General features: G+C 39.8%; 1 protein-coding gene across 2 annotated transcripts; it reads left to right on the forward strand.

Annotated features, from left to right (window-relative positions):
* Positions 1-5186: 5186 nt before the first annotated feature.
* Positions 5187-47223, forward strand: LOC130905843 (uncharacterized). 2 transcript variants are annotated; one of them, XM_057819568.1, is made up of 3 exons: positions 5187-5390; positions 35138-35278; positions 44894-47223. In XM_057819568.1, the coding sequence occupies exons 1-3, from the start codon at positions 5327-5329 to the stop codon at positions 45073-45075; spliced, it is 387 nt and encodes a 128-aa protein (XP_057675551.1). In that variant the 5' UTR covers positions 5187-5326; the 3' UTR covers positions 45076-47223. The 2 variants fall into 2 exon arrangements, with proteins under 2 accessions (XP_057675551.1, XP_057675552.1); XM_057819569.1 differs by having other exon boundaries at positions 44897-47223.
* Positions 47224-52915: the final 5692 nt, after the last annotated feature.

The following is a 52915-nucleotide window of genomic DNA, read 5'->3' on the forward strand; positions in this document are numbered from 1 at the left end:
AGGATTTTGCCACCTCAGCTCCATGTGAGTGCTGAGTGTCAGCTTCTCATTCGCGGGTTCCTCATTATCTGATGTTCTTTGTGGCAAGACAAGATGTCCAGCCATTTGTTCTGGACTGTCCAGAAGAGCTGATTGCGGGATTTGGTAGTGCAGACGTGTGCTTGTCTTGCTTATCACCTGCTTGTTGTTACGGTCCGCGAATGCGGAGGACAAGACTGGACTCAAAATAAGACAACAGAGGGGAAGCGTTCAAGGATTTATTAATCACAAACAAAACAAAACACACGAACGCGGAAAAAACAGAATAACAAAAGGGGTCCGTGATGAAGGGAAAAGAAACCGTCATCGCACACACCATATAATTGTTTGCATTAGTCTAACACATTCATCTAACTATTGTTTAAGCAGACTCCACTACATGCCCTTTGACACAGTAAAGTGAATCACCTTATCCGGGCTAATGAGGGGGAGATGAGAAAAATGGTACAGTTTCTCGTAGGCACCGTCTAACTGTTTGCATTACTCTAACACACGTAATATAATTAATCAGGAAATAGTATCATTTTCATATTTACGGTAGGACTGCACTACTAATAAATAGCACACCATAGTTTAATGAGAAGAAATAGAAGAGATACACAATGGCGTCTTATCACAGAAGCCCAACGCGTGCATCACGAACAAGATTGACGCACCAACTCTTGCAATCAGCTCTCCCAGCAAACTCCAAGGACAAAGCGCGTTGTCCTAAAACAAGTAGAGATAGCCCGGACAACAAAGTTGATAGCGGGCGTCCCATCCGCGCACGAACCTAAGCCGCCCAAAACCGGCCACAGAGGGGAAGACCCAAAAGCAACGCCCAGACACACCTTCGGACACACCTTCGACACGGCCCGCTTCACCAAGGACTTTAAAAAGACTGGACACTGAGATAACACAGATTTTGCTGCTCGGAAACATGTAGCCTTGTTTTGGATTCAGAATTGTCCCTCCGTCGTCTGTTTTTTGCCTCGTTTTTGACCATTGTTGACGAATAAATTGTCAACCTGCTTTCGGCGAGTCTTTTTCAAACTTTTGGAATATGGAGTCAGTACAAAGGGTTAATGTCAGAGAGAACGCGCAAAGTTCTGCCTTCCCGGTTGGCGCGCGCGGGGGCAGCATCGGCCTAGCGGCACTTGTTTTGGCTGTCACTGTTTCTGTGCGTCTTGGCCGGGGGGGCGAATTTCAACAGTGACAAGTACGTCGAGGGGGATCAATAACGCGAAAACTGAGCGGTGGGCAGAAAGCCAAAAAGACAAACAACAATACACTCAATACCTGCACAAGATAGAGGGTCACAAAACCAAGACGTATGACGAACTAGATGACAGTTACAAAGTGACTCAAAAGTAATATGTGGCAAATGGCAACCAGCAAACTAATCTCTCGGCACCGTTGTCTTGTTTCGCCTTCGTTTATATATTACTGTTGATTACCTGGAACTTGCAAGTCAAGAATGCTACCACAGCCAGCTCTGAAACAAACAAAATTCAACCAGCAGCAGATCATGACACTTGTCAGCGTCAATCTTGCTCAGTCAGCTGCATGACACGCCCATTGGGCTTCCGTGGTCAGAAGGCGTCCTGTATCTGTTCTGCCTTTATGTGCCCGTTGTCTCGGCGCAGCAAATTCTTATCATTTTAAGTCCAACTGTTAATAATATCAAATATATTCTGCTTGTTTTTTCTTAAACTATGATGCTATTTATTTTATATTAGGTGTGTACAAACTGCAAAACAGTAAATACGAGAAAATATACGATTCCCTGATTGATTATATTAAGTGTGTTAGAGTATTACAAACAGTCAAACAGTAAGTACGAGTATTCCCTTCATAGTATGGTCAAAAACAGAATTATCTCAGCTTTTCAATGCCACATCAACCATTTTGCTACTCCTAGAAATTGGGATTTTAAATTGGGTTTTTCATGCATTTTAGATTTCTAAAATTAGAATAAAACCGTCTCGAAATATTCCCCTTAGACAGTATTTTTACAACAACCATTCTTAGCAACCAGTACGTTAGTAAATAATACTACGATTACAGTTTACCTTTTTTTGTGGTTGATGCAAGGGCGTAGGTTTGGTCTCAACATTGGTAGGGACGATATAACAGCGTAACCTACATGTACGCTGTTTGCTGGGGACGGGACATTAATAAGACCAAACAGATTGGGTGAACGAGGGTCAGGGCTACATTTCACATGAATATGAACCTAATTAATTGATTGGCTAAATGATCAATGCAAAATAAATCTGTATTGAAATATACTAACTTTCATGTGTATTGGTTCAGGTGATACACCGTTCGATTCAAACCTTTTCAAAAACTACTAAAGAAACATTTTGAAAAATTCCATAATAAATGTCTGGATTTTATTAGCAAATTTAAACAGCAATATTTGAACATAAATTACAGTGGGGCAAATAAGTATTTAGTCAACCACCAATTGTGCAAGTTCTCCTACTTGAAAAGATTAGAGAGGCCTGTAACAGTCACCATGGGTAAACCTCAACCATGAGAGACAGAATGTGGGGAAAAAAACAGAAAATCACGTTGTCTGAGTTTTAAAGAATTTATTTCCAAATTGGTGTGGAAAATAAGTATTTGGTCACCTACAAACAAGCAAGATTTCTGGCTGTCAAAGAGGTCTAACTTCTTCTAACGAGGTCTAACGAGGCTCCACTCGTTACCTGAATTAATGGCACCTGTTTTAACTCATTATCGGTATAAAAGACACCTGTCCACAACTTCAGTCAGTCACACTCCAAACTCCACTATGGCCAAGACCAAAGAGCTGTCGAAGGACACCAGAGACAAAATTGTAGACCTGCACCAGGCTGAGAAGACTGAATCTGCAATAGGTAAAACACTTGTTTTAAAGAAATCAACTGTGGGAGCAATTATTCAAAAATGGAAGACATACAAGACCACTGATAATCTCCCTCGATCTGGGGTTTCCATGCAAAATCTCACCCCGTGGCATCAAAATGATAAAAAGAACGGTGAGCAAAAATCCCACAACCACACCGGGGGACCTCGTGAATGACCTACAGAGAGCTGGGACCACAATAACAATGCTACTATCAGTAACACAATGCGCCGCACTCAAATCCTGCATTGCCAGACATGCCCCCCTGTTGAAGCCAGTACACGACAGACCCGTCTGCGGTTCGCTAGAGAGCATTTGGATGATCCAGAAGAGGACTGGGAGAATGTGTTATGGTCAGATGAAACCAAAACAGAACTTTTTGGTAGAAACACAGGTTCTCATGTTTGGAGGAGAAAGAATACTGAATTGCATCCAAAAAACACCATTCCCACTGTGAAGCATGGGGGTGGAAACATCATGCTTTGGGGCTATTTTTCTGCAAAGGGACTAGGACGACTGATCTGTGTAAAGGAAAGAATGAATGGGGCCATGTATCGAGAGATTTTGAGTGAAAATCTCCTTCCATCAGCAAGGGCATTGAAGATGAGATGTGGCTGGGTCTTTCAGCATGACAATGATCCCAAACACACAGCCAGGGCAACAAAGAAGTGGCTTCGTAAGAAGCATTTCAAGGTCCTAGAGTGGCCTAGCCAGTCTCCAGATCTCAACACCATAGAAAATCTGTGGAGGGAGTTGAAAGTCCGTATTGCCCAGCGACAGCCCCAAAACATCACTGCATGGAGGAATGGGCCAAAATGCCAGCAACAGTGTGTGAAAAGCTTGTGAAGAGTTACAGAAAACGTTTGGCTTCCGTTATTGCCAACAAAGGGTACATAACAAAGTATTGAGATGAACTTTTGGTATTGACCAAATACTTATTTTCCACCATGATTTGCAAATAAATTCTTTAAAAATCAAACAATGTCATTTTCTTGGGTTTTTTTTCCACATTCTGTCTCTCGTGGTTGAGGTTTACCCATGTTGACATTTACAGGCCTCTCTAATATTTTCAAGTGGGAGAACTTGCACAATTAGTGGTTGACTAAATACTTATTTGCCCCACTGTACCTCGTCGGAGGGTGCAGTTGGAAAATTGACTGTCTTTGATGTGAGCTGCAGGGTCGATGATGATTATGTCAGATTTGTTACTATTAAGTTGAAGACAGTAAAGCCAGACACAACCTAATTTGGCACAGAAACTCAGGACCTTCAGAGGAACTGTGCTTTATACATTCAAGTCATGAAATAATAACTTAAATTTATACCTCTCCCTAATTTGTCACCATTTTGGTGGTGGTGGTGCTTTTTTTCCCCATGCTAGGGTCACCAAGGGCTGTGGAACCAATTACCACTTACTATTAGACAGGCCCCTTCACTCACGGATTTTAAATCACGCCTTAAAACATTTTATTTTTCTTCAGCTTTTAATGTCCAATGACTGTTTATTTTATTTTTATGTGTTTGCTTTATCTTTGAAAGTTAACTTATTTTACTGTTTTATGGTACGTAAAGCACTTTGGACTCATGGTGGATTTTTTATGTGCTATACAAATAAAGTTGTTTGATTGACTGATTGAAGGGCAATCGGATCCTTGGTCAGGGACCAGACCAAAAATACGACTCAATGACAAATACAAGAAATGGACAGCGTTGTCCAGTGGCGGAACAAGTGTGAACACGGTGTGATGTGATGAGCATAGAAGGGACCCCCCAAGCGGACCGTCCAATGGGGTTTGGGTGCAAGTGGACAATTATTCGCCGGCCCCTCAAGACAATCGTATGGTGTGTGTAGTTGCGTCTGTTTGTGTGTTGGTGCAAGTGGAAATTTTTTTGCGGGCCCCTCCAGACACTATGAATGCACATTCTTATGAATAATACCCATACATAATCAACAAGTGGCATATGTGCAGCAACTGTTCTGTAGGTTTTACCACTTAAGACAACACTTTTGTACTTCATAATAAAGTATTTCTATTTGAAAATATAGTCAGATTTTTGTCAGTGACATTTTTCATCTTCCTAATGAATTTATTTATATTTTGTTGCAAAGAGGGTCACACTCTCACTCTGTCTTCTGTTCGCTCACACAGTGTACTTCCCTCCTCTTTTTCCTTCTCCTCCTCCTCCTCATCATCATCTCTTTTGCCTGAGTGGCTGCTGAGCTGACTGACTGCCCGCATGGCTGCCTCCCTCCCCTGTCGGACTGGCTGGCTGGCAGTTCGTTCACGCGTTGTGAACGAGACATTCGGGCTGCTTCCCTCCCCACCCGTAAGGTGGCACCGCACCGCTGCGAGAATTTCCCCCCAAAGTAGCAGTACTGGGACCCCACTCCCACGTCCATCCTGTGCTGCATCCATGACTTTACACGCCTGGCTGGTGTACAGGCTTGGATTTATTTTGGCGCTCTGCTTGACACAAGGTCAGTTTCAAATACATTCTCTTGATTTATTACTGGGCTTTTTAGGTGGGAAAAGTGCAGTCCTTTAAACTTAAAGAAATCAATGTTATAACATAGGAGTAGAATAGGTTATGTGTTAGAAATAATGTGTTTCGGGCATTTTTGATTCATTGTTAAATCTATAACAGGACATATATCAAACAAGCCACATTTCCAATAAATACGTCTTCAGCTTCACATATAATTGCTTTCAATCCATGCCAAATATCCATAGTCGCCAACTTAAATTTCCCAACAGAGTTGTAACAATTGACTAGAGCAGGGTTTTTCTGTAACCTTTTTGACCACGGGCAAATTAAGGGGCCAAGATGACGGCACGCTTTACTGTCTCCAGAGCATTGGGTCACCTCTGATCTCAAAGTCCCTAATGAGGTCAACAGACACCTTGTTTATCAATAAGCAAAGTCAATTAATGGCACTAATGAGATGAGGCGACAAAAAACAAAGCTTTCGATGACTGAAAAGCAGCCCCTTGGTGCGGCATCAGTGGCAAAGGATTTGGATGCATAAACTAAATTATATTTACGTGAGAGAATTTAATCCACAATATTAAATTGTTTTTTGTTTAAAGAGTGATACAGGATTACGTTTTTTTCCCCTCTCATTGTTGGGACTGCAACTGTGCAACAAACGTTACCGAGGGAGCTTAAAAACACAAAAGCACATTTGAGAATGCCGACTGATTTTTATCAGGCATTTCCAAATGTTCCATGTATTGTTGTAACACAAACGTGAATTTATAACAGCAGTCATGACTTGAAAAAGTCATTTAATAACCAATTTGGGAGCTCTGATTTTGATAAGGTGTTGGACAATAGTGGATTGTATTATTTACATGCATTAGCTATACAGCTATATATTGTATATAATTTTCCCCCCCAAAAAAGTTTTCGACAAACATTAGGGAAAAAGAATCTTTTTATGAGCAAAGTACCACACCAACTTTTTGATATGGTTTTGTATATTCAAGTGGGTTTCCATCAATCTGGACGTTTTTTTGCATTGTTTCCCTTTATTATTATTAAATTTTTAGCACTGTAGAAAAGGTACTTTACAAGAACAACACCTTTTACTATTTTAGCCAATCAAATGTGATTATCCCAATTTGCCTACTCATCCTTGTTACGTCATTGATACCCGTTATTACATGCACCTGTGCTTAAATCTATAAGTGTGTATGTGCATGGGTATATTTGACATCACAAAATGGCTGCACCTTCAATGAGAACCATGGAAAGACAGACATGTAGTTTTTAAAAGATAACAAATTATTTTAATTCGTACTAATATTTATTAAAACCCATCTTAATGTTTTCGTTTTAATAACATTTGTAAAATTATTTTAACTAGTAGGTTGCTATTGTTGTTGACGTCCACCGTGTCACTCTTTAACTAATTAAAGTAATGATGTAAATATGCTACAAGGTGTCAATGGCGAGTAGTCCCCGGGTTACGAATGAGTTCCATTCCTATGCTGGCAACGTAACCCGAATTTCCTCGCAAGTCGGAATTAACCCTTTAAGTACCCGTAAATACACTCTAAATCCCAAAATCATACTAACTAAACTATCCAAAATCGTATATTATACGTAGTGCTGTCAAATTTATCGTGGTAACGGGCAGTAATTCATTTTTCTAATTAATCATGTTAAAATATTTGACACATTTGACGCATGCGCGAAATGACCCGCTCATGCATTGCCTCAAACAGATTACAATGAATCATTGTTTCATTGAACACAACGCAGAACATATACCATTTGCAGCCACCACTGACAGTCATGGTTGCCTAACTTCCCATCATGCATTTGGGCAGAATAGTTAAGTCGCTAGAGTATCATTTAGTGAAAGCACAACAAAAATAATATTCCTCTCTCTAAAAAATAAATAATGTTTACAAAAAGAAAAGCGCTCAATGCAAAGAGAACTGGAATTCCCAATCAAAATAGCTGTGTAAAATACACATAAAACTTACTTAGACTTTAGTCAAACATTTCGTTTAGCTCAGGAGTTGGTGCGCAACTATTCCACATTGGGCCACTGTGGGTGCTGGATTTCTTTCCAACAAAACAGGACGACACATGTGTACCAATCTGGTGTTTTCCAAGCGTAATCAGTTGATTGTAGTAAGGTGCTGCTTGTTTTAGCAGAAACCTCATTGGTTAAACGGTCTGTGCTCGATGGGTAGGAACAAAAACCAGGACCCACAGCGGCCCTATAGGACTGGTTTGGGAACCACTGGTTTAGCTCAACAAATACACTAGATGGCAATAATTAGTCACAATATACAAACTATCAGAGGTCTCGTACATTGTGAAGTCAACACTCAGATGAACGTAAGGTACAATGAACCCGGAAACTACGGCGTCAGTCGAGGGGCAAAACACACTCATTGGTTAGAGGTCTAATTAATTTAAAACTCACCAGTGACACCTTGTGGTGTATTTTAATCACTACCTTACTTAGATAAAGACACTGTGGAAGAACGGCAGGGAGCCCATGTGACATCCACGCCATCTTGCGGATTTATTGTTATAATAAACAAATACAGTACTTATGTACAGTATGTTGAATGTATACACTCACCGGCCACTTTATTATGTACACCTGTCCAACCGCTCGTTAACACTTAATTTCTAATCAGCCAATCACATGGCGGAAACTCAGTGCATTTAGGCATGTAGACATGGTTTAAGACAATCTCCTGCAGTTCAAACCGAGCATCAGTATGGGGAAGAAAGGTGATTTGAGTGACTTTGAACGTGGCATGGTTGTTGGTGCTAGAAGGGCTGGTCTGAGTATTTCAGAAACTGACGATCTACTGGGATTTTCACGCACAACCGTCTATAGGGTTTACAGAGAATGGTCCGAAAAAGAAAAAATATCCAGTGAACGGCAGTTCTGTGGGCGGAAATGCCTTGTTGATGCCAGAGGAGAATGGCCAGACTGGTTCGAGCTGATAGAAAGGCAACAGTGACTCAAATAACCACCATTACAACCAAGGTAGGCAGAAGAGCATCTCTGAACGCACAGTACGTCGAAGTTTGAGGCAGATGGGCTACAGCAGCAGAAGACCACGCCGGGTGCCACTCCTTTCAGCTAAGAACAGGAAACTGAGGCTACAATTTGCACAAGCTCATCGAAATTGGACAATAGAAGATTGGAAAAACGTTGCCTGGTCTGATGAGTCTCGATTTCTGCTGCGACATTCGGATGGTAGGGTCAGAATTTGGCGTCAACAACATGAAAGCATGGATCCATCCTGCCTTGTATCAACGGTTCAGGCTGGTGGTGTAATGGTGTGGGGAACATTTTCTTGGCACCCTTTGGGCCCCTTGGTACCAACTGAGCATCGTTGGAACGCCACAGCCTACCTGAGTATTGTTGCTGACCATGTCCATCCCTTTATGACCACGATGTACCCAACTTCTGATGGCTACTTTCAGCAGGATAATGCACCATGTCATAAAGCTGGAATCATCTCAGACTGGTTTCTTGAACATGGCATTGAGTTCACTGTACTCAAATGGCCTCCATAGTCACCAGATCTTAATCCAATAGAGCATCTTTGGGATGTGGTGGAACGGGAGATTCGCATCATGGATGTGCAGCCAACAAATCTGCACCAACTGTGTGATGCCATCATGTCAATATGGACCAAACTCTCTGAGGAATGCTTCCAGCACCTTGTTGAATCTATGCCACGAAGAATTGAGGCAGTTCTCGAGGCAAAAGGAAGTCCAACCCGTTACTAGTATGGTGTACCTAATAAAGTGGCCGGTGAGTGTATATACGTCTTCTGTCTTATCTTTCCATTCCAACAATAATTTACAGAAAAATATGGCATATTTTAAAGATGGTTTGTATTGCGATTAATTCCGATTAATTAATTTTTAATCTGTGATTAACCCTTTAAGGTCTGGGCCTATTTTGTCTGATTTTGCATGCCTTTGAAGTTGCCTTTATATTTCAAAGAAAGAATTGTTTACGATGGCCTGGTTTGGTCCCTTTTTTTGTGACACGTTGAACTTCATGTCCAAACTGTTGTTTCATTCACTGACCAATTATAAATCATCATTTTGGGCCCAAAAAGACCAAAAATTCCAAAATCGTTTTGTCAATTTTTTTAATATTGATGTCCAATTGACAACCAAACATGCGTAACGAACCGTTCTGAAACTTTGTAATATTTATTCAACATGTTAGGATGAACATTCAACCAAAAAAATTTAGAATAAATAGTCTTATATTTGACAATTCAACATAAACAACAGGTATAGCCATAGGCGTTTTTTGCCTTTATACATGCTCTAGTCAAAACAGGTTATATACAGCAGACCGAACAGTGAAAAAATATATACCATCTAACACAAAAAGTGTTTAGAGGCCATCTCTTTATGAGTTTAGGTATTGCGGCCCATCACCTGATGAAAACTATGTACACACAATCAAGCTTCTTGAACACACATTTATATAGACAAATTGAGAAGACTGATTGTGGGGAAAAATATATATATACAACATTGGGAAAAAAAGTATTTTCAAAAATATTTACAATAAACAAGTTAAATTTTTTTCAGGCATGCCACTCCGAAAAGCAGTTTCGTCCTGGAATTCGACACAGGGCGACATCACACAGCCCACACTTCCATGGGGTGTCGGTCCTCTTTCCACCCTTCCATTTTCATTTCACTTTACTTTCATTGTCACTATAAATGTACATGAAAAAAAGTCAGTATTTATGAAAATAATAAAGTATAAAATAAAAATATATACAGCAATAAATAATAATGGAAATCTATATGTATGACAATAGAAAGAATACCATAGCTGAATATGTGCTACATCCCTAATCTTCATATAGAAAGAAGATCATCACAATTATAAATTCCTGCCTTGGATACACACAGTGCACGTACGACTTTGATCTGATATGCACATTTTATTATTATATACACAACCACACACTTATATTGCATCAAAATTAACTTTGTCTTGCAATATCAAAAGAAACTTTCAAAAGAAACTTTTTCAGCATCAAAAAAAAAAAAGTGAGTTTGCTTACCTCTGCTCGTCGATGGCGTCACCCACGTGTTCAAATCCGTCACTATCTTCACTCGAGGACTCTTCCGAAGAAGACGATGATGACGAATTTGGACCATCCTCTTCCTCAAGTTGATCAAAAAGCACAATTGCCTGCGCTAAATTTAGTTTTCCGTTCATTCTCAAAGTCACACAAAGTCGCTGCTCGATCCAAACGGCCGTCGCTCGCCACCTCGCTGCTTCAGAGCACTCCTCCCTCTCGTTCGGTGGAACCTCGCACGGCAGTTATATTTATTTAAAAAACGCATTTTGTGCTTCCACTGTGACTTCGAAAGGGTTCGTTTGATTTGTGTTTTTTTCATGGAGCTTCCGTTTTGAAAAAGGACAAGAAATGATGGAAATATAGACATAAACAAATGATCCATGCAGCGTTTTAATGCTTTTTTGAGAGGACAATAAAACTATAAAACTTAAATGACAATATCTCACGTTTTAGTTGGTCGATTGACTTCAAATAATAACGAGAGTAAACCGCAACTTCCGCACTTTAAAACGAGACCAACCAACGGCATGTGGGTGACGTAATTAAAACGTGAAGGCGCTTCAAAGAAGACGTGTGCTGAGGACGCGCCGGCGCGTCCTTCGACTCTCAAGGGTTAACTCAATTAAAAATTTTAATCGTTTGACAGCCCTAATTTATACGTCATTGTACTGTGCTTGCCAAGATGTTGGAACTTAGTCCTAGCTAGACAGTGATCTGTATCCCCTCTCACTCTCACTTGGCTGAGCGACTTCTTCGTGGAAGTAAATGCACCCTCGTATGTTCTTCTTTGTGTGTACATGCGCTCTTACTCGTGTGCGGAAGTATCACCTGCTCAGCAATTCCTGCACCAAAAAAAAAAAAAAAAAAAAGCATGCATCACAAAACGAAAGTCAACATTATAATCAAATACTCATTTCGCCAAAGGGCAGAACAATCATATTAATAAAATGGGATGGATGGATGGACGGACGGACGGACGGACGGAAGTAAAAAATAAGATACTTTGAGGCCCAATAAGGTGTTGTTTACACAACTTGAAAAATAAATAAGTTAAAAAAAAAATTTTTTTAAACGCCTTATAGTCGAAATCACGTACGTAAGTCGGGTACGTCGTAACCCGGGGACTACCTGTACAAGGGTTAGGAAAGCAGGGGGCGCAGTTAGCGGATGAAGAACGCTTGATCCAATTGGTCGTTGAAAGCAGTGGGCATGGTTGGCAAATGACGACCGCTTGCACTGCACTGATTGGTCGTTGAAAACAGTGGGCGTGGTTGACGAACACTTGATCTGATTGGTGGTCGAAAGCAGGGGGTGCGGTTGGATTGTACTGCGGACCGCAGCTGGACCTGTCTCAGAAAATCAACAAAATCCCAAAGCTGATATATATCGATTACTCCCAAACCGTACGTCGGAGTTTAACGAAAATTGGTGGATTCGTTGTTCGTGTCATTGACAGTCACCACGGAAATTTTCCAACCCCCGAACAAAGCGACAACTTGAGAATCGATAAACCATTACGAGGACTCCTTTCAAAAGTTGTAACCAATAAACTTCAAGTTTTCTTTCTGAGAAAAAAAAACTGTTGCGCGCAATAACCAGTGTTGTCAATAACAGCGTTAGAATATAACGGCGTTACAAACGGCGTTATTTTTTTCAGAAGTGAGTAATGTAATTAATTACTTTTCTCATCTTGGCAACGCCGTTACCGTTACTGAGGATGTAAAGGCGTGCGTTACTATGCGTTGCTATATTGGTTGAATGACGCGAAAAAAGTCTGAGGGAGACGGACTCACCGAGATGACAGCACAGCGCAGGAGTGTGGAGGAGGCAAAAAAGTTGTGACGCCGAGCGATGCTAGGTGGCTCCAATAATACCTGACTGTAGCCGATAGCCCACATGATATGGTAAATATGATAGACATGGTAGATATCACATATATATAGAACTAGATGCGAAATGACAGCCACTGGGGCGTTAGGAACATACAGTATAGGAACTAGATGCATTAGTAAACAGCCGCCATCTTAAAGCAGTACACTTCTTAGGAAGGCTCTGTTGTAGAGAACCTTCCTAGCGGACCTAAGAAACTTTTTATCTAAAATACTCCTCAATCGGCAAAATCTTGACTTGAATCTATCTTTAAAAGATGAAAGAGTTTTAAAACTTCCACATGTCAAAAGTAAACAGAAGGGAACTAAGCCAAATAATGGGAGCAATTTTAACAACTTTTAACGGTTGATTCAGGGTAAAGGGTAAATTAGGGTAAAGAATTGGGATAGGGCCAATTGTCCCAAAAACCTTTTACACTTCACATAGCGTGACCTAAGTTTGTTGTTTTTTGTTTTGTTTTTTTTTGAGGGAAAAAAAACATGAAAATTATCACCAGTTACTTTGGCAAGTAACTAATAACTCTTACATTCAGGTAACTGAGTTACTAACGCAATTACTTTTTGGGAGAAGTAATTTGTAACTATAATTAATTACTTTTTTCGAGTACGATTAACAACACTGGCAATAACACAGAATCTATACGAGTAAAGCGGAAATTGGGGTTAAAAAATACTGAAACCAAGTCAGGGTTGACAAATTGAATTTGAAAAAAAATGCATTGGCCCTGACGGTGTTAAACGATATTCGGGCCTTATAATTATGTGGTCTTCATTTGGTCCTGCTATCTGACATTGAGACTCATTTATAAAAACTTCAACCAATTTTCAGGAGAACAAAATTAAACAACTTGCAGCCTAAGGTGGCAAGTGTGGAACCATTGCATTGGCGGCCAAAAATCATGGGGAAGCTCTGATTTCAAGGTTTCTTATGTGTCGGTTTAACAAACCTTGACCCCAACAGAAAAAGCAAAGGGGGTCACGTGACCAAGATGGACGCTTAGCAGAGAGGCTCCGTCACACCTCCAACATTACTAACAAAAACCCTTTTTAAACTGCCATCATTTTTTGAAACTGATACGCGCAAAGGTTATGTCGCAAAAACCAGCTTTGAAAGAGTGTGAAATCTTCACCCGGAGTCGAAAGATCACCCCGGCTACTCTCCCGACGAGTAGCGATAGCATGGCTAAAGCTAACACAGCCATGCCGGAAGCTACAAGCAACACGGAGATATCGACCAGTATGGACGCGATTTTGTTTGAACTCCGGTCCATGCGGGGTGAATTTGGAGGAAGACTTGATGGAATTGATCAAGGGTTGACCAAAATAACAACTGCACTCACTGCTCTGGAAAGTAAGCTGACGGCTACTAAACAGGAAGTCGCCGCTAATGCGAGCCGCATTGAACAAGCAGAGGTACGCATTGCCACGAGTGAATCCGCACAAGAGGAGATGGATAAACAATTGAAACAAGCTTTTAAGCGAATTGTGCATCTGGAAGAAAAAACAGAGGACCTCGAGAACCGGGGAAGAAGAAAAAACCTTCGTATCTTTGGACTACGGGAAGGATCCGAAGCAGGTCGGCCACTAATTGATTTCATCGCCGAAATGCTGCCTAAATGGCTAAACCTTCCAACTCAAAAGACGTTCACACTCGACCGGGTTCATCGTACACTTGCGGCAGTGAGACCAGGCCAAAATAGAGCTGTTCTTGTCCGCTTCTTGAAATTCCAAGACAAAGAGCTCGTATTTCGTGAGGCGAGAAAGCTCAAAATCACGCACGAAGGACAACAACTGACCTTCTCCCAGGACTTCTGCGCCGAGACTGTCCGTTTCAGGAAAGGATTTCAACCAGTTATCCAAAAGCTTATTGAGATTGAAGTATTTCGTGGATTTAGATACAACCCATGCCAGCTCAGAGTTGTCCACCATGGAAAGCTCCGGTTTTTCTCTACACCACAGGAAGCCGAGGAATTTTACGAACAATTTCTTTTGACAAGAGAGGATGGATCTTCGTGAAGACTGAGAAGATGGATGCGTGTGATTGTTGAGTCGAACCAACGCATTCAAATGAATGCACATAACAGGTGACTCTAAATTTGGCAGTATAGACTTGCTCTGTATACACCTTTCTCTTTTCTTCTTCTAAGCAGTTATGTTTGAGAGATTTTTCTATTTTCTTTACCGACAAGGGTTGAAATGCATAAAAATTAGGAGGCTGTACGGAAGCCATTTTGTTGTAATCTGGAGAGGGCCACGTTGATTAGCTGCTCCCCAGTTTTGTGGATCAGCGTCCCTATACAGTACTTTATTATCTCACTTTGGGTGGGCTTTGTATTCCACTGGATGGAATGCAGGGGTTGGGCAAGGGATTGTTTCTTTTTTGTTATATGTTAAGTTGGTGTGAGAGTGTGGATGAATGTGTAAACTTGCAAAAAAAAAAAAAAAAATCCCTATATTATTTCTTCTTCTATGTAAATTAAACATTTTATGGACAGAATAAGCCAAGAAAATAATTTCAATGTAATAATAACTAGTTGGAATGTCAGGGGCATAAGAAAATTAACAAAATTAAAGAAAATATTGAACAGAATAAAAGACATTAAATCAAAAATGGTTTTTATACAAGAGTCTCATTTAACAACATCAGATATTCAAATATTAACAAAAAGATGGCCAGGTCAGGTGTTTCATGCTCCCTTTACTAGTCAAGCTAGAGGGGTAATCACCTTGATTCATAAATCAATACCATTTCAAAAATCTAAACTTATTGTTGATCCAGGGGGAAGATACATTATTGTTCAAGGGACAATCAATTCACAAAAAATAAATCTTGTCAATCTATATGGCCCTAATGAAGATTCCCCATCTTTCTTTGATAAGCTTTTTCTGACAGTTTCTGCTCTTGATGGAAAATATATTGTGGGGGGAGATTTTAACTGCACTCTCAACCCAGTACTAGACCGGTCCACTGAAAATGATCACACACATATAAAATCTAGAAAGTTATTACAAAATTATATGCATGACCTTGCATTACAAGACATATGGAGGGCTAAAAACACAACTATCAGACAATATTCATGTTTTTCAAGTAGCTTTAAAAGTCATTCGCGTATCGATTATTTTTTAATATCTAATACACTACAAAAAAATGTGGAAGAATGTTGGTATAATAGTATTGTGATAAGTGATCATGCACCTGTATCAATAAAAATACAACTGGGCAATACCGACACAAAGTCAAATAGGTGGAGATTTCAAACCTATTTATTAAAAGATAAATCGTTTATCAAGAATATTGAAAAATCCATTGAAACCTATTTTGAACATAATAAAGAAGAAACTTCTGCTAATATTAGATGGGAAGCTTTTAAAGCATACATTAGAGGGGAGATCATTAGCTATACGAGCTCTCTTAATAAAAAAATAAACCAACAGATGAGATCTTTAGAAAACGAAATAAAGACATTGGAAACTGAACTATACAAAAGTAATGACCGCACTAAATTACACAGTTTAACTATTTTAAGAGCCAAATATGACAAAATCTCAACAGATAAAGTGGCAAAACAACTAATGTGGACAAAACAAGCATTTTATGATCAAGGTGAAAAAGCAGGCAAACTGTTAGCCTGGAGAATTAAAAAACAACAAGCTGATAGAGCCATACTAAGTATAAAATCAGAAAACAACCACATTACAAATGATCCCCTTGAAATAAACGAAAAATTTAGAGAATTCCTCAAGAAACTATATACATCAGAATGCATGGCAAATGATGGTCTTCAAAATACATTCCTTGATAAATTACAATTTCAACCATTATCGGAGGATGACAAAAAATACTTGACAGCCCACTGTCAAGAAATGAAATTTTGGAAGCTATTGGTAATCTGAACAGTGGGAGAACACCGGGGCCAGACGGAATACCGATAGAGTTCTATAAAACATTTAAAAATAAGTTGACCCAGCCACTGCTGGACATGTACAACGAATCATTCAGAACAGGGACTCTTCCAGATACATTGAGATTAGCCACAATTACATTGATTTTAAAACCAAACAAGCCACAAATGGAATGTGCCTCATATAGAGGAATTAGTTTAATGGGATGTGATATGAAGATATTATGTAAAGTATTTGCTAGAAGATTAGAAAAATATATTTCAAAATTGATATTGGATGACCAACAAGGCTTTGTTCAAAAACGACAAAGCTATCATAATATTAGGCGAGTGCTGAACATAATGCATGAGAAACAAAATGCTAAGGATACAGCAATGTTAGCAGTGGATGCATGTCAAGCATTTGATAGGATAGAGTGGAATTATCTTCTAAAACTTCTTCCAAGATACGGACTAGGGGAAAAAATCGTAAAATGGATCAAGTTACTATATACAAACCCTGCTGCTCAAGTCCTAACTAACACCAATATATCCAAACCATTCATTTTGCAACGTTCAACTAGACAAGGCTGCCCTCTGTCCCCTATTTTGTTTATTCTGGCGATGGAACCATTGGCTATGGCAGTAAGAACACATCCTGGAATATCAGGTATCGCTCTAGGAGGAATAAATCATGTAATATCTCTATTCGCAGATGACATAATATTTTTTCTGTCTGAATTGAAAAATACTATCCCAACCCTGGTTAATTTATTGGAGGACTTTGGTACCTTTACAGGATACAGAATCAATAATAATAAATCAATGCTCATGTTCCTGAACGAAGAAGACCAAAGAAACCCCCCAATAAATACCCAATTTACAATTGCAACAAATGGCTTTAAATATCTGGGTATTAGGATTACTCCAAACTTGAACAAACTTATCGAGTCAAATTATCACCCTCTGGTGGATGAAACTACCGAAATGTTAAATCGCTGGTCAACTTTACCCATCTCTATGGTGGGACGGATTAATACAATAAAGATGTCAATACTACCCAAATTTTTATATTATTTCCAAACAATTCCTTTGTCATTACCACAGAGCTTCTTCGACAATATGAATAAGATATTTAGAAATTTTATCTGGGATAAGAGAAAAGCAAGACTTCGACTCAAATTACTTTACTTACCTTATGAAAGAGGAGGCCTGCAACTCCCAAACCTTAGATGGTACTATATGGCTGCTCAATTAACATCAGCTACCCACTACTTTAACACAGACTCTCCCCCCTCATGGGTAAAGATTGAACAGCAATCAATATCAACAAACATACCAATCCACAGTTATCTTTATTCTGCAAACCTGAAAAAACTAAAAAAAGACACAAAAAATCCCTTTCTAAATAATACGATAGTTAACTGGCACAAGGCGCACAATCTCGTTGATAGCCCTATAACAATATCTTGTTTCTCTCCTTTGCAGAATAATGATAATTTTCCACCCGGGAGAATGGATGGAGGCTTTAAATTATGGAAAATTAAGGGTATTGAAACAGTTGGAGACTTATATGAAAATGGAATATTGCTTACATTTAGTTCTCTATGTGAAAAATATCAAATCCCCTCAAGACATTTTTTCAAATATTTGCAAGTAAGAAATTTCATTTACACAAACTTCGGAGATGCCACACATTCTCCCAATCTATCACCGATTGAGGAAATAACACACAAGCAACCAAAAAATGGTCTATTGTCAAAGATCTATAATTTACTTATTATTAACTGTAAAGAGTCATCAGTTGACAAATTGAATGCTTGGAGAAATGACCTGAAAGAAAATATTGCTGAGAGTGATTGGAATGAAGCCTGTTTGAGAGCTCAAAAAAATACAATAAATACTAGGTTAAAACTGATTCAATACAAATGGTTAACAAGAATGTACATAACTCCTGAAATACTACACCACATGTATGGTAACATTCCCGATACATGCTCTAAATGTAACGACTGTAAAGGTACGCTCTTACACTGTGTGTGGGAATGTTCTAAAATTCAGAACTTTTGGAAAGATATCACTAAGTGTTTATCAGTTGTATTTAAATGTAATGTACCTACTTCGGCCAAACTTTGTGTTTTGGGGATTTATCCAACGGATGTATTAATAACCCAAAACCTGAGAAAATTGTTAGACTTTGGGTTACTGCATGCACGAAGAGTGGTTGCCCTAAACTGGAAGAACATGGAACCTCCCTCGCTAAGACAATGGATTAAGGAACTTTCGGAAAACATAGGAATGGAAAGACTGACCTACATCGCTCAAGGAAAACAAAAAGAATTTGAAAAACTATGGGACATATACATGTACATTGTATTAACAGTCTGAGATCTTAGAATGTAATTACGTCTTCTACATACAGATATATTTTTCATTTTGTCTTTGCAAGCTGTGTGAATGTGTGTGTGAATGTGTATTATTTTTCTCTTTATTTTATTTTTATTTATTTAATTGGGTTGTAATATATGACCTCCTCGTGGTCATCTTGTTTTGAATTATCAGTTCTTGTCCTTTTTTTTTTGAAAAATAATTTAAAAAATCAAAAAAAAAAAAAAAAAAACCTTGACCCCAACAACCCAGAACAAGTTGTAGAAACTCGGGGTTGGGGACATTATTTATGGTCTAAATGTAAAGATTTCCTCCTAATTGGCGTTTGTATACTTGGTGTGTAAAAATAAGTAGCTGACAGCAAATATAGCTTTCATAACAATGGAGTGAGGTGTCCTTATAATTAATCTATGCTTTTTTGCGAGAGATCCTGGTGTGCAGTCATAATAAATTGGATTGTACCAATGGAGGGGGCATGAATGTCTCTCCACTAAGTCCTCATTATGTAGACAAATGCTCATAACTGGGCAGCTCCTCAAATTTTCATGAGTGCAGCCAGCATGCAGCATCGCATGCTGACAAATAGTTGAATCAACTTATTTTCCTTGATGTAAATTACCGTCATTTACATCCAGCATAACAATCACGACGGTTTCTGCACTCTAATGGAATACTTAAAATGCCCCCGAGGTAGAGCCAAAACGTGCAAACTCAAATTAAGAATACAGTACCTTTCTAAATTTGGACGAAAACTCAAAGAGGTGAAAAAAAGGGATTTATTTTTTGCATTTATATTTTTGCTTGGTTCAACTGTTAAACAAGAATTGGTCACAAGCGTTTGTGGAGATGGACAACTGATCGTTATAACAGTGAGTATAAAAATTTTTTAAAAAATATTCACATGCTAAAATTAGCTAGCACTTCTTCAGTGCATATTGTGATGCTTATTCTAGTCATTGGAGCCTGAATTAAACAGATTGTATCTACTGTGCATTGAGATTCAACATCTCTTTGGCTTCTCAGTAAAGCAGTTATATTAATGAATGTATATTTTCTGTCTCTATGTACAGTCGTGTGAAAAAATTAAGACACCCCAATAAAGATCCAGTTTATTAAGAAATATTCACATGTCAATATCTGATCTTGTTTTACTTTATCTCTGGAAAAGAAAGCGATTTAATTGCAGGTAAACAACAAAAATTACCATTGTTTTACTCATTAAACCAAATCTCAAATATCAACAAAAATGCATATTCTAACAAAGGAAAAGGTTAGGACACCCTACCACCTAATAGCTAGTGTTACCCCTTTTTAGCCCCTTAATTTCAGTGAGACACTTTTTGTAGCCATCTACCAGTCTTTGACATCGGTCTGAAGAAAGTTTGCCCCACTCCTCAACGCAGAATACTTTCAGCTGTGAGATGTTTAAGGGGTTTCTTGCATGTACAGTGGGGCAAATAAGTATTTAATCAACCACTAATTGTGCAAGTTCTCCCACTTGAAAATATTAGAGAGGCCTGTAATTGTTAACATGGGTAAACCTCAACCATGAGAGACATAATGTGGAAAAAAAAAAAAAAAAAAAACAGGAAATCACATTGTTTGATTTTTAAAGAATTTATTTGCAAATCATGGTGGAAAATAAGTATTTGGTCAATACCAAAAGTTCATCTCAATACTTTGTTATGTACCCTTTGTTGGCAATAACGGAGGCCAAACATTTCTGTAACTCTTCACAAGCTTTTCACACACTGTTGCTGGTATTTTGGCCCATTCCTCCATGCAGATCTCCTCTAGAGCAGTTATGTTTTGGAGCTATCGTTGGGCAACACGGACTTTCAACTCCCTCCACATATTTTCTATGGGGTTGAGATCTGGAGACTGGCTAGGCCACTCCAGGACCTTGAAATTCTTCTTACGAAGCCACTCCTTTGTTGCCCTGGCTGTGTGTTTGGGATCATTGTCATGCTGAAAGACCCAGCCACGTCTCATCTTCAATGCCCTTGCTGATGGAAGGAGATTTTCACTCAAAATCTCTCGATACATGGCCCCATTCATTCTTCCTTAACACAGATCAGTCGTCCTGGTCCCTTTGCAGAAAACAGCCCCAAAGCATGATGTTTCCACCCCCATGCTTCACAGTGGGTATGGTGTTCTTCGGATGCAATTCAGTATTCTTTCTCCTCCAAACACGAGAACCTGTGTTTCTACCCAAAAGTTCTATTTTGGTTTCATCTGACCATAACACATTCTCCCAGTCCTCTTCTGGATCATCCAAATGCTCTTGTGGCGAACCGCAGACGGGCCTGGACGTGTACTTTCTTCAGCAGGGGGACACGTCTGGCAGTGCAGGATTTGAGTCCCTGGCGGCACATTGTGTTAGTGATAGTAGCCTTTGTTACTGTGGTCCCAGCTCTCTGTAGGTCATTCACTTGGTCCCTCCGTGTGGTTCTGGGATTTTTGCTCACCGTTCTTGTTATCATTTTGACGCATTAGGGTGAGATCTTGCATGGAGCCCCAGATTGAGGGAGTTTATCAGTGGTCTTGTATGTCTTCCATTTTCTAATAATTGCTCCCACAGTTGATTTCTTTACACCAAGCGTTTTACCAATGCAGATTCAGTCTTCCCAGCCTGGTGCAGGTCTACAATTTTGTCTCTGGTGTCCTTCGACAGCTCTTTGGTCTTGGCCATAGTGGAGTTTGGAGTGTGACTGACTGAGTTTGTGGACAGGTGTCTTTTATACCAATAATGAGTTAAAACAGGTGCCATTAATACAGGTGGAGCCTCGTTAGACCTCGTTAGAAGAAGTTAGACCTCTTTGACAGCCAGAAATCTTGCTTGTTTGTAGGTCACCAAATACTTATTTTCCACTCTAATTTGGAAATAAATTCTTTCAAAATCAAACAATGTGATTTTCTGTGTTTTTTTTCCCCCACATTCTGTCTCTCATGGTTGAGGTTTACCCATGTTGACAATTACAGGCCTCTCTAATCTTTTCAAGTAGGAGAACTTTCACAATTGGTGGTTGACTAAATACTTATTTGCCCCACTGTACAGCGTGTTTCAAGTCACCCCACAGCATCTTAATGGGATTAAGATCTGGACTTTGACTCTGCCATTCCAGGACTCTTCATTTCTTCCTTTTCATCCAGTCTTTGGATTTACTGGTATGTTTTGGGTCATTGCCATGTTGAAATTTTCAGTTTCGCTTCAGCTCTAATTTTTTCACAGATGATCTCACATGTTCCTCTAGCACCCTATCATACGCGATAGAATTCATGGTGGATTCTAAGATGGTGAACTGGCCAGGTCCTGCTGCTGCAAAGCATCCCCAAACCATGACAATTCTACCTCCATGCTTCACAGTTGGTATGAGGTTCTTTTCCTGGAATGCTGTATTGGGTTTACGCCAAACATGTCCTCTGTTCTGGTGTCCAAATAATTCAATTTTAGATTCATCTGTCCAAAGAACATTATTCCAGAAGTCTTGGTTTTTGTCTACATTCACTCTGGCAAACCTCGGTTTGGCCATCATGTTCTTTGTCATGTTCACCTCCCATGAAGGTTGAACTTGTGAAGTTTCTTTCTGATTGTAGAGGCATGCACTTTCACATCAACAGTAGCAAGAGCCTGCTGTAGGACCCGTGATGACATTTTAGGGATTTTGGAGACTTCATTTAGTATCTTTCGGTCTGCTATTGGGGTGAACTTGCTTGGACAGCCAGACCTGGACATGTTGGCAATTGTTTTGAATGTCCTCCACTTGTAGACTATTTTCCGGACAGTGGAATGGCTGATTTTATATTCTTTTGAGATCTTTTGAAATCCCTTACCAGACTCATAAGCGTCTACAATCTACTTTCTGAAGGCCTCAGACAACTCCTTTGACTCACCATGGTGTTTTCTCTCACTTCAACAGTCAGTCACTGTTCAAAGTATTCTGCATTAAGGAGTGGGGCAAACTTTCTTCAGACCGATGTCAAAGACTGGTAGATGGCTACAAAAAGCATCTCACTGAAGTTAAGGGGCTAAAAGGGGGTAACACTAGCTATTAGGTGGTAGTGTGACCCAACTTTTTCCTCAGTTAGAATATGCATTTTTGTTGATATATTTGGTGTAATGAGTAAAACAATGTTAATTTTTGTTGTTTACCTGCAATTAAATCACTTTGTCTTCCAGAGATAAAAAAGAAACATACATTGATATGTGAACATTTCTTAATAAAGAACTGAATATTTAATGGGGTGTCCTAATATTTTCACATGACTGTATGGGTGATCTTGCACTATTGGCGTTCAGATATCCGTTGCGAAAATGGTAAAAAACACCACTTCATGACAGCTAGTTGTTAGCCCATGACCCTGTTTTGAGTTTCCGAATATATGTAAACACTAGTGTAGTGGAGGTTACGTACTTTACCTGTTTTAAATACACGTATAATTGACCTTGTACTTAGAGTAGTGGTGTAAATCACCAATTTTCAACTTAACATCACATGATTCTTTGAACAACTATACTATATTTACCAATATTACGAAGTCTGCGATGGTTCGATAAGATTGAGGAGCCTTTGATCAATTTAATACACCATTATGTGCACATTTAATGGAATCAGTTACATGTCACCTAAAACGAGTAAAAATGCAAACCAATTATGTTTTTTGACAGTTTTGTTGCTGAAACACGACCGAAATTTGGGTGAAAACCATTCTTTTTAGCAAAACAGCATATTTGAAGGATGACAATTGGAGTTGTCCGATAATTTCGGCCAATAAAAGCATTTTAAAAGGTAATCGGATATCACCGGATTTTCATTATCAGTTTTGGGCTAATATGCATATTGCTTTCAAAGTGAATGTAGAAGCCTTCTTTTGTTGAGGGCTAGTCATAGATTTTCACAGCAGTGTGTTAAGCTTATTGACCATGTTTTTAAACCAAGTCCGTGTTGCCCAACGACAGCCCCAAAACATCACTGCTCTAGAGGCGATCAGCATGGAGGAATGGGCCAAAATACCAGCAACAGTGTGAAAAATCAAACAATATTATTTTCAGTTTTTTTTCCCACATTCTGTCTCTCATGGTTGAGGTTTAACCATGTTGACAATTACAGGCCTCTCTAATATTTTTCAAGTGGGAGAACTTGCACAATTAGTGGTTGACTAAATACTTATTTGCCCCACTGTATGCCGATTACCAGTTTCAAGGTATACCGTGGTTAGAGATGTCCCGATCGATCGGGTCCGATCACGTCATTTTCAAAGTATCGGAATCGGCAAAAAAATATCGGCCATGCCTTTTTTTAATATATATACTGTATATCTTTTAATTAAATCGTTTTCTAATTGTATTATCGTTACAGACATAATATGTTCCACTCATCCAGAGTTTTTAGTTTAGGCTTAAGGTAGGGTTATCAAATTTATCCTAATAACGGCGGTAATTAATTTTTTAAAAAATGTATCACGTTAAAATATTTAACGCAATTAATGCATGCGTTGCACGACTCACTCACGCACTGTCGCGCTCAATCTGTAATGGCGCCGTTTTACCTATATAGAAAGATCAAAGGCATCGTAAAATGAGTAGAGTGAATTTTGGCCGCCTTTGGAGCCTTATTTTAATCGGCTAAAGCCTTACAATCTCTCTCCCTACGATTAGAAATATCATGGGAAGCAATGTGGGGAAGCAAGGTAGCAATTGATCTTTTTCTTAACACCTTATGTTATTTCCCAACGCAGAGAAGATATATCAATTGGTAGCACTACGCACAGTCATGGTTCCACTTCCCATCATGCATTTGGGCATGGCTACAGTATCATTTACTGAAAGCTCAACAAATACACTAGATGGCAATATTTAGTCACAAGTCTTTCTATCCGTGGATCCCTCTCACAGAAAGAATGTTAATAATGTAAATGCCATCTTGAGGATTTTTGTCATAATAAACAAATACAGTACTTATGTACTGTATGTTGAATGTATTTTCGTCCGAGTTTTTTTCATTTTTTTCTTAATGCATTGCCAAAATGTATATGATCGGGAAAAATTATCGAAAATGATTGGAATTGAATCGGGAGCAAAAAAAAAGCAATCGGATTGGGAAATATCGGGATCGGCAGATACTCAAAGTAAAATGATCGGGATCGGATCGGGAGCAAAAAAACATGATCGGAACAACCCTAACCGTGGTATAAAAGCGTCAAGGTTTCAAAACCGCAAAAATGTTCTGTCATACCGTCCCTAAGGTATTAGCTATTTTTATGTCCCAAAAAATGCACGGAGAAATCCTTCGCTTAAAGCTGTAAGGCTCAACCCTCCACCACCGGTTGTTGCTCATTGTCAGTGAGTCAGCCGTGCTACACGATGGCTCGAGGAGGTGAAACTCCTGAACTTTTCCCCCCCCAATTAAAGAAAATGAAATAGCTGGTATGGGAATACTTCGGCTACAGAAAAGTTACAGACAGCCGCAGCTTAGAGGAGGAGAGCCAACCGACATGTAAAACATGTTTGCGGAGGGTGGCTGCCGAGAAGGCAATACCTCCAATATGATTTTGCGTTTATACAAAATTAAAGGTTTATTCATACGGATGTTTGAAGTCATTTCTACTAGGTCTTGTCTGCTCCTTTAACATTTGCAAATTCATTCATTTTCTGAGTCACTTATCCTAACGGTGATTCATTCTCCAACATTAAGATTCCTAATATAACCTAATGTCCAATCACTAATGAGCTATTATTAGAATAATAATGGTCATTCAAGTGAAATCTTGGGATCTACTGTATCATCAACAAGGGGGAAATCTGAAAACATCCCCCTTAAGGTTGGCACAAAGTTCAGTGCTGGCGAGGCTTTACATCGATTCCAGCAGATTTCCAAAAGTGATTTTTGTAAGAGCATTTGCAGTGGGATTAGTTCACTCTTGAAAGCTCCATCCCGGCTTTGGGTTTGGCTATTTAGCGGTGCCCAGGCAAGTGAGAGGCTCGTGTCCTCCGCGGGCCATCGCAGATAAAGAGGGCGGATTGGTTTCAGCTCAAAAGCTGATCTTCCATCTTGTGTGTGCAGGATTTGCCGGGTCAGTCGCAGGTGTGTGCTGTGCGGTCGCTCTGAATTCACAGGCAATCCCCGCTTAAGCCCCACAGGGATGGATTCGGTCCACTCCCTTTCTTAAAAGTCCTGTGAAAAGCACCTACACAATTCCTGAAAGAAGTTGTTGCTAGAGGTCTCAATGTGATCCACTTGCGGCTGTTTGGGCAAATCATTTGAATCATCACTTGAAAAGGAAGCGTCACCCCCACCGCTAATCACCACCATCCTGCCCCCTTGAGTCATTTTCTGTGCTGTCGCCTCCAACGTATGCAGGCTGCTAAGCTTTGAAATGGCGAGGCACTACAGAGGCTGAGTCAGTCACTGTTAGGCCAAAGGCTTGAAAGAAGATCACAAGTCCATTTTCTTTACGCTTGTCACTCAAGATGCGAAACAGAAAAGCAGCCCCCAAGATGAATCCTGATGGGTTTTTTGATTAACTTCTCTTCAAGTACTGAGCACAATGCATTCATCGGTTCAAGTAGCTTAGTTAAACTGCCTTGGATAGGCTATAGCCTCTTTGTATGTATGCAAGCAAAATCTAACCACCTCCAAAGTCCAACTGAAAGAAAGCATATTTGAAGTGAAGGAAGAGACTAACCAATTTGAAGACCCCTTATTATGGTTCTTCACCGTATTTGACCTAAATATATGGCATTGTCGATGAAAGGGAACCCTTTATAATCCCAAAAAACAAGAGAAATGGTCAAATAATTTTGTTGTTTGGCCCTTTTTACAAAAACAAATGTTAAAACGAGCGGTTTCATACTTTCATAGTTTTTCTATGTGACAAAGTCTGAGCTCCTACTTACAACTTGAAGGTCCCGCCTTTCCTCCTTCCAATCATTCACCTGCACCCACGTTCCATGTTAAACTTTGGCCGCAGTGAAATTCTTGTGATTGATTGAATCTTCTTTTTTGGTGTCTCTTTCTTCTTCAGTGGTCAATCCCAGTTGGAAAACCAACAAAAAAAATCACCTCCTCCAGCTTGCCAAATTAGCAAGCATTGAATTCACGCCGCCTCGGCCGACAATACAGTATGCTGGCATTAACACTAAACCCTGCTAAAGCAGTGCTTCTCAATTATTTTCTGTTACCTTGACCTCTTGACCGAAAAAACAAGCATGAATAGAACAAAAACAACAGTGTCATTGGACAGGGGAACAGTTTTATTTTTGCTGCAGGCAGTATCAGCTCCTTCGCAATGGTGTGGGGTTATTTTACACTGAGCATGCTAAACAGTGCACGCTGGTTTAGTGATGTAACACTGACAAAGAGGGACGATTGATGCCAATATTCGGCACGTTTTCGCTGAAAAACAATCAAGCGGCTTATCAATGAGATTGCGGTTTAATGTCTTTAAATGACGTCTTGATTGATTTGGCTTCCCGCTGTTCACTACAAACAATTTTAGACACAGTAAACGGAGTGGTCGTTCCTCGTCCCCCACTGTATTAAAAGTTAAAGCCAAACAGCCCGAAAACGGCGCATTCTCGGCCGCCGAAGGAGAACCGGAGGTGAGGGCGGTCATCGTGATGCTCCCAAGCCGAAAATGGCGCTTCTTCGGCGGACACGTGAGAACCAAAGAAGACAGCGGGTCGCTGCGTGAGCCCGGTCCAAAAACGGCGCACTGCTTTTCAGATCTCTTTGCTGTTTGCTCTTGTTTGGTTAAAAAATACTGCACACACTGAAAATGAGCGCGCCACTGCCACCCACCCATCCATCCATCCATCATCTGCCGCTTAATCAGGGTACGCCAAAAAAGTATGTATGCGCCACCCCCGGCACTTCTCTGTGCCCCCCTGGGGTGGAAGGGGGAGGCGGGGCTAGGTGCGCCTGACTATTTCAGAAGTACTGAGCTATTGTGTCTCAAAAAAAAAAGTCTTGTGGGTTGTGCGATCCACATGGTGTGTTTCCGCCTTTTCACATACAGTTGTGGTCAAAAGTTTACATACACTTGTGAAGAACGTAATGTCATGGCTCTCTTGAGTTTCCAGTTATTTCTACAATTCTGATTTTTCTCCAATAGAGTGATTGGAACAGATACTTCTTTGTCACAAAAAACATTCATGAAGTTTGGTTCTTTTATGACTTTATTATGGGTTAACAGAAAAAGTGATCAAATCTGCTGGGTCAAAAATATACATACAGCAACACGAATTAGTAATTTCTTATGAGTGATTATTGACTTGAACAATCATTGACTTGAACAAGTCAGGAAAGTCACTTGGAGCCATTTCAAAGCAGCTGCAGGTCCCAAGAGCAACAGTGCAAACAATTGTTTGTAAGTATAAAGTGCATGGCACTGTTTTGTCACTGCCACGATCAGGAAGCTATCACCTGCTGCTGAGAGAAAACTGGTCAGGAGGGTGAAGATTCAACCGAGAATCACCAAAAAGCAGATCTGCCAAGAATTAGAAGCTGCTGGAACACAGGTGTCAGTGTCCACAGTCAAGCGTGTTTTGCATCTCCATGGACTGAGAGGCTGCCATGCAAGAAGGAAGCCCTCGCTCCAAAAGCGGCACCTTAAGGATCGACTGAGGTTTGCTGCTGATCACATGGACAAAGATAAGACTTTCTGGGGGAAAGTTCTGTGGTCGGACGAAACAAAAATCGAGCTGTTTGGCCACAATGCCCAGCAATATGTTTGGAGGAGAAAAGGTGAGGCCTTTAACCCCAAGTACACCATGCCTACCGTCAAGCACGGTGGTGGTAGTATTATGCCGTGGGGCTGTTTTGCTGCCAATGGAACTGGTGCTTTACAGAGAGTAAATGGGATAATGAAGAAGGAGGATTACCTTCAAATTCTTCAAGATAACCTAACGTCATCAGCCTGAAGATTGGGTCTTGGGCGCAGTTGGGTGTTCCAACAGGACAATGACCCCAAACACACATCAAAAGTGGTAATGGAATGGCTAAATCAGGCTAGAATTAAGGTTTTCGAATGGCCTTCCCAAAGTCCCATTGAGAACTTGTGGACAATGCTGAAGAAACAAGTCCATGTCAGAAAGCCATCAAATTTAACTGAACTGCACCAATTCTGTCAAGAGGAGAGGTCAAAGATTCAACCAGAAGCTTGCCAGAAGCTTGTGGATGGCTACCAAAAGCGCCTAATTGAAGTGAAAATGGCCAAGGGACATGTTACCAAATATTAGCGCTGCTGTATGTATATTTTTGACCCAGCAGATTTGATCACTTTTTTCTGTTCACCCATAATAAAGTGATAAAAGAACCAAACTTCATGAATGTTTTTTGTGACAAAGAAGTATCTGTTCCAATCACTCTATCAGAGAAAAATCAGAGTTGCAGAAATAACTGGAAACTCAAGAGAGCCATGACATTATGTTCTTCACAAGTGTATGTAAACTTTTGACCACAACTGTATCTCTTGTGGCCGAGCCTACGTGTGAGATCGATTCATTTTATTTATGACGGGGACGGGAGGCTTTGCCAACAAAGCTATACTGTACTTGTGGTTGTAGCTATACTTTCCATTCGACAGAAAAAAGAAAAAAAAAACAGATAAAAATGCATGGAAAATGTTTACTTTCTTTGATAAAAGCACCATTTATGTGGGCATCAGGCAGAGGTGGGCAAACTGTTCCAGGTGCGGGTTTTTTGTCCAACCCATCAAGAGGACATGTTTTCACCAATCCGGTGTACTACTAGCAGACAATTGGACTCGAGTCACAGGAACTCTGACAGGAGTCGAGTCGGGTCGGGTCGCAAATTTGATGAGTCGCAACTCGACTTGACTTGACTCACTTGAACTGGGAGGGTCCGAGACACGACTCGACTTGTGAGGCAATAACTCCACACTCAACTCGACTTGACTTGTGAGACGATGACTTGAGACTCGACAAGCTGACTCGAAAAACTTCGAGTCAGACTCGGATCATAGATTGGTTCCCATCTGGCATTGAGCCGCTTGTTCGCCTTGGCCACTCTCGCCACGCCCTCACGAAACATTATGACAATCATTTGAGTGCAGACTGAGAAAGTAGACGCATCATGGCAAGTTCAGCAGTGCCAGTTCCCAAGGTGATTTGTTTTAAATTAAATGTGGAAACTAATTCCTTAAAAAAATTATAAATTAAATACCAGTATTTTTTGTTGCAAATTCTTCGAAATGTTTATTTTGTGTCAAACATACAATTTTGTTCTTCTAATGTAGCTTTGTAAAATATCATTGTCTGAATTATTAAACGTAATATTGGAATAGATATTGAACACCTTAATGTTGGTTTATTCCCTGCAGACTATACTGTAGGCCTGCACAATATATCGTTTGAACATGGCCATCGCAATGTGCACACGCGCAATAGTCCCATCGCAGGACGTGCAACTGTTTTTTTTTTGTTTTTTTTAACGTAAACTTGTTTTTCTTCATAAAAGCAGCAATTGTGCAGAGACATTGCTTCCTGGATCCCTTTTATATAGACCAATCTTCAATCATTCACAGACAAACCAGCTTAGACTAAACGGTATTATATGAATACTAAGGATGTCCCAATCGCATATTTTTGCGCCCGAGTCCAAGTCACCTGATTCTGAGAATTGGCCAAACGGAGTACCGATCCGAAATTTTTTGTTGTCGTTTTGCTTTGACGCTCACGCTGCTGAGAACCGCAACTCTCTTACACAATGAACGAGTTGCCACAGCACACTTCAGACTGTGTACCAAGCTTAACGATGATGAACACATTTATGCCTTTGATCGTAGAGCTATGGAGGCATCCTAGGCCAGATCAAACCTACAAACCTGTCAATCATCATTAACTTTAAGTGCCAAACACCAGCTGCACTGGTGACCAATAAAAACAGCTTGGTCGTAGTGTTGTATCGGTCGCGAACGATTCGTTCTTTTTGAACGAATTGTTTTGGTGAACGAGACCGAACTAATCATCATCTGCACTGATTCGTTCTATGAAGGTGGTGCTTGTTCGCTGCGTGGGAGGGCGTTGAGCAAGCGGCAGCGTCTTCTGACATCGCACACGACCAATCAGACGCCAGCCTCATCGCGGGCAGGGGAGGGAGCGGAAACAGAATCAGGGCGTTTGTCACTCACGTCCACGTGTGGCCAATAAGCAGCCAGCGTGCAGGCAGGGGGGCAAGACTGAGTTTTGTCACTTCCCGTTCAGTGACTCGGTCCTCCGGTTCCTGACCTAGCTTGCTGCTAACTTGATTTTCCAGTAATGACTATGCGGTGAATGAATCAGAAAATGAAAGGAAATGACTTTGTCACATATTTGTTAACGTGGAGCCTATCAAATGCTGCTCAAACAGACAAAAACACCACACAAATCTAGCGAGCATTGTTTAGAGTAGTACTTTTCTCAACAAACTCGTGACTGCCTATGACGACATACTATCAAATTTACAGTAATTTAAAACACGGGTAGCTACGAGGCAAGCAAAAGCTGAGCTGCGGTCGCGTGACGGCAGTGAAGCGGGCAGAGAACTGTCACTATATGGAGGCTTCATGGCAGCGATATTTACCTCATATGTGCACAGAAAAAAATATTTAGTATGATCACCATAATACTGATTTGCAATGAAACTGTATATACATGTCAATTTTTCCCCGAGTGTTTTATTTTATTTTTTTTTCGTGTCAGCGTGTCGGGTGTTGGTTGGTTTGACAAATTATGTCAATCCGTCCATCATGTGCTACTCAAGCGCCCAAAACAACGCACGCAGACACGGGAGATGTCGCAATATGTCTACATTTTTCTTAACAGACTAATGAGAGTAGAAAGGCGACATCGTAAAGAGCAAACAATTATTTCTCGTCAGCATTTGATGATCTGAGATGCGGGGACGACAGGGGAGCTGACCGGATTATTTTATTTATTAATACCAGTGCAAAAATTCAACACGATCATCTTAATACTAAAAAACAAAAATACAACAGAGCGAGATGTAAATATGATGTGTTGGTCGTTCCATATTCAGAAATTAAACTTTCGATGTATTTTTATTTTCGTGACAGCAAACATGCTGTATATGTATGTGTGATCAAGAACCTGCTAAAGAAAGTCCGTGCGCCCCCGCCCCCTACTCCCCTCACAAAAGGAAAATGTTTAACCGTGTCCTAAATCGAAATGCAAGCACGAGCCATGACTTTGAGCCCATAGAACTAGGACAGACGACGCGGAAGTTCTCCCTCGCTTTTGCAGCAGCAGGAGGGAGACGAGGCTGTCTGTGAAAGCAGAATGCTACCGCCTGTCACTCATTTCTGAAACTACGACGAGTGGTCAATGTGGAAGAGAGGGAGGGACCAAGCAATGTCACTTCCCGTTCAGTTATACTGCGAAGCGGTCTTTGGTGATTCGTTCGGCAACGTCACTTCCCGTTCAGTAACCGAACGATTCGTTTGGGCGGGGAGGGAGATGAGGGGGGCGAACGATTCGTTGAACGATTTGTTTGAACGAATCTTTTTACTGAACGAACCGGAATGGATTCGTTTGCTCAAGTGAACGACAAATCTCGTCACTACTTGGTCGTACTGCTTAGCAGGAAGGAGGGTGAGAGGTTGTTCCCGACCAAAAACCTGATCCTTTTCACCCGATTCCGATCCTCTGAAAAATGGCGCCATCGGCCCGATTTACGATCACGTGACCAGATCGGGACATCTCTAATGAATAAAATGTGCTCATAGTGAGTCAAACCAAAGTCTTCCCAAACAGCTATTCAAGTCATTTGGTGAAAATTCTTCTAGTTTTAATATCACAATACAATATTGGCCCGAATATAAGACGGCCCTGATTATAAGACGACCCCCTCTTTTTCAAGACTCAAGTTTGAAAAAAGACTTTTTGAACACCAAATTAATTTTTATACAGAAAATATTTATAGCACATCCGAAAAAAATGATAATATATTTGAGAGAAAAAGCATGTTATTTTGCCTCATTCAAATCTTAATATCTGAACTGTAAATAAACCAATCTATTGTGCTAAAACAACAAAATTGCAATAACTGCATTAACCATCAAAGTGAAGTCTAACTATCTGTAGTCTTGAAGCAAATCTTAATAAGGAAAAACATTGCAATAAAATAATGCAAACTGGTTAAACCAAAAAAAGAGTAGCTGAAATCTATCATGACAGAACATCGCTTCAATGATATCTGGCGCCATCTAGCGTCTTGAATGGGGAGAGTAGCTGAGATCTGTCATGACAGAACTTCGCTTCAATGATATCTGGCGCCATCTAGCGTCATGAATGGGTATAATGTCTAGACCGCGAATATAAGACGACCCCCTCTTTTTCAGTGTTATTTCAATGCAAAAAAACACCGTCTTATATTCGGGCCAATACTGTATATATCGCAATATATCACAAACCCCAAAAAAGTCACAATGACAGACTATATCGTTCAGCCCTACTATACTGCATCCTTTTTTTTTTTTTAACATTGACTTACATTGACTGAAGGTTTCCTTCAAAGATAAACCTGTGTGCCTGTGACTATCCTGTGACTCGACTCGAGAACCATTTGACTTAACACGACTCGTCTTTACAACCTTGTGACTCTGCTCGAGTCTTCATTCGACATAACCTCGTTACTCGACTCGACTTGACCACAACTGGTAAGACTAGGAACTTACTTTTGACTCAGATCATAGTGACTTGTACAATTGTCTGCTTACAAGTGCAATCAGTTGATTGCAATCAGGGGCCTCTTGTTTCCAAAGAAAACTTATTTGGGTTAGCCCACCCCCATTATAAGGCGATATGTTGCCAAGTTGCGGTGGCAATGCCAAGGTATCACTCCATTGTATAGCCTGGTATGCAAATCTTTTGCCTCTTGAATCAAACTACCTAATTAGTCCAATATGTATGGTAAATGGTAAATAGAGTTATAATTGTATAGTGCCTTTCCACTTTTTTAAGGCACTCAAAGCACTTTGACAGTATCTCCTCATATACCTACTGGTGATGCAGCACCAGGAGCAACGTAGGGCGGAGAATCAAACTCCTAACCTCTGATTTGGGAACGACTAATCTCCCACTGTGCCATGCATGTCAATTATTCACCCAAGAAGTACCATCATAAAACTAGTCGTTTTACAAATGTCCTCCACAACATTCCAACTTCAGTGGAATTGGGGTTCAAAACTCTCTTGTACTTTTCTTTTTTTAATGAATTCATACTTAATTGTCTTTTTCATTTATTCATATTAGTTAGCATGGTCTCGACATGTTGGAAAGGGATACAAACTTTGTCAATAAAGGTTTTGGCTATTATTATTTAATTAGAACTAGGGCTGTCAAATTTATCGCATTAACGGGCAGTAATTAATTTTATGGGAATTAATCATGTTAAAATATTTGACGCAATTAACGCATGGGCGGAATGACCCGTTCATGCGTTGCCTCAAACAGTTTACACTGACACCGTTTTAGCAATGCGAGTGGACACAGGCGTTCATTGGACTGCGCCTTCTATTGGATTAAGCTGTGGCAGCCACTACTAACAGTCATGGTTGCCCAACTTCACATCATGCATTTAGGCGGAGCAAGAGACGATCTTTTTCTGAACAGGCCTAATTGAACCAAACGCAGAACATACTGTATACCATTTGCAGCCACCACTGACAGTCATGGTTGCCCAACTTCCCATCATGCATTTGGGTAGAGCAGACATTTTTCTTAACACGCCTAATTGAACACAACGCAGAATATACTGTATACCATTTGCAGCCACCACTGACAGTCATGGTTGCCCAACTTCCCATCATGCATTTGGGCGGCGCAGGAGACGTTCTTTTTCTTAATATAAAATTACTATAACTTGTACTCAAATTTATCTTTTAAGAACTACAAGTCTTTCTATCCGTGGATCCCTTTAACAGAAAGAATGTTAATAATGTTAATGCAATCTTGTGGATTTATTGTTATGATAAACAAATACCGTACTAATGTACAGTATGTTGAATGTTTATGTCCGTCTTGTGACTTATCTTTCCATTACAACAATAATTTACAGAAAAATATGGCATATTTTAGAGATGGTTTGAAATGCGATTAATTACGATAAATTTTTAAGCTGTAATTAACTTGATTAAAAATTTCAATCGTTTGAAAGCCCTAATTAGAACATAAGTACTGTACAGTACACTTCATCAACTAGTGTGAAAAGACAATATACCAACAATGACAAATACTTGCCACAAAGGTATTATCTTAATTTTTATTATTATGTTACATCCTCGCTGTATCATTGAACATTCTACTGCTGTAATAAAACTAGCCATTCTATTAATATTATTCATGGTGATTGTGTTTAGTATTCCTTTTATAGGCGCACAATAGCAGGCATGAGCATTACCTTATCAAGTTTCATTCTCTGTGTACATTTTCCCACGCAGTGGAGGGTCTGCAGTGCTATGGCTGCAACATCATCCAGGGTCAGAGGTACGTGGACGTGGGCTGCTCCAACCCAGAGGTGCTCACCTGCACCCACTCGCACAAGGGCTTCAAGCATCGCTTCTGCATCAAGACAGAGAGCAGTGAGTAAATCACACCTCAGAAAAAATAACAAAGAATGGTTCAAAAGAAGTTTTTGCCGCAATGCTCTTAGAACCTTCATTTGCGATTCCGGGATTTTCATCTGCAGCTTCGGCTGGTCTGCTTTGACTAAAGGCCTACATATCATTACACTATCAAACCCCAAAGTAACGAATAACGAGGGGTTGTTAAGGAGGTGTTGTTGTGTGGAATCACATCAAAAATTAACCAGTGGTGAACAGTCTAAGAAGGTTGTAATTTTTCCACTGTTAAAAACAATTCCAAGGTGACTTAACATGTCTTAACAAACTTTCCTCAAAATATATTATGATACAAGAACTACTAAACGCTATATGAATAAATTTGACTCGATTCACTGAATTTCCCATATTAATGGCTCTTTTATCCCAAACTGTACTATTATGTTAGGGTTGCTAACTCCCTAAGAAAAAAATAAGGGACATCTCATGGGTGGAGCCAGCCGGCCTGATAACGATCACCCTTTGATTATTTAGTTTTTGGTATGTGAAAAGTGGTTGTTTTTTTTTTTTAATGTTACAGTGCCCTCCATAATTATTGGCACCCATGGTTAAGATGTGTTTTTAACTTCCAGTTGAAGCCTGGGACCGTGTGCTTTGGTCAGATGAGACCAAGACTGAGCTTTTTGGAAACAAACACTCTAAGTGGGTCTGGCGTGCAACGAAAGATGCACATGCTAAAAAGCACCTCATACCCACTGTGAAGTATGGGGGTGGGTCAGTGATGCTGTGGGGCTGTTTCGCTTCCAAAGGCCCCGGGAACCTTGTTAGGGTGCATGGCATCATGAATGCTTTAAACTACCAGGACATTTTCAATCAAAATCTGTTGCCCTCTGCCCGAAAGCTGAAGATGGGTCGTCACTGGGTCTTTCAGTAAGACAATGACCCCAAACATATGGCCAAATCTACACAGAAATGGTTCACCAGACACAAAATCAAGCTTGTGAAACATTATAGGAGATGATTAGGTGCTGTTTTGTTGGCAAAAGGGGGTTGTACAAAGTATTAACACCAGGGGTGTTAATAATTGTGACACACATTATTTGATGTCAAATAATTATTTCTTTATGTGGGATTTTTTCCCCACTGAATAAATGCACTTGTATTGAAGGTTGGATTTTTCTCTTTTTTTCCATTCAGGTCCCATATTATTTGAATGAAAAAATATATATATTAGAAGCTAAAAAAACACATCTTAACCAGGGGTGCCAATAATTATGGAGGGCACTGTATAATAATTGTAGTCAAAACGGAATTGATTGGGTACATATTTGAGAAATATAAGCAAATGAAAAACAATAACTATCCTCAATGTATTTTGAATACAAAAAAATACTAGAATAAAATTAACATCCGTATTGCTAAATTTAAAACTGTATAATTTAACCCTTAAGGTCCAGAGCCTTCTTTGGGTCTGTTTTTGGCCATTTTTTTAAAATACTTTTTTTTAAAGGGAACCGTGGATAGAAGGACATGCAGGTCTTAAAAGACAAATCTTAGTACGAGTTATAATAATTTGATAATAAAACTCCTCTGAATGTCATCGTTTCAATAAAATTTGTAAAATGATTTTAACTTGTAAGTCGCCATTGTTGTTGACATCGAAGGGTGGCGACATCACATGGCCACGCTGCCGGAATTCCACATGTCACTCTTTAATAAAAAACTTTAAAAAAAATTTTTTTTTTTAAAACAGTGTCACTCTTTAATTATGTAAGGTAGTGATTTAAATACCTCACAAGGTGTCAATGGCAAGTTCTAAATTTATTAGGGATCAAGCCAATGAGTGTGTTTTGTCCCTTGCCTGTTGCTGTAGTTTTCCTTTAATCCACTGTAGGGTGTAAAGCAGAGAGAAAAGAGAGTGGACACAGATTAGTAGCTCGGACTGCGCCGTTTATTGGCATAAGCTTCGGGAACTCCTTCATAACACACATTATAGTGAATATACAACAAAATAATATTCATATATCTAAAAAAATAATGTTCACAAAAAGAAAAGTGCTTCAATCTGTATTAATGAGGCCCTATCTCACACAGTTAAAACAACAATGCAAAGAGAACTGGCATTCACAAATTCACAATCAAAATAGATATGCAAAATACACATCAAACTTACTCAGACTTTGGTCAAACTCTATTTAAAAATTTTAGCAACTTGTTTAGCTCAACAAATACACGATGGCAATATTAAGTCACAATACACCAACTATGATGCTGGGAGCCATTATCAGGAGTCTTGTTTGTTGTGAAGACAACACTCAAATGAATGTAAATCACAATGGAACCGCCCTAAACAGACAACTATGGCGTCAGTCGAGGGACAAAACGCACTCATTGGCTTGATCTCTTAATAATTTAAAACTCACCATTGACACCTTGTGGTGTATTTAAATCACTACCTTACATAGTTAAAGAGTGACACCGTGAAGTACGGCAGCGTGGCAATGTGACGTCACCGCCCTGCGACGTCAAGAACAATGTCGAGCTATTAGTTTTTTTTTTTTTTTATTTAAAATTTGACAAACGTTATTAAAACGAAAACATTAAGAGGGGTTTTAATATCAAATTATTATAACTCTTACTAACATTTATCTTTTAAGAATTAGATGTCTTTCTATCAGTGGCACTCTTTAAAACATGCAAAAAATAAACACAGAGGTAATGTTTGTTTGTTTGTTTTTAACCATTTATGTGTGTTCAAATTCCCCTTAGCAATAACAGTTTTGCAAATGATTAGTCCAAATATAATTTGGAAATGCAAACGAAATTGACAGAACACATAAATATAATAGAAAAAGTGAAAATAAAGTACAGAGAAGAGCAAGAAAAAAAAAATCATTATTTTGAACAGCTTTTTACACATGCTTCACTTAAACCTCTTATCTTCCCCTCTTCCTTTTCCTTACTGCACGCTACGGTGCCTCGTCGACCAATGACATGAGCAGGATTGTCATTGTTCTGTCAGCTTATTGGTCAGAAAGCAGAAGAGGTGGGGGAACGGATTCCCCTACATATTCTTGAAAAGTACCATACCAGTATTCATTCATTCCACAAATAAAAAACTATTTTTTATTTTCATGATAATACGGGACAAAGCGTGTCTCTTGTAAGCGTACTTTTGTTTCTGAATACCAGGCGATTCTGTTTTTCAAGGGACGGATGGCAACCTGACCTATATCAAGTACAACTTTTGTTTCTGCGACGACGAGGGCAGGGCTACTTCTATAAGTACTTGTGACAACATGAAAAAAATCTCAAATAGTATTATTATGTGAATTTGAATTATATTTTGAGATGATTCGACTATATACAACAATTTGGCAGTCTTGTGCTCAATGGAATATCAAATATTACGACAGTACGACATGGCAAAATTACTCCATAATGGTCAAAACTGTCAACTTCTTCCACCTCCCGAACGGTATTTTATGCCACCGGCGTTAGTCCGGCTTTTGTCATCTCCCTCCCCCGGCTTCGGAGAGCGTACACAAACCAGGAGGCGGGACAGCTACCCGACATGCTAACCCAAACCGAGCGGCGTTTCCAAGTCTTATTCTCGCCTTTCGAAGCGAAAAATCACACAAAACTACCCCGGATTATTTCACACGGCGGTGGGGTTGTCGATTGTCTTCACGGATCGGCAACCCTCCAAGTTACAGCTCGTCTTTCCCCTGCTGCGAGCAGGGGAGCTCGTTTGCAGGGGAAGCAGCTGGAGAATGACCGCCAGACAAACCGGCCAACGTCAAAGGAGGCGTAGCTGCCAAAGCCCATCCCAAGGAGAGTGGTCTATTGCCGGGCACACGAACAGGGCAGAGGGGGCTGGAAGTCTGGATGATATGGAGAACCGCTGCAGCATAAGTAGAGTATAGACCCCAATCACCAATGTCACACAATCACGTGATCGCTGTATTGTGCTGCCATATTGTACGTCATTGTGTGTTCATATTGTCAATGCTCGTAGTTTCTAAAGGGGGATTCACTTGCAAATTATGGAAGCCCCGGTGCTTTCAGACGCTGTAAACTCATTGATGAGTTGCACAAAAGCCGTTATTTGGAAACGCTTCGGTCGATCCAGTCGCCAGATCCATATTTGATGCCCAAACCGATGTTTCCTCCCGTCTGGTCCAGTCCCGTGCGTCAGAGCTCGTCCTGAGACCACAAAATTTCCAATCATACTCCAGTTTATCTCACGATGAGAGGTCGGGTACCCAAAATCGGCACCAGCCCGAATATAAACCGACATTTGGTCAGCTGAGCATCACCGTTGTCACGATTGTACAATGAAACTTGATCGACAACGGGCCGGTGTGTGCCGAAAAGTAGCTGCCCCGCGTGAAATGTCCCCCCTGACGGGAGCGCTTATTTATAATGTTTTATTGACGTGAAAACATCAAATGTTTTCATGGACGTATTACAGTAATGTGATTTACGACTGTAAGATCAGTTTTAAATCATTAAATTACACAAAATATTAGTACTGTATTTTAGTAACAAATCGTGGACTGGGCCACATAACCATCTTTGAACAGAAATGTATTAGTCTACAGGTTTTCACGACCATATCCCAATGAGGTATGACATTTATTAGTTCAAGCAGAGTAAAATAATAAATATTCACGGTACAAGAAAGTCGTTTCCGTGTGGGCGCTCCCGTCAGGGGGGACATTTCACGCAGGACGGCTATTTTTCGGCACAACATCTGTTGTTGCGCTCACCTTCTTGCTGCGCCACCGTGGCGACGAGCTTCGTAGTCTCCATCTGATGATGTCTGCGATCGTATTGGCATCACGACTATTGATATTTTCGCCGCGGTCTGATGGCTGTCGACACAAACGCATCATGGACCGAGATAAACAAACCGTGCTGCTTTAGAGATTTGCCCTTTAACAATGGGCACACAGCAACTACTAAAATGACCGTTTATCTTCTCTGTTACTGCACCAACCGCCACACATGCCTTCACCATTTTGATTAATCAATGTTAACTATGGTCAGGAAGGTTTTTGGGTTCGTTTACTAGGCGGTGATTCCTTAGACAAGCAGAAAACACGCAGTAATAGGAGGAATGTACGTAGCGGTAATATGCAAACACGATGTGCTGACGGACAATATAGCGGCACCAGTCAGGGGGGCGGAGTTGTGACATCACGTGATTGGGGTCTATAGTGCTCTCCCGGCAGACACGCGAAAAGGACCGAGGGGGTGTGTGCGACAAGCTGCCGGTCGTCGGCCAAGTGGCATTCTTGGTGGACAAGGAGCATTGTCAGCCACAAAATGCAAGCCACCTCCATATTAAAACGTGTGCCATGATCCCAGTATTTGACATAATACAAAACACGATATTTACTCCCTTCTTCATAAGTCCAATGGTCCCACAGTTTCCCAAGTCCCACAGACTTGTTTTGGCCAATCTCGGGGTGAACGGGAACTTTTGAAACTCAAAAAGGCTTACGCGCCTCTCCCTGGTGCAGCAACAAAACCCTGCAGCACATTTGGCTTGCGTGATGTGAAAAATAAACAAATTAATCCGCAAAATCAGCTGAATCCGCAGTCCATCTGCATGCTATAAAGCAATGCTGTATTGTGAGATGCTGACCCGGGTGACATCACATTCGCATTCCTCCTCAACCCGAGACTGTAGCCGGAAGCCACTCATTTTCATGGCGTGGGGTTTAAAAAATTGAATAAATAAATAAAACGATCGCTTCCACACATAAGCAGTCAATTTCATTTAGGAGCATAAAATACAGCGTAAAATATGAAATAAACATGCTTTTTGCTTTCATAGGCACTTTAAGATACGACTGTAAAAATGAGAGTTAAAACCTAATTTGGAAAAAAAAAAAACAAGGATTGTATTTTTCCTCAAGGACTTGGCACTTCTTTGCCAAGCCACCGATTTAAACCTTAATAACTGGGTCACTGTAGTTCCGCAGGATACAGCCCACAGACCTTTTGTTAACGCTAAGGTTGTTATTTCCTATCAGTTCTTAGAAATTGCAGTCGCCTGCAAATGCATCAAAATTGATGAGTTAACTGGTTGTAAGTCATGTAAACATACAGACATTTTGCAATAAAATTCAGCTTTGGTACATTCATACTTTTAAATGAGGTTCACATTTCACTTGACAATTTTTTTTCCTTTCTTTTCTACTGAGAACATTACAGTATGACCTGAAAGGTTTCTTCCATTTGAAAAGTGGTGGGGAGTGTACAATTAATTAATCTTTTTTTTTCGTGAATACACATTCACTTAAAAATGGACACAAATTTAACTGCATGTTTGGAATCCATTCAGATGCCGTTTTTGTGAAATAGGAGACTTTTTAAATTATGTAGATTTAAAAAAAAATTTAATTGATGATAGAAATTACTGCATGTGAAAAAAAACAGCTTTATTTAAATACACCCCAAGCCCGAATCATTCACATTTGCATTAATACTCCTCGTGAAAACCAGTTACTCCATAATAAAAACATCAAAAAATGGTTGTTTTTGACTTTATGCAAATGATATAGTGCCTATCATTTGAGGGATTCTTACTAAACTGACATGTTACTTTCTTCTCTAATTAGCTTCACAAAGGAGCCTCTAATTAAGAATTACATAATGAATAACACCACTCTACATGAAGGGTAATTGGAACATTGGCTGGATTTAGTACAATATCTGGTAAATTAATACCATTATAGGAATTATATGGATGTGCTGGACGAAAAAAAAAAAAGTCACAGGATGTCTTTGTTCTGCAACGCTGATAATATACGCCTAAATTAGATATTTATTTGGGGAATATGTATGGGCCAGCAGATTAAATGGTGATGAATGCACTGTGGCGTGCCAGAGGATATTGGCTTAATCATTTCTAATCGTACTTCAATGCAAATGTTCTCAGGGCCGCCGTTGTGAATATTCACTTAGCCAGTTATGTAACGTCGCTGTTTTAGTCGCCTTGCTGAGTCCGTGAGAAGCCGCTCGTGGTGCCATGTGAAGTCAAATAGACAATTCGGTGGACATCCTCAGCAGGGCGACGGTGATGGTCAGATGCTGATGTGTGCGTAGTGACACACATCCAGATGTTCCTTCGCTTGACGTCTGGAAGCCCAGAGGGCTGATGAGGCACCTTTTTCATCCTTCTTTGAGAGAGTGCAAGCTAAGACGAAGGCTGACAACATCGCACCAACTGTCAAACACTTTGTCAAAATCGTCAATCAGTCTGCATCTGAGTGCACAGATCTCCGCTAAGGCTTAAATGTTTTAAAGTAATCACCTTCGTAGACTATTCACGAATTTACATTTTTGAGTTTTTTTCTGTGTAACTTGTTTTTGTACTCTTTTTGAAACAGCCAAAATACTACAAGATTGGACAAACGTAATTGTATATCGGGTTTATCTTGGGTTGTCATTAGAAGACACAGAGAATCTTCGTCGCATGTGTAAATGCTCACACTCAGTTTTTTTCAGAAACCAACTGTGCAGCAGTTCTGTTCAGCGCATGGCTAACGTGCATTTACAGTGGTATGAAAAAGTATCTGAACCTTTTGGAATTTCTCACATTTCTGCATTAAATCACCATCAAATGTGATCTGATCTTTGTCAAAATCACACAGATGAAAAAAGTGTCTGCTTTAACTAAAAGCACCCAAACATTTATAGGTTTTCATATTTTACTGAGGATAGTATGCAAATAATGACAGGGGGGGGGGATACGTAAGTGAACCATCACATTTAATATTTTGTGGCCCCTCCTTTGGCAGTATGAACTTCAACCAGACGCTTCCTGTAGCTGCAGATCAGTCTGGCACATCGATTAGGACTAATCTTGGCCCATTCGTCTCTACAAAACTGCTGTGTTCAGTCAGGTTCCTGGGATGTTTGGCATGAATCACTGTCTTTACGTCATGCCACAGCATCTCAATGGGGTTCAAGTCTGGACTTTGACTTGGCCACTCCAGAAAGTGTATTTTGTTCTTCTTAAACTATTCTGAAGTTGATTTACTTCTGTGTTTTGGATAATTGTCTTGTTGCAGCATCCATCTTCTTTTTAGCTTCAACTATCTGACATACGGCCTCAGGTTTTCCTGTAAAACATCCTGATAAACTTTTGAATTCATTCTTCCATTAATGATTGCAAGTTGTCCAGGCCCCGAGGCAGCTAAACAGCCCCAAATCATGATGCTCCCCTCCACCATGCCTCACGAGGGGGATGAGGTGTTGATGTTGGTGAGCTTTTCCATTTTTCCTCCACACCTGACAATTTGTGTTACTCCCAAACAATTCAACTTTGGTTTTATCAATCCACAAAATATTTATGCCAAAACTTATGTGCAGTGTCCAAGTGCCTTTTTGCGAGCATTAAACAAGCAACAATGCTTTTTTAGACAGCAGTAGCGTCCTCTGTGGAGTCCTCCCATGAACACCATTCTTGACCATAGACTTTCATATTGTTGATGTGTGCACAGAGATATTGGACTGTGCTAGTAATTTCTGTAAGTCTTTAGCAGACACGCTAGGGTTCTTTTTTTATCTCTGATTATTTTGCGCTGAATTCTCAGCATCATCTTTGGTGGAAGGCCACTCCTTGGGAGAGAAGCAACAGTGCCAAACTCTTTCCATTTGTAGACAACTTCTCTGACTGTCGACTGATGAAGATCTAGACTTTTAGAGACGGTTTTGTATCCTTTCCCAACAATTCTCAACAATCCCTGATCGCAGGTCTTCAGACAGCTCTTGTGACCAAGCCATGATGCACATCAGACGATGCTTCTCATCAAGACATTTCTAACCAAGTGTGTGTTTTATAGTGGACAGAGCGGCTTTAAACCACTCATCAGTGAATGGGCACACACCTGACTTAAAATGTTTGGTAAAAATTGGTTTCAGTTGCAATCAATTAAGTCTCCAAAGGCAGAGGGTTCATTTACTTTTTTTTCCCTCCTTCTGTCATTGTTTGCATGCTATCCTCATTAAAATATGAAAACCTATAAATGTTTGTGTGGTTTTAGTTAAAACAGACACTGTATTTTCATCTGTGTGATTTTGACAAAGATCAGATCACATTTGATGGTGCTTTTATCCAGAAATGTGAGGAACACAAAAAGGTTCATGTACTTTTTCTTACCACTGTAAGAAATAGTACACTTAAGAATAGGAATCACTAGACACATTTTACTATAAAACCTTTGGTGCCTTGCTGATCTGAGTTCCCTTCAGTAAATCATTTACACTGTTTACGCACACACCCTGCTTTGGCACACTCTAATCTTTCGTGTCTTCCTGTCCATTAGGTTGTTAGATGCAACCTAGAGCTGGGCGATTTTATCTAAAAATAAAGTGTCAGATTTTTTTTCCCAAAAAAAATTATTGATTATTTTGCTTAGATAGATAGTTTCCTAAAATGTTCGTTAATTTATGTAAATACATAATACGGCTTTCAGAGGCTTTCCAGTGGCGATGTGGAAATGCCTTGCTAATTACATACTTGCACTATTTGCTGCTTACAGCTGCTGTTTTCCTGCTGAGCCAGTAAACCCTTGTGTGAATGACTTGTTTTCTCCATCCATCTCTCCATCCATGCAGCAGCACTCGGCATCGTCCTGACCAGTGGCTGTGCCACATCCAGACACTGCCAACAACAGGAGCTGCCAGGCGTGCGCATCCATTGCTGTGACTCGGACCTATGCAACAGCGCCCCCTCGCGCAGCAAACTACACCACGCATGCGCGCTGGCCAGCCTGTTGATGCTAAGGATGTGGTTGTAGATGAGATGCTAAGCAAACTCAATTTGTATATACCTAAAATCCCAAAAGAAAAACTGTCATGCACTCACTTGGCATTCTGAGTTAGAGACGGAATCATTTTTAGTGGCATAATGTTAAATGGACTAAATGATCAGGTGTTACGTATAAAACTGGGATTAAATTGACTTTCAGGTACAAAGAGGGATTAGAATCTAACAGTTTGTGTTTTCAGGAACTGATTGATTGACATTCTAAATAACATCTTAAATATGTAGTACTTTTTAAGGAAGCACAATATCAATAGCTTCTTTACAAGTTTTAAGTGTATGAATTATTCTACGTTTAAAAACACTAAGACATTGTCATTTCATCAAAAAAACAAACAGAAAAATATGAAGTGGCTGTTTGAATGGTGTTGAAAGACACATTTTTACTACGATACTTTTCTATTGTGCCGCACTGACATTCACATTCAAGAGTTAACAATTTTGATGTTCTGCCAAAAGTGTAGCACTGGCTTCAACATGCGCAAGCTGACACAAGCTGGGCTGCACTGTGACCAAGGGCGTAGGTTTGCATAGGGACGTTAGGGACATAACACCACCAACTTTTAAGGACGCTCAAATTGTCCCCACCAAAATTTTTAGCAACCTTATTTGCTTTATATAATGACTTCAGTTACATAGCTCATTTAAAATTTCCCATAAGTTGTAAGCATAGAATTGACCCTACAATTAGTAAATGAATTACTTTCATTGTTCAGACTTACATTTAACCCTTTTCACTTGCTGAATGTGCCAGTCCATTTTTTCCCCCTTAAACGCACGATTGATTGGCTGATGACTAGAACCCCCACATTCACACAACACCAGCAGAAATACATGACGACATCCCGCCTCCTCTGCCCCATTCGAAGAGGAAGGATATTAGAAGTTTTTTTTTTTCGGCCAGCAGCAGCAGCAGCCACTGTCAGTGATATAAAAAGACGTCAATGTTGTGGAGGTGGGGAACACACCACTAATTTTGCTACTGAAATTCCGACCTGCCAGAGTTAGCATAACACGGAACTGCGTGAACTTGCTAATCTGTAAAACTCGAGTAGAAAGCTGCTTAAAGAGGTGTTTCTCCACGTTTTCTACTCTTAACGTTAATTCAACTGTGCATTTTGTGAATTTGTACCCTAATTAAAATGTATTTTCTACATCCTTAAAAAATATTTTTATTTGCAGCCTATGCACCTGCCTTTTTACCCCCCCCACCCCCCCCCTAAAAAAACAAAACACAACCACTGTAAATTTACAATATATGGAGCAAGCATTTTGAAAAATGACATTCTCCCATGAATTTTTTTCCCCCAATTTTTATATAGGAACTAGCAAATTTTGAGAAATGTACCCAATCTGTTTGGTCTAATTAATGTCCCGTCACCAGCAAAAAAGTGTACATGCAGGTTATGCTGTTATATCGTCCCTACCAATGTTGAGACCAAACTTACGCCCTTGACTGTGACCCTCACCTAACAATGTATTACAAAACTGTCTCTGTTTAATCATCCAAGTTATTTTAGAACCCTGCCAAATGTAAAGTACTGGTTAATATGTTCAATAAGTTCGGGCGGAATCAAGCAACTACAGTATATGCTTGGGTGGTGCGCTGACAAAGGCACAATTCAATAAATGTTGATACAGATCCAAAAATAGGTGTGGATGATGCCAATGTTGTGTATGTGTGTGCTGCGATTGCCTACGGCCATGTCAGGGTCTGCCCAGATTCTCTCACTGAAAGTTAATTTTGTTTCACGAATACTTACAGAATATTTTCAATGATTTCGTGTGATGGAAAGTCTTATTTTACCCTTATTCATTAACGCAAGGCTCATTGATTACATTGACATTTGCCATAAAAAGCAGAACTTTTGAAAAAGCTTACGCTTACTTTTACTGTTAGGACATGCTGTGCATTTATTCATTCAATTACTAAGCAACTTCATATCTATATTGAGATAGGAAGATATGTGTTGTTATTTATAGGCCACTCATTTACTTTTTGTCAAATGATATATGCATATATTTTTTTAGTTTTGTTGTTGTTGTTGTTAATTCTTGGCAAAGCTCAAGAGAGCACACTGCATGCGGTTATACATGATTGTAAGAGTCACTGCATGTCAAATGGGCCATTATTGTACAAATAAAAGATTTGTATTTTTCACAAAAAATGACTCAAGTATGATTTATGTTGGATAGATGGATGTTGCCGTGCGTTATTTTTGTCATTAACTTAAGAATTCGTACTCTATAAATAAAAATCTCACATTAATAATTTCACAAAAATAACACTCTATTATACTGTAATGTGGCATTCCAAGTCCTAACCAGAACTTGGTAAACTAGCCCTCTGGAGTCTGGCATGAGAAAAATGTACTTCTTAGAGTAGTTTTACCAGGCAATACTATTTTCTTTTCTTGAGGAAATTTGTGGAGAACAAACACTAGTCTTACTCCGCTACTTTGGGCTACACTAGAGTCGTTACATTTTTCCTCTTTCTCGAGTGTTCTTTTAGTCTGGATTTGATTATTTGTGGCCTAATATGGTCATGTACTAGGTTATAGTACAGTATAATAATAACAGTTCACTTAAATGAAATTGCTTGGAAAAAAAATACCATCATTTAAAAAAAATAATAATAATCTGACATTGTAAGCAGTTACCGTATTTTTCGGACTATAAGTCGCACCCGAGTATAAGTCGCACCAGCCATAAAATGTCCGACAAAGAGGAAAAAAACATATATAAGTCGCACTGGAGTATAAGTCGCATTTTTGGGGGAAATTTACTTGATATAATCCAACACATAGAACGGATATGTCATCTTGAAAGGCAATTTAAAATACTAAAGAGAACAACATGCTGAATAAGTATACAGCGTGATAATGTTACATGATGCATGAACAACGAAGGTTTCTGGTATGTTAACGTAACATTGCTATTAAGAGTTAGACAACTATAGCATAAAGAACATGCTAAGAAGTTTACCAAACCATCAGTGTCACACAAAACACCAATATAACATGTGAAATGATATCATAATGTGTTAATAATTTCACACATAAGTTGCTCTAGAGTATAAGTCGCACCCCCAGCCAAACTATGAAAAAAACTGCGATTTATAGTCCGAAAAATACGGTACTCAGATTGTTACTCATCACTTGAGTATTCTTTTCAACTAATACTTTTTCACTTGTACAGGGTTTCTGCATGTATTAACAAATCTAATTTAATGCTTTTTAATGCCACTTTAAACTAATTAAATGCCCATTAGCTCAGTGATGCCCTGGTCCAGATCTGAGAGGAGATCCCCCAGGACACCCGCCGTCATCTCATTAGGAGCCTGCCCAGGCATTGTAGGGAGTTCATACAGGCACGTGGAGGCGAAACACTACTGAGCCTAATTTTGACTTGTTTAAATCGTATGTAACGGCAAAGGGGGTGTGAGACATCAATAGAACCGTTATGTGCTAAGATAACAAATATTGATAAAGTTAACAAAAAAATCAATCACATTAATGAGCAATTATCGAAAATAGATCGAAAATGACAAACATTTCCGAAAGTGTTCCGGAAACAGCCGAATGGGGCGGGGACGTCACAACAAGTGACTGACAGTCGAGGCGGAGCCAGGTGCCAGTGTTTTTTATCGACGAGAGAGTAGCGTTCGGGTTTGTTTGACCAAAACATCACAAAAATGGTTCAAAACTGCTGTGCTATGTGGTGTACAAATAGCTATATATCGGAATATAGTATCCATGAGTTCCCAAACGCGAAAAAAAAAAGCTGGACTACGCAGACAAACGGTAAAGTTCGTCCGTGCAAAGAGGGCTAATTTTCTAGACCCAGCCTCCGGCACGGTTTTCTATGGTGCGCATTTTCCACCTGAAAGCTTCTCGAACTATGGACAAGTGAAATCGGGTTTTGCTAAAAGATTGCTGCTCAAAGGAGATGCGGTGCCGACCATACACGCGCAGCCACCTAAATGTCCCGAGATATCAAGAAAGAGGACGATGACTGGCAAAGGAGGCTAAGGCTAAGCAAAGGAGGGGAGCAGCCAAGCTCGAAATGGCCAGAGTGAGTACTCCTTTCTAATAAAAAAATGTCACGCATTGGATACAGGACTGGACACATGTATAAATTATCGTTCGTAAAATATATAGAACAAATCCTCTGATCCCATTCATATTTGTGTCTGTTGGCAGAGCAAAAAGCTATGATAGCGCAATAAATGATAATTATTCTATGCATTCCTTTATTTTTTCAGTCACGGTGTACCAGCTTCACAAAAAGAAATGCAAAACAAATACCCATACAATCAGGAAGACTCAAATTCCTAACATGATCAAGACCAAAGAGCTGTCCAAAGACACCAGAGACACAATTGTAGACCTCTACAAGGCTGAACAGGGCTACAGAGCAATTGCCAAGCAGCTTGGTGATATAAGACTCACCGTGGGAGCAATTATTAGAAAATGGCAGAGGCTAAACATGACTGTCAATCTCCCTCGGACTGGGGCTCCATGCAAGATCTACCTCGTAGGGTCTCAATGATCCTAAGAATGGTGAGAAATCGGCCAAGAACTACACAGGAGGAGCTGGTCAGTGACCTTAAAGGAGTTGGGACCACCATTTCCAAGGTTACTGTTGGTAACGTCGTCAAGACGTCGTGTTTAAAATCATGCGTGACACGAAAGGTTCCCCTGCTTAAACCAGCACATGTACACGCCCATTTTAAGTTTGCAAATGACCATTTGGATGATCCAGAGGAGACACTGGAGAACGTCATGTGGTTATATGAGATCACATGACAAATTTTAACTAAAAAAAATTGGGATTTTTTTTTTTTTTTTTTTATGTTTGTCTGTCTTTTTGGGTCCAAAATGTTGATTATAATTGGTCAGTGAAGAAAACAACAGTTTACACATGAAGGTTATGGTGCCCTAAAAAAGGGACCCAATCAGGCCATTGAGAACATCTGTTTTCTTTGAAATACAAACGCATGCAAAACTGGACAAAATAGGCCCAGGCATTCAAAGTTTAAATGACCTGCTTAAACTCTGTTGTACTTTGGTAAATTTTTGGATGACTACTTTTACTTGAGTAATTAGATGGGGCTTTGCAAAGCAAAGGCCCATATAGTAAAATTCCGTTATTATTTTTTTTTTTTTTAATGGTGTTTCTTCGGCACGCTGGAAAGCCCAAACCGTTTCATTGACCATCACCGTTCCAATATCAAAATGCCCATAATTTTCGTACGACACAGGGAATTATACGAACGACCCCCAAAAGTTTTCCATTCGCCCGTAAAAATGGTTATTAAAAAGAATAATAATTCAAAATGCTACTTGTCCTACAATTTTTGAACAAATTGAATAACTTACACATCAAAAATCCCAGGATATGGGTTGTATAGAGAATTTGGCAAAAATGTACACTTCCCCAAAATTCGCCAAAAACTGTCCTATTCATTTCTAATTGGATGCCATTGACAGCCATGTATGTCCAAATTTCCCATTCATTTTCAATGGCAGGAAAACATACAGTTGTGGTCAAAAGTTTACATACACTTGTGGAGAACATAATGTCATGGCTCTCTTGAGTTTCCAGTTATTTCTACAACTCTTGATTTTTCTCTGATAGTAATTGGAACAGATACTTTGTCACAAAAAACATTCATGAAGTTTGGTTCTTTTATGACTTTATTATGGGTGAACAGAAAAAAGTGATCAAAAATCTGCTGGGTCAAAAATATACATACAGCAGCGCTAATATTTGGTAACATGTCCCTTGGCCATTTTCACTTCAATTAGGCGCTTTTGGTAGCCATCCACAAGCTTCTGGCAAGCTTCTGGTTGAATATTTGACCACTCCTCTTGACAGAATTCAGGCAGTTCAGTTAAATTTGATGGCTTTCTGACATGGACTTGTTTCTTCAGCATTGTCCACAAGTTCTCAACGGGGTTTAAGTCAGGACTTTGGGAAGGCCATTCGAAAACCTTAATTCAAGCCTGATTTAGCCATTCCATTACACTTTTAATGTGTGTTTGGGGTCATTGTCCTGTTGGAACACCCAACTGCGCCCAAGACCCAATCTTCGGGCTGATGACATTAGGTTATCTTGAAGAATTTGAAGGTAATCCTCCTCCTTCATTATCCCATTTACTCTCTGTAAAGCACCAGTTCCATTGGCAGCTAAACAGCCCCACAGCATAATACTACCACCACCGTGCTTGACGGTAGGCATGGTGTTAAAGGCCTCACCTTTTCTCCTCCAAACATATTGCTGGGCATTGTGGCCAAACAGCTCGATTTTTGTTTCGTCTGACCACAGAACTTTCCTCCATAAGGTCTTATCTTTGTCCATGTGATCAGCAGCAAACTTCAGTCGAGCCTTAAGGTGCCGCTTTTGGAGCAAGGGCTTCCTTCTTGCACGGCAGCCTCTCAGTCCATGGAGATGCAAAACACGCTTGACTGTGGACACTGACACCTGTGTTCCAGCAGCTTCTAATTCTTGGCAGATCTGCTTTTTGGTAATTCTCGGTTGAATCTACACCCTCCTGACCAATTTTCTCTCAGCAGCAGGTGATAGCTTGCGTTTTCTTCCTGATCGTGGCAGTGACAAAACAGTGCCATGCACTTTATACTTACAAACAATTGTTTGCACTGTTGCTCTTGGGACCTGCAGCTGCTTTGAAATGGCTTCAAGTGACTTTCCTGACTTGTTCAAGTCAGTGATTGTTCAAGTCAATAATCACTCACAAGAAATTGCTAATTCGTTTTGCTGTATGTATTTTTGACCCAGCAGATTTGATGACTTTTTCTGTTAACCCATAATAAAGTCATAAAAGAACCAAACTTCATGAATGTTTTTTGTGACAAAGAAGTATCTGTTCCAATCACTCTATCGGAGAAAAATCAGAGTTGTAGAAATAACTGGAAACTCAAGAGAGCCATGACATTATGTTCTTCACAAGTGTATGTAAACTTTTGACCACAACTGTAGGTTCTTGTGATTTTCGACCATTTACCATTACAGCCCACAGACATTTTGTGACCTGATATCGACATGACGTGTCCCCCAAAAGATACAGTGCCCGCCATAATTATTGGCACCCCTGGTTAAGATGTGTTTTTTAGCTTCTAAGTTTTTTAAAAAAAAAAAATTCAAACAATATGGGAACTTAATGGAAAAAAAGAGTAAAATCCAACCTTCAATACAAGTGCATTTATTCAGTGGGGGAAAATCCCACATGAAGAAATAATTATTTGACATCAAATAATGTGTGTCACAATTATTAGTCCCAGGCTTCAACTGGGACCGTGTGGTTTGGTCAGATGAGACCAAAATTGAGCTTTTTGGCAACAAACACTCTAAGTGGGTCTGGCGTGCCACGAAAGATGCGCATGCTGAAAAGCACCTCATACCCACTGTGAAGTATGGGGGTGGGTCAGTGATGCTGTGGAGCTGTTTTGCTTCCAAAGGCTCTGGGAACCTTGTTAGGGTGCATGGCATCATGAATGCTTTGAAATACCAGGACATTTTAAATCAAAATCTGTTGCCCTCTGCCCGAAAGCTGAAGATGGGTAGTCACTGGGTCTTTCAGCAAGGCAATGACCCTAAACATATGGCCAAATCTACACAGAAATGGTTCACCAGACACAAAATCAAGCTCCTCCCATGGCCATCTCATTCCGCAGACCTTGTTTTGTTTGCAAAAGGGGGTTGTACAAAGTATTAACACCAGGGGTGCTAATAATTGTGACACACATTATTTTATCTCAAATAATTATTTCTTTATGAGGGATTTTTTCCC

This window comes from Corythoichthys intestinalis, chromosome 17 (genome assembly GCF_030265065.1).
Source record: "Corythoichthys intestinalis isolate RoL2023-P3 chromosome 17, ASM3026506v1, whole genome shotgun sequence".
NCBI lineage: Eukaryota > Metazoa > Chordata > Actinopteri > Syngnathiformes > Syngnathidae > Corythoichthys > Corythoichthys intestinalis.

Excerpts from the sequence above, each read along its gene's own strand:
- LOC130905843 (XM_057819568.1), top strand. The coding sequence starts at position 5,327 with ATGACTTTACACGCCTGGCTGGTGTACAGGCTTGGATTTATTTTGGCG. Across the intron at positions 5,391-35,137 it reads GGCGCTCTGCTTGACACAAG|TGGAGGGTCTGCAGTGCTAT; the intron begins GTCAGTTTCAAA and ends TTTCCCACGCAG. Across the intron at positions 35,279-44,893 it reads CTGCATCAAGACAGAGAGCA|CAGCACTCGGCATCGTCCTG; the intron begins GTGAGTAAATCA and ends CCATCCATGCAG.